This window comes from Talpa europaea (genome assembly GCF_964194135.1).
Source record: "Talpa europaea genome assembly, chromosome: 7".
Lineage (NCBI taxonomy): Eukaryota > Metazoa > Chordata > Mammalia > Eulipotyphla > Talpidae > Talpa > Talpa europaea.
The window spans coordinates 81,499,520-81,559,487 of NC_140074.1; the positions used below are offsets into that span (position 1 = coordinate 81,499,520).

Consider the following 59,968-nt stretch of genomic DNA (forward strand, 5'->3'; position numbering starts at 1 on the left):
ACCATGTGGGTAGCTCACTGGCTGGGCATTGAACTCTTGCTGCAGTGGCTGGGGGTAGCTTCATAGGTTGCGTCTTAAGCCCTTGCGCCACCAGGGAGGTTCCTCAGCCAAGCGTTTTATTCTCAGTTACAGTTTATTACAATGAGAGGATTTTGGTTAAAATTAACAATCAAAAAAGATACGGACACATAAGTCAGGGCCTAGGAGGCACCAACAATCCTGTCCCTGTGGAGCTGCTTAATTGTCCTAGTAATGACGTGTGACAACATGCATGGACTATTGCAACCAGGGAAGTTCCTCCAAGCGTTGGTGTCCAAGTTTTTTGTTGGGGGCTGATCACATAGGCTGATCTTACCACCCATGCGGCTGACTTTAGTCTCCAGCCTCTCCAGATGTGAAGCTAATACCAAGTGCCCCAGGTCTCCTCTTAAATACCCATTTCCCAAGGGCTTAAAAGTTATCTTCTAAGAGCCAGAAAGGGTGTACTTTCTTTGGAATGTGCAGTTTGAACATTTCAAGCCTGCTGAGTTGACTCTTTCCTCACACTCTTTCCCATGTTTTCAGAAGTGGGATTCTTAAGTTCCCACCTTACTTGAAAGCACAGAACACTGTGTTTCAACATCTGATGAACCCTCATACCTTTACAGGCCTTACAGTCAGGGGGTTCCCAGGATGTAAGCCACATTGCCAAAAGGCAGGTAGAGAATAGACACTCATGCAGAAGTTTTTCTGATTAGCTACTGAATAGGAGGCAAAATTCCCCTCCTCACCATTCAGCCAGATACCCACCAGTCTAAGTCTGTCTGAGTCAAGGACAGCTTCTATAAACATATGCTATGCAGAGAGCTGTTTAGTCCCCTTCCAGTCTACATGTCAGGAACCCTGGTCCTTCCTAGGATATTGTCACAGCTCATATCCCCAGAAGACACCCCGACTGCCCACTGGCTGCCACGCTGAGTGTCCAAGTCACAGCACTGCTTCCATACTTACGGAAACATGAGATCTGGCTGGTTGCAAACCTCTCAGGACTCCAGGGAAGGGGCTGTATGAAGTTACGTAAGTCACGGACTGGTGATCTTTGGAGGTCTCTGGACCACAGGAGAGGCTGCTCCAGACTGACAGCACCAGAGGGAATAAAGAAGAACATGACCAGCCAGTTTTGACCATCTGAGCTAAAAGGTCCTGAATAGCAGCTTTGAATATTTGAGTGTGATAGTTTTATTCATTCTGGTATTAAAATTGGTACATCAGCTTGCAATTTTCTGTATATGTTCTTTTTTCCCTAAAGATTTATTTACTTATGCATACAAGAACTGGAGTACAGGCCAGAGGTGTGGGGGTGGGGTGGGGTGAGAGGATTCACCAGAGACAGAGTGGGGAACAGAACAGGCAGATTGACTAAAATATACTGCTGAGGGGATCAGCGGGCAAGTCAGGAGAGGTCTGCTGTGCCATTTGGGTAGCTCCCTGGCAGAGGATCGAACTCGTGCTGCAGTGGCTGCAGATTGCTTCGTAGGTTGCGTCTTATCCCTTGTGCCTCCAGCGAGGCCCTGTATAGACTCCTTTTTTTTTTTTAAGATTTATTTATTTATGCATACAAGAGCTGGGGTACAGGCCAGAGATGAGGGGGCGTGAGAGGATTCACCAGAGACAGAGTGGGGAACAGAAAAGGCTGATTGATTGACCGAAAGACACTGCTGGGGGGAGCAGCGGTTGAGTCAGGAGAGGTCTGCTACGCCATGTGGGTAGTTCCCTGGTTGGGGATCGAATTTGTGCTGCAGTGGCTGCAGATAGTTTCATAGGTTGCATCTTAACCCCTTGTGCCACCAGGGAGGCCCTTGATAATGTTTAAGATGGTGAATTTTATGTTATGTGCATTTTCCACAAATAAAAATAAAAATTTTTTAAATGCATACTTCAATAATCATAGAAATTGGTAACTTCTGCCACTAAATCATGTTTCATCAGTTGAATAAGAAGAAACATTTTATTCTGAACAACATTATTAAATATAAAAATGTCTCTAAAGTGGTGCTATGCAAATACCTATTTGAAATTCACAATGGCACATAATAGTATAAATTTCAAATGGGTCAAAGATTTAAATTTAAAATGTAAAACCAAAGATTTAAATATAAATACAAAAGTACACACACAGGGCCTCCCTGGTGGCGCAGTGGTTGAGCGCTGGGTTGCGAAGCTACCCGCAGCCTCTGCAGCACCGGTTCGATCCCCGGCTGCTCCCCGGCCACCGGAGGAGGGTCCCACATGGCACGCAGACCCCTCCTGCCGCCCGCTGCTCCCCTCAGCAGTGTACTTCGGTCCTTCTGCCTGCTCTGCTCCCCGCCCTGGCTCTGGTGAATTCTCTCACCCTCCTGTGCTTCTGACTGTACCCAGTGCTTGCATAAATAAAATAAAATAAAAAAATAAATAAAAAACAAATCTTAAAAAAAAAAAAGTACACACACACACAGAGCACTAGTCTAATTAAAACTTAAAATCTACAAGGCCAAACAGAAAAGACTAATAAAATGCAAATGCACTTAAAAATACAAATACAAATGGTTGGGGGGAGAAAGAAAAGAGAGAGAAAATACAAAAATGTCTAAATGGCATTCCAGAACCATGCTAAACAGTATCAAAAGAAAAATGACAAATTAGGAACAAAATTTGCAATTCCAATCACAAAGAAAAGCTGAACTCTCTAGTTTATAAAGCATTCCTAAAAAGAAAAAAATTATAGCACTATTTACAATAGGTAAGATATGAAAACAACCGAAGTGCCCAAAAATAGATGACTGGATCAAGAAGATGTGGTACCTACACAATGGAATACTATTCAGCAATCAAAAAAGATAAACTCATGCCATTCATAGCAACATGCATGGAGCTAGAAGGGATTATGCTCAGTGAAATAAGTCAGAAGGAAAAAGAAAAATATGGAATGGTTTCACTTATAGGAGGATTATAGGAGAACCAAATAAGGGATTGGAAAAAAATAACAACAACAACAATAATGGTAATAATATAAAACAAAATTAGCAGGCAACCATAAATCAGAGACATTCTGAGAGGAAGGGGGAGGAGAAGGGACCAAAACAAGGGAGAGAAGAGCACAAGGGGCTAAGGTGATGGTTCACGGGTGAATTGGTGGTGGGAATTTTATGGAGACTACACAATGATGTAAAAGATATAAAAAAAATCACACACAAATTTTTTTAAATACCAACAACACAAGATATAAACAATTAATGGAGAAATATGACAAAAGGATGCTACTATCATATATTACTTTTTTTTTAATAGAGGCATGTTTTATTTATTTATTTGCTTGTTAGTTAGTTTGTTTGTTTATACAAGCACTGGGTACAGTCAGAAGCACAGGAGGGTGAGAGAATTCACCAGAGCCAGAGTGGGGAGCAGAGCAGGCAGAAGGACCGAAGTACACTGCTGAGGGGAGCAGCGGGCGGCAGGAGAGGTCTGCGCACCATGTGGGACCCTCCTCCGGTGGCCGGGGAGCAGCCGGGGATCGAACTGGCGCTGCAGAGGCTGCAGGCAGCTTCGCAACCCAGCGCTCAACCACTGCGCCACCGGGGAGGCCCCATATATTGCTTTTTTAACCCATTGGATATGCAAAAAATTTCAAAAGTGTGACAGCTCATGCAGTTTATAGGCTATGGGGATATACATTTGTTTTGTGAGAGTGTAATCTGTCATAATGTAACTGGAGGGCAATTTGGCAATGCACATCAAAACTAGAAATGAATTTACCCTGACTCAGAATCCTTACTGGTTATTCAACCTGTAATTATATCTGCATATAAAATAACATATGTCCAGTTATTGACTTTAACCTTGTTTGTAATTATAAGTACCTGGCATCTTGCATTCATGAGTACAGGACTGGGTAAACAAAAGTTGTCATAATCCATCAATTGGAATATTATGAAACTGTAGAAGGGAAAATACTTGAGGAACTATTTCATTAAGGTGTCAAAATAAAAAAAAAAAAAAAGCAAGGGCTACCCTGGTGGAGCTAGGGGCTGAGATGCAACCTGTGAAGCTACCCATAGCCACTGCAGCATGAGTTTGATCCCCAGCCAGGGAGATACCCACATGGCCCAGCAGACCTCTCACTCCCCCCCCCCTGTACCTCTGGCCTGTATCCCAACTCTTATATGCATTAAAAATTACTCTTTAAAAAAAAAAAAAAAGAAAAACACCAAGCCCTGATACAGTATGCTAACTTTTGTGTTTAAAAAAAAAAAAAAGATTGGGGGGGAATCCTCCTTGGTGGTGCAGGGGTTAAAACCTCATTACTATCAAGCTTTTGCCAACCACTGTGGCATGAGTTCAATCCCCAGGCAGGGAGCAACCCACATGGCACAGCAGACCTCTCCTGCCTTGCCTGATGCTCCCCTCAGCAGTGTGTTTCAGTCGATCTGCCTGTTTTGCTCCCCGCTCTGTCTCTGGTGAATCCTCTAACCCCCTGCACCTCTGGTCTATACTCCCACTCTTGTATGAATAAATAAATAAAATATATATTTTTTAAAAAATGATTGGGGGAAATAAAGATACAAATTCATACCTACTTGTACTTCCATAAGTAAATTTTTATTTTTTTTAATTAATTTTTTTTATACAAGAACCGCAGTACAGATCAGATGTGCAGGAGGGTGAGAGGATTCACCAGAGACAGAGCTGGGAACAGAGCAGGCAGACTGACGAAATACACTGCTGAGGGGAGCAGCGGGCAACACAGGAGAGGTCTGCTTCGCCATGTGGGACCCTCGCCAGCCGTCAGGGATCGAACCGGCGCTACAGAAGCTGCTGACAGCTTCACAGTGCTGCCCTCAACCGCCTGCGCCACCAGGGGAGGCCCAAGTAAATTTTTAAATGGACACTCAAGACACTACTAATGTGTTTAACTGAGATGGAGGACTAAGGGCAATTATGCAAGGGTGGGAAAAATACTTTCACTCAATGCCTTTTTATATTGTTTTGATGTTTTTAATTTAAAATTTAAGATTTAACCCCATCATTTAAAGATTAATTTTTAACTTGTATAAATAAATAAAATCACTAAGGAACCCAACCTAAATTTAGGAACATACAGGAACCAAGAGGGCACTTATTTCTCGGGTGATACTTTGAACAACTAATAAAATGCATTAACTGGTTTGCTTAAGAAATTTTTCCAGGGCCTCCCCGGCGGCGCAGCGGTTGAGCGCTGGGTTGCAAAGCTGCCTACAGCCTCTGCAGCGGCGGTTTGATCCCCGGCCACCGGGAGAAGGTCCCACATGGCGCGCAGACCTCTCCTGCCGCCCGCTATTCCCCTCAGCAGTGTACTTGGTCTGTCTGCCTGTTCTGCTCCCTGCTTTGGCTCTGGTGGATTCTCTCGCCCTCCCATGCTTCTGACTATACCCAGTGCCTGTATAAATAAATAAATAAATTTTTAAAAAAAGAAAAGAAAAGATATAAAATTTAAAAAAAAAGAAATTTTTCCAGACTAATTATAGTAAAGTAAAAATCAAAATCAACAGGCAACTCTAAACCAGAGATACACTAGTGGGGGCGGGTGGAGAGGAGAGAGTAGGATCAAAACAAGGGTGGTAGGAATTTTATGGGGACTGTAACCAAGATGAAAATGCATACATTTCACAAAAATGAAAAATATATAAAATTAAAAAAAACTTTTTCTAAGGAATCAGTTTTCTTCACTTAAATAAGAAACAACTTTTTAAGTCAAGCAAGATAATTTAAATATTAAAAAGAAAGTTAAGAGCTACATCTCTAAAGTATGTAAAGCTGGCAGTGGCAGCAGCAGGAGGCAGGGCCCAGGGAGATCAGAGCTGATATTTCTGGGACAGCTGTTCATTGTTTGTAAATCAGAACTAGGGGAAAACAGAACCTACAAAGCTAGGACAGAAATGTTCTCCACTGGGCCTCCCCGGTGGCGCAGCGGTTGAGCACTGGGTTGCGAGGCTGCCTGCGGCCTCTGAGGCGCAGGTTCCATTCCCGGCTGCTCCCCAGCCATCTGGGGAGGGTCCCACATGGCGCACAGACCTCTCCTGCCGCCCGCTGCTCCCCTCAGCAGTGTACTTCGGTCCTTCTGCCTGCTCTGCTCCCCGCTCTGGCTCTGGTGAGTTCTCTCACCCTCCCGCTCCTGCACTTCTGACTGTACCCAGTGCTTGTATAACAAACAAACAAAACTAACTAACTAACTAAATAAATAAAAAACATGCCTCTGTTAAAAAAAAAAAAAAAAAAAAGACATACAATTTCCTTAAAAAAAAAAAAGAAATGTTCTCCACTACCTTGTTACTGTTTAATATTAACATACTTCCCTGAGGTTATATTTTAACAAATTTATCAGAACCTACTTACAAAGTTGCATGCTCTGTTAATAAAGACATTCCCTAGTTAGAAATAAAAGGCAGTCTATTTCTGAATTTTCTCAGGCAGGTAACACTGAAGAACAGTAAACTGCAAAATCAGGTCTAGGTTCTGGATGTTTGCATCTTAAGAAGTAAGTTTCTGGGCCTCCCCGGTGGCGCAGCGGTTGAGCGCTGGGTTGCGAAGCTGCCCGCGGCCTCTGTGGCGCCGGTTCGATCCCCGGCTGCTCCCTGGCCACCAGAGGCGGGTCCCGCAGACCTCTCCTGCCGCCCGCTGCTCCCCTCAGCAGTGTACTTCATCAGTCTGCCTGTTCTGCTCCCCGCTCTGGCTCTGGTGAATTCTCTCACCCTCCCGCACTTCTGACTGTACCTAGTGCATGTATAAACAAAACAAACAAACAAACAAATAAATGAATGAATAAATAAATAAAAGAAGTAGTCACCAGTCTCTCTGGTGACACAAGGGGTTAAGCCTCAGCACTATGAAGCTATCCGCAGCCTCTGCAGCACAAGTTTGATTCCCGGCCAGGAAGCTACCCACTTGGCGCAGCAGACCTCTCCTGTCTCTCCTGCTACTCTGGCTAGTCTATAGGCAGATCTGGTCTCCTCAGTAAACAGCCTGGGGTTTCCCTGGTGGTGCAAGGGGTTAAGACGCAACTTATGAAGCTGTCTGCAGCCACTGAAGCACGAGTTTGGTCCCTGGCCAGGGAGATGCCCACATCACGCAGCAGACCTCTCCTGACTCACCCACTGCTCCCCTCAGCAGTGTATTTCAGTAGATCCGCCTATTCTACTCCCCACTCTGTCTCTGGGGAACCCTCTCACCCCCCACAACTCTGGCCTGCATCCCAGCTGTTGTTTGCATAAATAAATAAATCTTAAAAAAAAGTGAGTTTCTATCACTTAAGGGTCTGTGTTACTTCACACCTCCAGTATGTCCCAAAACATGTGCCAAACAGAAACACCTCAGCCCACTCCTTCCTCATTGACAACACCACAGTGATAATAACACAGCTGGGTTCTGGGATCATGACCCCCAAACACAAAGCCATGGAACACTTTGCTCTTTCCCCCAAATTCATACTTACTCCTCATCTATCAAATAAAATCACCTCATCCTGCCTTTGTTCTTCAGCACGTGATGGCTCCTCATAATTTTTTCCACATTACTTCTAGGTCATGCACACTGTCTCATTTCCCCTCACGTGTGCTGGTGAAGTCAAGGCAAGGTTCACCCCACCAGAAAGAGCCTACTGAGTAATCATTAAATCATTAAAAAATAATTAAAAGTCCCTTCAGGGATGCATCAAATGGTATGTTTCAGCTCTGCCATCCTTCTATAATTTTCCACTTACCTCCTACCAAGCTTTTATAATATAATTGGGCCCTCAAAACATATACCTTGAGGGCCTCCCCGGTGGCGCAGCGGTTGAGCGCTGGGTTGTGAAGCTGCCCGCAGCCTCTGCAGCGCCGGTTCGATCCCTGGCTGCTCCCCGGCCACCAGAGGAGGGTCCCACATGGCGCGCAGACCTCTCCTGCCGCCCGCTGCTCCCCTCAGCAGTGTACTTCGGTCCTTCTGCCTGCTCTGCTCCCTGCTCTGGCTCTGGTGAATTCTCTCACCCTCCCTTGCTTCTGACTGTACCCAGCGTTTGCATGCATGCATGCATGCATGCATGCATGCATGCATAAATAAATAAATCTTTAAAACAAAACAAAAACAAAAAAAAAGCCATTAAAAAAAAAAAAACATATACCTTGAAAACAATCTGATAATATATAGTATAGCAAAATATTAGAGTAATCCTATCTGGATGGTGAGGTTACAGATGTTTTCATTAAATTGCTATGTATTTTCTGCTATTTTGCACAATAAATATGGATTTCTTAGGTAGTGCCAAAAATTGCTTAAAAATTTTAGGCCCATTTTATAAGAGCTTTACAAAATAAATAATGCATACAGTAGCTGAGATAAGCCACAAAGGCCGGAATAATCTTCCCTGCACTATCATTATACCATCTCTCTTCTCAAAAGCTAATATAAGCATGTTGTTTCCATTCAAGCTATGTTCTCTGATTTTCTTTAACTTCAGGTCCTGTTATTCCCCAAAATAGCCTCTCATCTGCTAACCATCTTTCTATCTCATATGCATGACTTTCCTTCCCACATTTGCATAATCCATTCCCCATTTTTTTCTCCATTGATTACAACAGTAGTAGGTATCACTTATTGAGAACTTTCCACTGCCCAATTCTAATTTACACAACGACTTCCAAGGTAGGGTTTATAGCCCCATTTTATTTTTTTATTTTAAGATTTATTTTATTTATTTATGCATACAAGAGCTGGGGTGTAGGCCAGAGGTGCAGGGGGAGAGGTTGAGAGGATTCACCAGAGACAGAGCTGGGGAGAAGAACAGGCATATTGAGTGAAATACACTGCTGAGGGGAGCAGCAGAGGAGAGAGGAGAGGTCTGCTGTGCCATGTGGGTTACCTCCCTGGCTGGAAATCAAATTCATGCTGCAGTGGCTACTGATAGCTTCACAGTGCTGAAACTTAACCCTTTGTGCCACCAGGGAGGCCCATAGCCCCATTTTATAAGATAACTTAAAGTTCATGGAGGTTATTAAGTTGCCATAGTACATTTTATCATCCTGCATTTTCACATTGCTCAGGCACTTCTATTTTATTTTTTTAAAGATTTGTTTACTTATACAAGAACCACGGTACAGGCCAGAGGCACAGGAGGGTAAGAGGATTCACCAGAGACAGAGCAGGGAGCAGAACAGGCAGACGGACCGAAGACACTGCTGAGGGGAGCAGCGGGCGATGCAGGAGAGATCTGTTGCTCCATGTGGGTTTCTCCCTGGCTAGGATCAAACCCACGCTGCAGAGGCTGAGGACAGCTTCAAAGTGCAGCGCTCAACCTCCTGCGCCACCAGGGAGGCCCTTCTTTTCTATTTTATAGGTAGAAAACTGAGACTCAGAAAGATGACTTGTCCAAGGTAATAAGAACTGATGAGTGGCAATGTCAAGTCTAAAAGTCAGACTCTTGGCCTTTCCACTCCACTCCACTGTATCCCAGAAGACCCATTCATTCGCTCATAGGGTGGGTATTCATTGAGCACTTACTATGCACTAGTATTGTGCCAGGCCTGGGGATACAAGGATGAACAAAAACCAAAAGTCATCTAGGTCTCTACCGTCATGAAACTTAACAGTCGAGTACAGGGGAGGAGAGAGGGCAGACATTAATAAATTATGTACTAGGGCCCCCCTGGTTTCACAAGGGGTTAAGTCTCAGCACTATGAAGCTATTGACAGCCACTGCAGCACAAGTTCGATCCTGGCCGGGGAGCTAACACACATGGCACAGCAGACCTCTCCTGTCCTGCCCGTTGCTCCCCTCAGCAGTGTATTTCAGTCAATCCGCCTGTTCTGCCCTCCACACTGTGTCTGGTGAATCCTTTCACCACCTCCCTCACCTCTGGCATACACCCCAGCTCTTTTATGCAAAAATGAATAAATCTTAAGAAAAATAATAAATTATATATGAGTCATCAAGTTGCAACTGTGATAACTACCAAATGGAAAGAGGATTTAACTTGGTCAAGGAGATAAGTGATGGTTTCTCCAAGGAAGCGATGGTCTAGCTGGAGTCTGAAGAATGAGTGAGGACTACCTAGGTGACAGGGTGAAAGAAGAATATTCCATGGAGTGTACCCTGTGATGGGAAGAGTGTGAAATCTTACAGGGACTGATGTGGGCCAGTATGGCTGCAATTTGAAGAGCCAGGAGGAGCTGGGGTGAGATGAGGTGAGAGAAGCAGACAAGATGGGATCTTGCAGGACCTTGTTGGTCTTGTGAGGATATGGTCTTAATGCTACACAAACAGACACCATTGGAATATTTTAAACAGATAAGTTACAGGATCTAATTTATGTTTGAGAGGATCACACTGGTGACCATGAGAACTGACTAGAGGGAGGAGAGTAGGGAAATTAGAAGGCAGTTGTCACAATCCAGCTAAGACATAGTCATAGCCTGAATTACAGACATCTCAAAAGAGCTCAGGGGTAGTAAATAGATTCCAGCGATGTTTAGCAGGTGAGGGAGGAGATAACATCATTTCTAGATTTCTGACTGGTGCACTTGGAAGGATAACTGAGATGGGGAGTCTCAGAGGAGCAGTAGTTTGGCACATGTTAAGTACAATGTGCCTTTGAGATACCCAGAAGAAAAGATGAGGGGCCTCCCTGGTTGTGCAGGTGGTTGAGTGCAGCACTGTGAAGCTGTCAGCAGCGTCTGCAGTGCCAGTTCAATCCCCACCAGCCTTGGAGCAACCCACATGGCAAGCAGACCTCTCCTATCTCGCCCGCTGCTCCCCTCAGCAGTGTATTTCGTCAGTCTGCCTGTTCTGTTCCCCGCTCTATCTCTGGTGAATCCTTTCACCCTCCCGCGCATCTGGCCTGTACCCTGGCTCTTGTATAAATTAAAAAAAAAAAAAAAAAGAAGAAGAAGAAGAAAAGATGAGAAGGAATATACCAGATTAGAACTCAGGCTGGATATATGCTAGATGTGGGAATGAATGCCATGGGTTTGGGGAAACCACATTGTGGGGAAGAGAAAGGGACCTACAACTTAGTCTTGAGGAATTTCAGCATTTCATTGCTGAGCAGAGTAAGCCTGCAAAACAGACTGAAAAGGAGCAGCTAGAGAGAAATAGGGGAAGCCTGGATGACTGATGTCTCAGACATCAAGAGAATGTCTCAGACATCAAGAGAATGCAACACAAGAAAATCAACTAATGTAATATGCCACATTAATAGAAAGAAGGAAAAATAACATCTGATGTTCTCAATTGATGCAATAATAGCACTATGATAAAAACATTCAGACAACTAGGAAGAGAATGGTTTTTAAAAATTTATCTATTTATGCATACAAGAACTGGGGTAAGGACAGAGGTGTGGGGGGCGTGAGGATTCACCAGAGACAGAGTGGGGAACAAAACAGGCAGATCCACTGAAATACACTGGAACAGCGGGTGAGTTAGGAGAGGTCTGCTGTGCCATGTGGGTAGCTCCCTGGCCGGGGATCGAACTCATGCTGCAGTGGCTGCAGACAGCTTCATAGGTTGCATCTTAACCCCTTGCACTACCAGGGAGGGCCAAAATGGCATTTTTTTTTTACATGATAAAAGAAATTTATGAAAACCCACAACCAGCATCATGGCCAAAGGTTAAGGACTGAGCACCTTCCCCTTACAAAGATGGCTAGTTTCACCACCGCTAGTCAACAATGTACTGAGATTAGAACCAGAGCAACGAGACAAGATAAAGAAATAAAAGACATTCAGTTGAAAGGGAAGAAGTAAAACTATCTCTATTCACAGTTGACATGATCCTATACATGAAAAATCCTGATGAATCCATAAGACAACCAGAGCTAATAAATGAACTCAGCAAAGTTGCAGGGCACAAGCTCAACATAAGAAATGAATTGTGCTTTTATACGCCTGCAATGAATTCTTAGATATGACACCAGAAACAAGAGCAACAGAAGGAAAAATAGATAAATCTGACATCATTAGACATAAAACATTTGTGCATCAAAGGATACTTTCAAGAAAACAAAAAGACAATCCACATGGGAAAATGTATTTGTAAGTCTGATAAAGATAAATATCCAGAATATATAATGAATTCCTAAAACTCAACAACAAAAAGACAACCCTATTTATTTATTTAGTTTTAAAGATTTATTTATTTATGCATACAAGAGCTGGGGTACAGGCCAGAGATGTGTGGTGGGGTGAGGATTCACCAGAGCCAAAGCAGGGAACAGAACAGGTAGACTGACAAAATACACTCTGAGGGGAGCAGCAGGCACGGCAGGAGAGGTCTGCGCACCATGTGGGATCTTGCCGGCGGCCTGGGATCCAACTGGCGCTGCAGAGGCTGTGGGCAGCTTTGTAGCCCAGCGCTCAACCACTGCGACACAGGGGAGGCCCAAAAAAACAAATCTTAAAAAAAAAGAATGTGGGCAAATTGGAACATTTTCTTCCTGCATTGTTAATGGAGATGTAAAGTGGTAAATTTGCTGTGGTAAACAGTCTAACTGTTCCTCAATAAGTTAAAAACAGAATTGGCCTATGACCCAGCAATTCCACTCCTAGGTATTTACCCAAAAGAATTTGAAATAGAGACTCAGATGCTTGTATGCCAATGTTGACAGCAGTGTTACAGTAACCAAAGTGTGGAAACAAACCAAATGCCTAGCAGTGTTTGAATGGATAAAGAAAATAAGGTCTTACACATGCAATGAGAAAATAGCCACAAAAAGGAATGGGGCCTCCCCAGAGACTCAAGGGGTTAAGCACAGCATTATGAAGCTATCTGCAGCACAATTTCGATCCCAGGCGGGCCAGGGACCTACCCACATGGCGCCGCAGACCTCTCCTGTCTCGCCTGCTGCTCCCCTCAGCAGTGTATTTAGTAGATCTGCCTGTTCTGCTCCCCATTCTGTCTCTGGTGAATCCTCTCACACACAGCCGCCCCTTCCCGCCCCGCCCCACCCCGCACCTCTGGCCTGTACCCCAGTTCTTCTATGTATAAATAAATATATCTTTAAAAATAGAAAGAATGAAGTTCAAACACACTGTACAACACCAATGAACCTTGGAAACAATGCTAAGTTAAAAGTCAGACATACATCTAGAATAGGCAAATCCAGGAGGAAGGGGGATGAGGAGGTGCTGCTTAATGAGGACAGTTTCAGTTTAGGGTGATGAAAATGTTTTTGAAAATAGTGGTCATGGCTGCAAGGCACAGAATCTAATGAAAGTCACAGAATTGCACATTTTAAAATCGTTAAACGGTAAATTTTATATTCTCTATAATTTAAATCCCTATCAAAACCACAGTGAGATAGCATTTCACACCTAATGGGAAAGCTCTGCTAAAAAAAGAGAGATAGAACGAAAGTAAAAAAACGGAATTTGCCCAGTTACATATCCATGTTATCTGTACTAACACTTTTTTCAAGGAGACACAGTCTTAGGAAAGATCGGAAAGGTACGGACATAGGCGTCTAGCCGTGAGGAGGACAGAATTTCAGGAAGTTTGGATTTTTTTTGTCCTGAATCTTCACACTTTTCTGAACTTTCCAGAGAGAATTCTACCTGTAGCAGGAGAAAAGTAAGGGAAAGTAGAAAGGCCGGGAGAGTGAGAGCAGAGCCCAGGGGGAAGGGCAGCAGGGCCGGGGAGGCTGGAGGCGAGGAGAGAGGGGCGCCAGCCCTTACCCGCAGCTGTGCGGCCGGAGTTGGGGCGCCCGCGCCTGTCGGCGGCCGGGGCTGGGGCGGCCGGCGGGCTGGCGCCGGGTCCTGCGGCACCGACGCTGGCCCTCCCGGCAGGCGGGGCAGGACCCGTGGCGGCCCCAGCCCCGGCTCCCAGCCCCCCGCAGGCCCTTCCAGCCGACGCCGCAGCCGCGGTGGCTGCAGGGCAGGCCGGTGGGCCGGGAGAGCAGCCCGCGGCGGAGGCTGCAGCCCAGGCGGACCCCCGCCAGCCGCGCGGGGTCGGCCCGGCCCGCGCCCAGGCGCGCCGGCACCAACACCCGCGGGGCGCGCGAGCAGAGCCCAGCCGGGGCAGCGCGTCCGCGCCTGTGTCTCCGGCTCCTGCCTCGTTCCTCCGCGCCTTTCGCCGTCCTCGCCTTTCCTCCGCTCCAATCTCCGCCCTTTTCCATGTCTCCCGTCCTGCGGGGAGCCGAGCCCGAGCGTCACCGCCCAGCCCGAAAGCAACTCGCCCCAAGCCGCTAGGAACACGCTGATACCCCAAATTCGCCTTAAGCTCGACGCCCCTCCCCATTAAAATTAAAACCCGACACTCTTAGGGGAAAGCGGGAAAGAGAGGGAGGCTTCACTTCCAGAACTCTCTTCTGCGCCCCGTAGGGGCCGCCCAGCCTCGGTAAGAAGCTGCAGGGGGTCAGGGTCACCCTGCGCGCAGAGCTGGGAAGCAGGTGGAAAATGCCAATCGATGTCCAGGCTCCACTCCCGGGAAAGTCTGATTTCCTTGTCTGGGGTGGCTTCCTGCAAGGGTGTGCGGTTTTGTTTTTAAATGTATGGCATGGGTTTTGAAATCCTTCCCCAGACGATTCAAAAGAGAAATCAAAGTGGAGTGACTGAAATCGGCTAGCAAACGCTGAAGGGGGCCGCTGCCTCCTTACTGCCCTCCGCTGGCTGAAAGCACAGTACTGGTCAGGCATGGAACGAAAACACTAGAAAGTGTGTTTTCATGAGGCAGCCCGCCTGGACCTACTTGGACTACATTTTCCCTCCTCTCCTCTTCCAGTCCTAGGCGCCTTGTGGCCAGTATACAATGGAGCTGGAAGGGCATCATATCTGACCCAAAGAGGCAAAGAAGTTCTAGGTTCACATAACAATAAATTAGTAGCAGAGAACAGAATCCTTGCCTCTCTGATGTGTTGAAATGAACCAACAACTTCTTATACTTTCTTTCTTTAAAGATTTATTTTATTTATTTATTTATGCATACAAGAGCTGGGGTGTAGTTCAGAGGTGCGGGGCAGGGAGCGTATGTGAGAGGATTCACCAGAGGCAGAGTGAGAAGCAGAACAGGTAGATCTATTGAAATACACCGTTAAGGGGAACAGCGGGCAGGAGGAGAGGTCTGCTGCGCCATGTGGGTTAGCTCCTTGGCTGGGGATCGAACTCTGGCATCAGCCGGTGATAGCATGATAGTGCTGAGACTTACCCCCGTGCCACCAGGGAGTCCCTGTTATTCTTTCTTTTACCCCATCTTGCAGGTACCAGATAATAAAAGCAGGTAACAGATAACAAAAACGTGTGGCTACTTTGGAAATGGCAGGGAATAGTGTTTAACACAGTTCCTCAAAGTCTCCAGCTCTTTTCCTTTCTAAGCACCTGGTGAGATTAGCACTTCTCTGACCCACATGACATACACAGAAATAATTCTCGTTGACTTCACAGAAGTTATAAAGGTGTGTAAGTCATTGAATTCCTTTCTGCCAGCTGCCCTGACTGTGGAAATGAAACCATCATCTGGTGACTTGGATCTCTGAGTAGCTAAGAGGAGCAGACACTAAGGACTCACCCTTGAGTTATGGTTAATATACTGAGATTTAGTGGGTGCTTGTTGCTGCAGCATAACTCAGCCTTTCCTGATTGACCTGGATTTTGTTCCAGAGTCTCCTTCTTTGGACTAAATCTATATCTTCTTTGGCCCGTCTCCTCTCCAAAAAATAAGCAAGATACCAAATACTTAGGCATGCTCAACTCTTCCATGTTGAAAAAGAAAATCTCTCTTGATAGAAGCCTCCCTCTAGCTCTCCTTCATTTCTTTACATAGTCAAGTTTCTTGAAAATAGATTAACCAATAGTCTTCACACTTTTCTACTTGGAAATATTCTAAAAGTTTGTTTTGTACAAAACACACAGTGATTTCCAAAAAAGGGGAGTGGGGTAAGAGAAGTCAGCCCTAGCTATAAAAATGTGTGAATAAAGTCTTCATTTAAGTTGGAAATGCTTTAATTGCTTTATCTTCTTGCACTTGCATTTTCATTTCACTTTCTCCATAGAATACAGTTCTATGGTAATTTATTTTCTGCATGAAAGTCTATCATTTTGTAATGATTTTATCACCTTATAATATTTTTCTGTGTGGCTATATTAAAATTAAAAATCTTTTTACTTCTTATAACAAAAAGGCCCTCATTAATTTTTCCTACTGAACTGAATGATCATTACGATTATTACCAATCAAAACAAAACATACATTGCACATTTATATACATAATTATGAAGCAAAAGTAAAAATTTTGTTGGGATAATAGCTCTTAATGAGAGGAACTGGTTTCTTTTAAAAATGTATTTATCTGTGATTGAACATTATATTTTTTCTCCCTAGCATTATTGAGATATATGTTTATGGTATATATTGTAGTCATTTGATACAAATACATAGCTAAATGATTATCACAATAAGGTTAGTTAACACCTTCAGTACCTCACATACTTACCTTTGTGTGTGTGGTAAGAACATTTAGGATCTACTCCCTTAACAACTTTCAAGTATACAATATAGTACATTAACTATTTTAGATCCGGGCCTCCCAGGTCGCGCAGTGGTTGAGCGCTGGGCTGCGAAGCTGCCCGCAGCCTCTCCAGTGCCGGTTCGATCCCCAGCCACAGGGTGAGGGTCCCACATGGCGCTCAGACCTCTCCTGCCGCCCGCTGCTCCCCTCAGCAGTGTATACTCTTATTCCTGAATATATTTTTTCTAGATTTCTGACTTAAGGATTTTTTTCTTTCCAGCACTTTAAAGATGTCTTTTAACTTCCTTGTGGTCTCCATTGTTTCTGACAAGAAACGGTATTTCCTTGTATATAGTGTATCATTTTTCTCTAGCTGTTTTCAAGATCTTTATTTGACAGATTGGTGAGAATGTGCTGGGCTGTGGTTTTCTTTGTATTTATCCCACTTAAAGTTTACTGGACTTCTTGAGTCTCTACATGTTTTTCACCAAACTTAAAAACATTTTAATCCATTTATTTTCAATGTTTTTTCTGCCCTAATATCTCCTGTTATTTGGGACTCCACTTATATGGAATTACAGCTTTTGATATTGTCCTACAGGTCACTGAGGTGTTCTTTTCACTTGTTCAATCTTCCCCCTCCTTTTTTCAGATCACATCATTTCTATTGCCCTATCTTCAAGTTGTTGAGCTGAAATTTTTTCACATACTATATTTTCAGTTCTAGATTTCCTCTTGGTTCTTATTTTAATAATTTCCCTTTTTCTGTCCAATATTCATATCCATTTATTCACTGTGATCATAATCTTTACTTACTGAGCATAATTAAAATTCCTGCTTACTAATTCTAGTATCGGGGACATCTTAGAATAAATCTCTGTTGATTGATTTTCTTCTTACATATGATACATATTTCCTCCTTTCTTTCCATGTCTACGAATTTTGGATTATATCTTGATATTGTGGAAGCTCTGGATTCTGTCTTGTTCCTCCAAAGGTGAGGTAGATTGTATGGAGAACTCAGGGTTTCCCTTTTGTGTGCCTCTAATCCTCCCTTGCTTTCCAGATGCTACCATTATCCTAAACTCTGCCCTCTATTTTTCGTTCAGTAAAACTGAAGGTTTCCATCAGAATTTTAGTGGAACTCACAGAAACTCACTTATGCCTTTCCTTGCTTCCTAGTGCCAGCTCCTCTCCAGTTTCTGACTGCTGTGAATTAGAAGTCTTTAGATGATTGTGTGGTATAGTCCGTACAGAGCTCTGAGTGTTATTTGTGTAATGATCGATCTATTTGGAGATACTCCAAACTATTGGAAGCAGAACCTCCTCCAGTATAACCTGTTCTTTCTTACTACTTCTCCCAACAATCTGTACTCTAGCCATACTCAAATATTGAAGTTTCCAGAACAGGCCATATTCTTTCTTGTCTCTGCCACACCTCTGGCCTATGCCCCAGGTCTTGTTTTCATAATATAAATAAAATCTTTTTTTAAAAAAAAGGGAGGGGGATTTAGTGTAAGAGTACAGCGATTACCTCAAACCCCAAAACAGCAATCCAGTGAGGCCTCAGGAACCAACTAAAACCGGACACTGCATTTCATTGGGACTTTATCTCCATTTCTGGTGTCTGCTCTCTGCCCATCTGAGGGACTCCTACTCTTAAAATTCCAGTTTCCTCCTAAAGGTAGCTTTGTTAGTGCCCATTTATTTCTCTTTCTTCCCCTCTATATCTTAAATTCCTTAAGAGTGGAACTATTACTTTATTGACTTTCTTGTTCCCTGAACTGGGCAGAGTACAACACAGTTTCACAGGAGGTTAAGAAAAAAAAAGGCAGGGCCTCCCTGGTAGCACAGGGGTTAAAGTCTCAGAGCTATCAAGCTATTGCCAGCCACTGTGACATGAGTTCAATCCCCAGCCAGAGAGCTAACCCATATGGAGCAGCAGACCTCTCCTGTCTTGGCATGCTGTGCCCCTCAGCAGTATATTTCAGTAGATCCACTTGTTCTGTCCCCACTCTGTCTCTGGTGAATTATCTCACCCCCCTGCACCTCTGGCCTACACCCCAGTTTTTGTATGCATAAACAAATAACAATAAATCCTTTTTTTAAAAAAGGCAAACAAACTCACCATTATTATACAACTCAGCAAGTGTTGCAACATGTATTTGCAAGATGGTTTAGGAGCCGGAGGAGGAAGCAGCCATACCTCCACCTGGACATCAGGAAAGATGCCCAGTGATGTTCTCTGATTAGGGGTCAAAAAGAAAATCCCATAAAAAGCAAAGAATCTCTTAAAGACCCTCCCTATCCGTTGGGTCTTCGCAGAAATGAAGAATGAACACTTATGGTCTTTTCCCAAATCACTCCAAGAGACAAAGAATCATATAGTAGAGACCTTTTTCTAACATTTCAGCCACTGGGGAATTTTTGCAGTTCCTCTTTTCCATGTAGAGACCTCTGAACTTTTCTCCCCTCAGCATAGTGTTCCCTTCACTTCTCCAGCTAACCTCTCAACAGTTTTAAGGTTTTCATATCAAGGTCTCTTTCTGGAGAGGAAGGAAGTTTCCCTCTGGCCCTTCGTTAGTGAACCCTATTGCCACACACTCCCCAGCAGCCTGCACTTCCCCTTTGTGAATGTTGCCCCCAGCCTGCCCTGCTCAGGCTGCCTCCCAGCAGGCTGTAGTCTGAGGCAGCAGCACACATAGCTTCTGATCCCTGCCTATTCCCAGGGCTTGGCACACAGCCTTGCACCTGGGATGTGCTCAAAAAAGGTCTCTTCCATTGACTTTCAATAGTTAGTCCACTTCTTCATCTGAGGGAAGAAAACCAAGGTACAGAGATGGGGAAGCAGGTTCTCCAACAGTTAGTGGCAGGGCCAGCGAGGTGATAGCAGCTGAATCTTAACTCCTCGGCCACCAGAGAGGGCCTCTTGGCACTGGATGGGTCTCTGCCTCGGGTCCAGTGGAGTGGTCTCCTCAGCTTGTTTCTCTCCTTCCAGGGATAGTGATGATCAATGCAGACATTGCTTTTTTTGGATCATCTAGGTGTTTATTTCTTCTAAAATGTGCACAAAGATATAAAATCCTGGGGACATTTTTAATACATTTAGAAAAATGACATGAGGAATGAAAATGGATGTTTAAAAAATTTTTTTCCTCCAATTTTTAAATTTAAACACTTGTAAATTTATAGGAAATTTGCGTGAATAGCACAAGACCCATCTCTACTTCATGTACATTCATTGGTTGCTAACATGCTGCAAACAATGCATGTGTGTACACATACAAAGACACACTTCCTGTCTTCCCATGTATATCTATACACTCACAAACACTTTATAATATGTATATACATTCTATACATATATATGTACACATACACTTATTTTTGATGAACCAGTTAAGAGTCCATAGTCAATGTTACATTTTAGCTCTAAGCACTTCAGCGGGGATCTAAGAATGGCACACTCCTATGCAAATACAACACCATTATCATAACCTTACTATACTCTTAGCTAAGATACACCCACATTCAAACTTCCCCAGCTATCTCAGGCGTGCCCTTTATAGTTGGCTTTTTGTTCTTTAAACCCCAAATCCAATCAAGAGTCATGAGTTGCATTTGGTCACCAAGTCCCTTTGATCTATAGCAGTTTCCAAACTACTTTATCTTTCATGATATTGACATTTTTTGAAGAGTCCATGCCAGTTGTTTAGCAGGATGTTCCTAATGTGGATTTTTATGATTACTTCCTTATGGCTAGATTCAGATTAAACTTTTCGGGCAAGTATGTCACTTGTGTGATGCTGTGAGTGCCTTTCATTGCGATACCTTCACTTCAGTGGTCCTGGGTGTTGAGGTCAGATCTCCAGAACTCCAGGGCCGTGGAGAGGCCCAGGGAGCTGGCTGGCCAAGGCCAGGCTTCAGTCTTGGCAGAGTTCACTGCCAGCGAAGCTGCTGACTGCAGGACTCCTGCTGGGCAGCAGGGTCAAAGTGAGAACTTCTTATTCCCACCAGGAGAGGTGGCCAGTGGCCAATGGGTCACCTGCTGCCTTTGTCACTCTCTGTTGATGCAGCTGCAAAGGGAAGGAGAAGAGGGCTGAGGGGCGGCTGCACCAACACAACCCTACTGGAGGGAGGGATAGCAAGGGGCAGGGGCACAAAGTCAGGGGGAGCCAGAATGAAAAACAGACTGAAAGGATGAGAGGCAGAGGGGACACACACCAGGGAAGTAGAGAACAGTGGAAAGAGAAACAGAGACTCAGACACCGGCCACAGAGAAAAGAAAGCACGGCTGATGCACTTCCCTAACAACTTCCTGGTCCTTGGCTCTGGGGCTTGGGAAAGTATATTTATCCGGGTCAGACTTAAAGGGCACAAGGGTTTCTCCCAAGGGGTCCTGAGGTCACCTGTCCAGGCTGTACTTTTCCAAACAGAGAACTTCTCCTTTTGCCCAAGAAGCCAGGCCTGTGCCACAAGTTTCTGCTCTGACTCAAAGTGTTTCTCTTTTTTCCATGGGGCTGTGGGCAGATAGGGAAGCCTGCTTTTGACACATCTGGGGCAAAAATGGAGGAGCAGGAAAGAGGCAGTGGGAGGACTCAGATGGGGAAAGAGTACTAAAAATAGCCTTCCCTCTGTGGGTGAAGAGGAATGCAAAATCCCAGGAGCTGCCCAGCGGGTGCAACCTTAGCTAATAATAACAGGCCATAGTTTTCTCATGAGAAAAGGGACTGGAGATGGGTGGTGTGGAGGGGGGTTGGAGGGAGAGAGAGGGCTTCTTGGGATCTAACAAAGGTTAGACTGCAGGGCTAGACTCCTCCAGATATTAATGGGGGGTAAGGTGGGGGAATTGGGGGGGTATTTTGCCCATTAGAGGAACTTAGCCTGGACAGAAGGGGTTTTCTGGCAATAATGTGCACCGTCTGTACTTTCGTTTGGCAGGAAGAGAAGAAAACAGAAAGAGTGCAGTCAGGAGCCATGACCTCAGTTTCAGGCCTGTCGGCATCACAGCTGAAGCCAAGTCAAGAAGCCCCTTTCTTGTCTACGGCCATACCACCCTGAATGCGCCCGATCTCGTCTGATCTCGGAAGCTAAGCAGGGTCGGGCCTGGTTAGTACTTGGATGGGAAGAAGCCCCTTTCTGCCTCCTTTGGCCAAAAAAACAAGCCCCAGCCCCCGCTCCTTACTGAGGAGGTTGAGGGGCGTCAAGGGGCGTGAGAGGACATCTCGGAAACTCTCCAGCCATTCTCGCTGCTCCTTCTCGCTGGGACAGGTGAGGACGAATCTCCGCTGGGGTGTGACAATGGTGAGGCCAGATTTCCAGCGGTTCCCTCGGATGCCTTTGGGCAGGTCTTCATATACCTCGTACCCCTGCTCCTTGCTCCCAAGAAAAACCTGGCCCTGCTCAAAGGCATCCTGAAAATAGAGGACACATGTCATCAGAGGTCACACCTGAGGCAGAGGGGCACCCCAGAGCTTTCAAGCTCTACTTTAGAAAGAGGGGTATGGGTGTGTATGTGTCTCTGCTGGGGATTTCTGCAGGTGGACCCAGAATTTGAAAGGCTAAAATGGCAAATAAATCACATACATTATCTGTTAAAATGATACTTAACATTTGTGGAGAGCTTATTATGCACTGGGAATTCAAATGCTTTATAAGCAATAACTCATTAGGGCTGCAGCCGAGGAAAGCGCTCTTACTAAGCCTATTTTCTGGAGAAGGAAACTGAGGCACAGAGAGCTAAATACTCTGCCCAGGGCAGAAACCTGAACCTGGACAGCCACGTTCCTAACCATGAGGCTGCAGAGCCTCCTGATTAGAAGTGAGCCCTGGAAAGTGGAGGATAAGAATCAATGAATGTGTTGGCATTTTGGATACACATGAAGACTTGTGAAGGTGAGGGCTCTCCCTCACCTTCTCCTGTCACTTCTAGCTCAGGAGATGACGGAGACAAGCAAAGGTGGAGGAGTGTCCATCACCAGGTGAATCCAGTTCTGTAGTTCCCCTATAGTCCCTAAGCAGCAATGACCACCTCTTTATCTGGGGGTGCTCTGGGGAGGGGCTACAGTGGCTCTTACCAGTGGGTGCTTGTAATAGAACAGCCTCCGCTCCTGGGGATCCAGGGCAAACCACCTTTTCTTGAAGGGTTCTCTTTGCTGCAAAAGAGGAAACCTTTGCCAGCATTGCCAAGCAGGAGGAACTGAGGTCAAAGGGCAAGCCCAGTTAGGAGAAAAGTGGTGACTGGTCCCACCAGTGCTCCATCCTGCCCCTGGGCTCTGTAGTCAGACACAACAGCACATTTCCTGGGCCTCTGCTCACCTGCTCACCCACTGCCAGCCTCACAGAGCTGCCTGCGGGTGCTGCCTTGGTTGGAAGAGGTTATTAGGTTGTGGATGAGAAGTCTCAGAAGAAAAGGAAATTGTGGGAATAAAAAGTGGCTACTGCTCAGCAATGCTGACAGTGCTGGCCCAGGCCAAATTCTGACCCAGGTCAGGGGAAAGTAGGCCCAGGAGCAGGAGCCATGGGGAACACTGTTCATTGCTGGGGGCTGGGGAGGGGTAGGAAGAAACATGATGGTGCATGCCTGAGACTTCTTTCACACAGATACCACTGTTCTGTCAATAGTATACTTAAAACTCTCTCTCTCTCTCTCTCTCTCTCTCTCTCTCTCTCTCTCTCTCTCTCTCACACACACACACACACACACACACACACACAGGCTCCCCTAGCTTTTCCTTCCCTTTCCCTTTCTCCTCCCTTTTCCCTTCCTTCCCTCAAAATCAGGACCCTCTCCAGCCAGACATCTGCCTCTGAGCCTCACCCCATCCTGCACCAGGCTGGGTCTGAGATCTCTTGGGGCAGCTGAAGCCTCCACTCTTCTGGAACCTTCCTGGAGGCACACAAACATCCAGGCTTCCTCTCTCTGTCCCACATGGGACTGAGCAACTACTGGGTGATTTGGGCAGGTTTAGCAAAACAAGCAGAGGCTCAGTCTGAGGGAGGAAGTGTGTGCTGGGAAGGCGCCTGCCCACATGAGCTGTCTAGCACCACGCTTGGGTATGTAGGGGTGTTTTCTCAGAGCTTAGCCCCTTTCTCACATGGGAGGGCCGGGTAAGCCCCCAGCACAGAGCATATAGGGATTCAGAAAGTGCAAAGGTTGTTCCTCAAAAGCCCTTTTGCAGGGGCCTCCCTGGTGGCACAAGGGGTTAAGTACCGCACTATGAAGCAATCTGAAGCCTCTGTAGCACAAGTTCGATCCCCAGCCAACTAGGGAGCTAACCCACATGGTGCAGCAGACCTCTCCTGTCTCCCCACTGCTCCCCTCAGCAGTGTGTTTCAGTCAGTCTGCCTGCTCTGTTACCCACTCTGTCTCTGGTGAATCCTCTCACCACCCTCCCCCCTCCATCTCTGGCCTGTACCCCAGCTCTTATGTGCATAAATAAATAAATCTTTTTTTTTTTTTTAAAAAAGCCCCTTTGCAGTGGTGCTTTCCCAGAAGGAGGGTAAGATACATTAGGAGGAAAGAAACTGAGGAGGATGCAAACAGGGAGGATGCTGGTGACAGCGAGCAGCAGTGCTAGATCTCATAGCAGCTAAACAGCTTTCCCAAGTCCTTCAACCCAGGAACTCACCAACATTGGTTTACTTCTCTTCCCTCCCTGTGGTTCCCCATTTCCCCAGCTCCCCCTGGGATAGGGGCTCTATAAGTAGGGGGGGAGTGTAGGGCGGGTAGAATGTACCTTTGGACCAGTCTTTTCCATGAAGCCTTGTTTGAGGTAGTTCCTGGTGATAAGAGGCACGAGCTGGAGGAAGAGAGACATAAAATGATCCCCAGGCTCACACTCCAGGGGTTCAAGGGTCCCCCAAGGAACTTGGTTCTTCAACAAAGGGGAAGTTTGGAATGGGGAAGGATGTGCACTTGTGATTCACTGGGTTATATTTGGAAGTTGATATGGATGCAATTTAATATTTCAACAGTCAGATGCCAGCACCCCAGATGTTTGCAGGGCTGACCAGCGAAACCAAGTCCTGGTTAAGAACTTAGTTCCAAAATTCCTTCAGTAGTCCCTGCAAGTGGACACCAGCAAGGCTCTGAGGAGCCCCTCCTAGTGTCGGGGCCCAGTCTGAGGAATTGCTATGAGTCAGGCCTTGGGGGAAAATCTCAACTATCTTGTGAGGTAGATATTAAGACTCTCAGCGTAGAGTTTCCCTGGTGGCGCAAGGGGTTACCAGGGAGGTGACCCACATGGTGCAGCAGACCTCTCCTGTTTCATCTGCTGCTCCCCTCAGCAGTGTATTTCAGTCAGTCTGACTGTTCTGCTCCCCACTCTGTCTTTGGTGAATCCTTTCACCCCTTCCCCCGCATCTCTGGCCTATACCCCAGTTCTTGTATGCATAAATAAATAATTTTTTTTTCAAAAAGGGTGCTCCTATCATTAAGACATGATGCTAAAGTATAAACATGCCAGAGCCCTCTGATCAGACCAAGAGCTGGGTCATTGAGGGGATTCTGACACATGGTCACAGGAGGTAATGGCAAAGTAGGCAAAAAGAGAAAGTTCTGGACTAGGAGTTGGGAGACCTACCTCTAGTTCTGACCTCAACCAGTAGTATTACCTTGGTAAGACCCTATGTCTCTTTGAGGATGTTTCCCTTTGTGTAATAAGGAGTTTGCAATACATGATCCCCAGGATTCCTTCCAGCTTGCCATCCTACACTCACAGAAGCTTCTAGATATTGGTGTTGGCATCCTAAACTCCAGCGGGTCACCCGGCAAGTCTAGAGTTTCAAATGACAGCCCAGGCTTCCAAAATCAGAAGCTTCAATTCCTTCATTTGGAGAAAAGACAGAGTCCTGAACTACTCAGATGTCTGAACTTGAGCCAGGGCAAGGCTACTCCAGGCCAAGGGAAAACACTGGAAGAAGGAAAATCAAGGGGTGGAGTAGATTCCCTACTGTACCTTAGATGCCTTGGCTCACTGGATTCTCACAACAGCCCTGGAAGGTGACAGATGAGTCAACTAAGGCTCAGAGAGGTGAGGTGACTTGCTCTAGGTGACACATCAGCTTCTCTGACCATACCATTTCTTATGACAGGATCACAAGCCCACTGGAGCTCCCCAGTTTCCAGCTTCTGGATCCCTAAGCTTGAGCCTGGGTGATTGCCCAGAACCTTATGCTATGCATAGACTTGGGGTAGGAAAGACAGAGGAGAGAGCCAGATGGGGAGGAGGTTGGGGTAGACTGGGGGTTATTGTGGTGAGGGAGGGAGGCAAGCGGACATTGAGGATGTTGGTTAAAGATCAATTTCCTCAGCAAAGTTGGAGAATGACTGAGATAAACAAGGCGGAGCATCTGCACTTTGTCCTCCCTCCTCCATGCAATAGTCAGCACTCTCAGCGCCCCGCCCACCCTTTCATCAGCTCTGGGTGCTGACTCTGCAGACCTAGGCTTGGCTGGAACTGCTCCCAGAAAGTGGCCATCTCAGTGCATTGCTGGGATCCACACATTCCAGACACTTCGTGTTCTGCAAACCTTGGAATGAAGAACTATTTTTTCATTCAAGGAAGACCTAACAATTTGGAGTAAGAAAGTTCCAGGATTATCATGATCTCCAATCCCATCACCCATAGAATTATCTAAAACAGGGACAAGACCATGGCACCTCAGAGCTGGAGGGGACCCTAAGGGTGACCCAGACCAACTGCTATTTTACAGTTGTGGAAACAGATGCTCAGAGAGGTGACCTGCAGTGGTCACACAGCAAGTTAGTGACAGAGAGTCATAAGACCCAGACCTCCTGGCTCCAGGCAGCATCCTGTCCCATGCTATGCAGCTTCCCCAGAAGAGTCTGAGAGATTTGGTGCATGACCCAGAAGTCTGAGGACAACAAAAAGGAAGCCCTCAGGCCACCAAAAGCAGGTGTTCCTGTTAGAACTGCCACGGGGGAGACCCCACAGGCTGTCTGGGCTCGGAACATGAGAGGACAAAGGGGAATGTTAGCATGGGAAGAGCACTTTTGCTTATTCACTTGACCTTCCTAGGATTCAGCCTCTCATCAGTAAAATGGGAATAATCACTCTCACCTAACAGTCTGATAAAGGGGTTGCTAGATAAAAGGGCTACAAGAAAAATGGGCTCAAAAGCACGTCATAAGCAATATGTTAGGATCATCTGCACATTTAGTGGGAAAAGCAGTCAGAAACAGATGCCCAAATCCTGAGCTCCTTGACTGGGGGTGCTAACAGCACACCCACAAGGGGGACAGCCTGACCTGCTTTTTGGAGGCCCCCTTGCCATTTGTGAGACCATCATCCCCCAGAACCCCCAGGAGGAAGCCTTTGTTTTCTCTCAGAAGTATCCAACCCCAAGTCTCAGGTTTTGCCTGCCAACAAATTAGTCTGGCTCCTATCTTTGAGATCAGCAGACAAGAAAAGAAGGACGTGGCAGAGAGACTCGGATGTTAGGGTCCACGTTTAGCTCACCTCGGACTCTGGGAGCTCAGGAAAGGCAGCTTTCAGGTATTGCAGACGGGCTGCGCGGAGGGCATTGAACCAGTCCACTATCTCCTGCAGAGAAGGGTGTGAAGGACAGGCGGTGAGATGAAGTAGGGAGGAGCTGAGTGTGATGGCAGGAAGATAGCTGGATCTTCAGGTTTGGGCACATGCACTCAGCATATGCACGTGCCCCCACTTCTGCTCAATATCTTGTTAAAATGCAGATTTGAATTCAGTGGTTTGCATGGGGCCTAAGCATCCACAATCCTAACAAGCTCTCTGGTGATGCAATGCTGCCAGTTGGTGGGGCACACTTTGGAGAGCAAGAGTTCTCAGTGGTCAAAGACCAGTTTTCGGTTAGGGGTAGGTACATCCAGGATGCTCATCACCTGGAGTGTAACTTGGGCTAAAGCTGCAGTCTGTATGGAGAAGGCATCCCTCAGCAGTGTGGGCCACCATCACCTCCCAGCTGGTGAACCACTTATCTGGCTGGTGTTTCCCCTGCCCCATGGCAGCCAGTGTGATTTAGTCATTGCAAATCTAGCTGAGTCTAGCCCTCTCTACTGCCCTCAGGGAAAAAGGTAAGATTCTTTTTTTTTTTTTTAAGATTTATTTATTTATGCATATAAGAGCTGGGGTACAGGCCAGAGACTGGGGAACAGACAGGAGGAATAACTGAAATACACTGCTGAGGGGAGCAGCAGGCGAGACAGGAGAGGTCTGCTGCACCATATGGGTAGCTGCCTGGCTGGGGATCGAACTCATGCTGCAGTGGCTGCGAATCGCTTCATAGGTTGCTTCTTAATCCCTTGCGCCACCAGGGAGGTCCTGCTTTAGTCTGACTTACTTTGCCCTCTGAGCTCTTTCCATACAAAACCATGTGCAATTTCCCCAATACAAGCTGTTCTTCCTCCTGGAACATTCTGCCTTACCCACCTCTCTTTCCTCAGCCCATGCATACGATTTACTTAGAACATTCTACTCATCCTAAATGTTAGTGTTCATGAAATAGATTTTGGGGGGCTCAACCCAAGACTGTTTCTATGAGAATGGCCCCACCCATGCTCACCATCCCACTATCCACCCACAGTTGCAATTACATCTACAGCACTGATCCAGCCTCATCTTGGCCACAGCAACTGGATCAGGGTTGAAAAGATAAAGAGGCTGGGCTGGCCTTATCAGATTCTTTCTCCCAGGAATTTGGAATTGGGGAGATAAAAGACTTGTTCAAATAGCTGCAGTGTTGCTCTTTGATGTAACAGGGTGATTGAAAAATTCATTTGAATATGGTTTCAAAGAGAACAATGACGCACAACTCCCTCTCTTTCACAGGTCACACACTCAGGTCTAGTCTGAGTTCTGAGCTCTCTTGTCCCAGGAGTTAAGAAACTTTTGGGGTCTCAGGCACTAAGGGAATAGGACCATCCTGGCAAAGACCAAACCAGGCCTTCACTTTGGAAGGTCTCTCCAGTCACAAACTGATGAACCAAATCCAACCTGCATCCATGTTTGTTTGGCTTCTGAAGTTTGGTTTGTTTCAACCCGCTACACAGGCTTTCCTGTTTACCACAGCCTTAGCTGGTCCCTTTAGAATGACCTGCCTGGCTCCGTAAGATGTGTTTACAGCTCCCATTTATGCCTATCTAATGGCAGAGCTGGGGCATCCAAGAAAAACAAGAATGGCCACTCAGGTTGCCAGATGCTTTACAATTGGGCAGTGGAAGGAGCCAGGTTGGGTAAGTGTCAGAGACCACGGGCATCTCAGCAGTGATTGGCATGGAAGAGCACTCACTGCCAGGATTGGCCTGGGGCAACAGCAGAGAGCACACCAAGGACTGAGAACAAGGGGTCTCCTCTAAGTCTTCTGGATTACATAAGTCCCAAGATTCTGGTCAGGCCAAGAGGGAGCTAAGAAAAATAACCTATATTAGATTCTATTTCTTGCCAAATTTGGGACTGGGGTCTTTAGATTTAGAGAAGTGCATCATTTACTTGAATCCCTGGTGTTACAGAGCAATGTGTTCCTATTAGAAAGAGAAAAGCTCTCTCTCTCCACCCCCAGCACCACAACACCATGCACAGTTCCTGATTCTATGACCCAGATATACTTCTTGCCCTTAAAATAAATACCCCTGCATATTTCTCATTTGGTTCCCTTTAAGACTTCTTAAATACCCTCTTTTTCAGTATATTCACTTAATTCTTAAAAAGAAACTCCTGGAAAGCCTTCTTTTGACCATCCCCTCTGCACCCACAGAGTAGGCCACTTACTGGTGTGGCCTAGTCTGTGTGTCCCCGGCTTGGACTCCACCCCATCACACAGCACCATCGGTGCCTATTTCCGCATTGGTCTCCCTCTTCAGAGTTTGAGACCCCTGAGACCTATCCATGGCTCTGCTCTGTTCAATCTATACTCCCCCAAACCCAGCACAGTACTTTGTACATAGCAGGGGCTCAATCAGGATTAAATGACAGAGTGAATTTGTGAATGAATAATGATACAGGTGTAAAATTGCCCACAAGATTTCACCTTTTACAGTCATGAGTCTATAACAATTATATCAACCAAACTTTGCAGTGTATTTCATGATATTGAAATGTCTTCATAATCACGGATCAGGGTCACTTAACCCTCAAAATCTCTCTGGGAGATGGGTATTATAACCAATAAACAAGAAGACTTGGCAAGGGACGGGGTCAGAGCCAGGACTCCAGCTTCTGACTCAACCCACTGCTATTGCGTCCACCACCAGGAACTCTACTCAGACAATGAAGCCTGCTGGGAAGGTGATCCATCACAGGACTGGGGGCCCTTGAGATCATCTCTGTTTCTGGTTCCTGGCTCCTGCTGCCAAAGATTCTCCCTCTAGCAGAGCACGCAGGGCTCAGGAACGTCAACTATATGACCATGAGCAAGTGACTTTACAAATCCATGCCCTAATAACATGGGGACAAGACATTTTTAGGGTTGTGCTGAAGATTCAGAAATGATGGATAGGGTGCATCAAGAACATTACCCAGCATAGAATTAACAGATGCTCGCAAAATATCAGCCCTGGGGCCTCCCTGGTGGCGCAAGGGTTAAGACCAAACCTATGAAGCTATCTGCGGCCACTGCAGCATGAGTTCGATTCCCAACCAGTCAGGGAGAAACCCACATGGCGCAGCAGACCTCTCTTGACTCACCCGCTGCTCCCCTCAGCAGTGTACTTTGGTCAATCTGCCTGTTCTGCTCCCCACTCCGTCTCTGGTGAATCCTCTCACCCTGCACCACACCTCTGGCCTGTACCCCAGCTCTTAGATGCATAAATAAATAAATCTTTAAAAAAATATATCAGCCCCATCTTTCCCCTCTCCACCTCCACTTAGTGTCTCTGTTCCTTGCCCAGTCATGTGACCCTCCTCATTCTGACAAAACTTATTCTCTTAGACCTGTATTACTGGCCTGCTCTTCTCTGACGGGCTTGATTTCCTTCCTAGAACTTTAAGTAGTGCTTCTCAAACTTAAAGCTGCATAAAGATCCCTGGTGGCATAATGGGTTAATTCTTAGCACTATGAAGCTATTAGCAGCCTCTGCAGCCTGAGTTTGATTCCTGAGCTGACCCACATGGTTCCAGCAGACCTCTCCTATCATGCCTGCTGTTCCCCTCAGCAGAGTATTTCAGTCAGTCTGCCTGTTCTGCTCCCCACTCTGTCTCTGATGAATCCTCTCACCACCCCCCAACACCCTTGGCCTACACCCCAACTCTTGTATGCATAAATTTAAAAAAAAAGAGCCCTGGGGGATCCTATTAAAATGCAGTTTCTGGGCCTCCCCTGGTGGCGCAGTGGTTGAGCACTGGGCTGCAAAGCTGCCTGCAGCCTCTGTAGCGCCTGTTCGATCCCAGGCCACCAGCGAGGGTCCCACATGGCACGCAGACCTCTCCTGCTGCCCGCTGCTCCCCTCAGCAGTGTACTTTGTCAGTCTGTCTATTCTGTTCCCCACTCTGGCTCTGGTGAATTCTTTCACCCTCCTGCGCTTCTGACTGTACCCAGTGCTTTTATAAATAAATAAATAAATAAATCTTTAAAAATAAAATAAAATAAAATGCAGTTTCTAATTCAGTAGGTACAGGGTGGGCCTGAGACACTAGTTCCAATAAGTTCCCAGGTGGTGCTAATGCTGCTGGGCCAGGACCATATGCTGAGAAGCAAGGTCCCTGCTGCCTGGTCTTCCATCTGCTCCTCCTCCCATACTCAGAGTCTCCAGCCCCATCTGGATTTGCCATTGCTGGGCATAGTCCCTTCGACTCACTGGCCTCCCCTTGGTGGCTATGCACTGTGCAGATACACACATGGTCCCTGCCAGTTTCCTCTCGTTCATCTCACTCTGCTTTCCTCATAATTCTGTCTCAGACCTAGAAGTGAGTGATGATAGATAAGGTAAATAGCCACAACAAGTCTCAAGAGGCAGCTAAACAAGGAAGTTGATGAGCTGAGTTTGCCAGGGCCAGGGGTGCTGCGGGCAGGCTGGTGCGGCAAGACCAGTCTCTCACCTTTCCATTTTCATGAAACACAAACAGGTTTCTGATGTGACCCTCTCTCCTGTAGGTGATCTGCAGACCGTGGGGGTTCCCAATCTTCTCTGTCTGGAAGGTGGCATTCAAGTCCTTGATGTTGATGACCGCTTTGGGCCCTTTGCCCTAGAAGAGCAAGCAGATACTCAAGAGGCTGACAGTAGGGTGATTTCTTATCAACCTTAATGCAAACAAATAACTAATTTGTAACTTTGCATGGGCATTCAGTGTTCTTGCTCTAATATTAAGACACAGAGATTGGTCTCCCTGGTGGCACAAGGGGTTAAGACGCAACTTACGAAGTTCTCCGCAGCCACTGCAGCATGAGTTTGATCCCCACATGGCGCAGCAGACCTCTCCTGTCTCTCCCACTGCTCCCCTCAGCAGTATGTTTCAATCAGTCTGCCTGTTCTGTTCCCCGCTCTGTCTCTGGTGAATCCTCTTACCCCCACACCGACACCTCTCACCCCCACACCGACACTTCTGTACCCCAGTTCTTGTATGCATAATAAATAAATCTTAAAAAATAAATAAAACACAGATATTCTCTGTTCTGTATTCAGCCATCCCACCATGCCTGCATAATCAGATTAGCTTTTTGTGAGTTGAAAAGGGGACTTAAGACTTTTCAAAGTTTTTATTCATAGAATTTCTTCTGAAGCAAATCATTCATGGAAGCCAAACAAAATAAGACCCATAAAACAGTTAATAGCAGATATGGGGGTTTTGGAGCACTGCTTCCCACACTGATTCCCTGTTCTCTAGATTCTGAAACACAATTCAGGCACTAAAAGATGCTAAGAAGGGAAGGGAAAAGAAATGCTTTATTTTACCATCAATAAGGTCGAAGAATGATGAAAACTCTTCAGACCTGTGGTAGCCATTAACCACATGTGACTATTAAAATGAAATTAAATTAAAGCTTCAGTTCCTGGGCCTCCCCGGTGGCGCAGTAGGTTGAGTGTAGCACTGTGAAACTGTCTGTGCAGCCTTTGCAGTGCAGGTTCAATTCCCGGCCGGCCAGGGAGCTACCCACATGGAGCAACAGATCTCTCCTATCTTGCCTGCTGCTCCCCTCAGCAGTGTATTCAGCGTGTCTGCCTGTTCTGCTCCCTGTTCTGTCTCTGGTGAATCCTCTCGCCCTCCCACGCCTCTGGCCTGTACCCCAGTTCTTGTATAAATAAATTTAAAAAATTAAAAAAAAACCCCAAAACTTCAGTTCCTTAGTCACACTTAGCTCCATTTCAAGTGCTCAGGAAAAACTTCTGGGCAGTGGCCAGGGTATTGGAGAGGGCAGACAGAGAAAATTCCCATCACTGAAGAAAGTTCTATAGGGCTATCTTCTCTAACGGGAACTTAGATCATATTTGTAAAATTGTTCTGTGTTTTTGCTTTTACCCACAAATTAGCATCTAAGAATCTATCCCAAGGAAGTAACTGAGTTACCATGCAAACATGTATGTCAAAAGACATTTACTGTCATGCTGTTTATAGTTGTTTGAAAAAAGGGAGAAACTCTTTAAACTCCATTTAGAGTTTAAATAAATAAATAAATCTAAATAAATAAATAGATCATGATACATCCACATAATAAAATATCACAGAATTTTTAAAAGGATAATTCAGATTAATACAACTAATATGGGAAAATGTCCATGAGTGAGAATTACAAAGCTGCAGAACTAGATGTATAGTAGGAATCTATTATATATAAATTATATAGATATATTTATATCTGCATCTATATACCTTATATATATTTATGTATATATGTGAATACATACATGTGAACATGCATAAAAGTATAGATAATATTACACCAACAATCTTTATGCTTTTTTTGGGTGGAAGATTACTAGAAGACTTTTTTTTCAAGATTTATTTATTTATTTATTTATTTATTTATTTATTTATTTATACAAGCACTGGGTACAGTCAGAAGCGCTGGAGGGTGAGAGAATTCACCAGAGACAGAGCGGGGAACAGAACAGGCAGACTGATGAAATACACTGCTGAGGGGAGCAGTGGGCGTGGCGGGAGAGGTCTGTACTGGCATGTGGGACCCTGGCCTGTGGCCAGGGATCTAACCTGCGCTGCAGAGGCTGCGGGCAGCCTCACAGTCTAGCACTCAACTGCTGTGCCACCAGGGGAGGGCCTAGAAGACTTTCTTTTTAAGAATTTAACATAAGGGGGCCTCCCTGGTGGTGCGAGGGGTTAAGCACAGCACTGTGAAGTTATCCACAGCCACTGCAGCACAAATTTGATCCCCGGCCAGGGAGCTGACCCACATGGCACAGCAGACCTCTCCTGTCTCCCCTGCTGCACCCTTCAGCAGTGTATTTCAGTTAGTCTGCCTGTTCAGTTTCCTACTCTGTCTCTGATGAATCCTCTCACCTGCCCCCCACCTCTGGTTTGTACCCCAGTTCTTGTATGCATAAATAAATCTTTTAAAAAAAAAAGAATTTAACATAAGGGGTCTCCCTGGTGGCTCAGGGGTTAAAGTCTCAGTGCTATCGGGCCTCCCTGGTGGCGCAGCCCTTGAGCGCTGGGTTGCGAAGCTGAAGCTGCCGGCAGCCTCTGCAGCACCGGTTCGATCCATGGCTGCTCCCGGGCCACCAGAGGAGGGTCCCGCATGGCGCGCAGACCTCTAGACCTCTCCTGCTGCCTGCTGCTCCCCTCAGCAGTGTATTTCAGTCAGTTTGCTTGTTCTGCTCCCCACTCTGTCTCTGGTGAATTCTCTCATCTCCCGTACCTCTGGCTTACACCCCAGTTTTGTATGCTTAAATAAATAAAAATAAATCCTAAAAAATGAAGAAAAATTTAACATAAGAAATACTAAAAATAGAAGAAGTACATCTAATTTTGTCACTGTTCTTCCTAAATTATAAAAAGGAAATATGGGGCCTCCCTGGTGGTGCAAGGGGTTAAGTCTCAGCACTATGAAGCAATCCGCAGCCACTGCAGCATGAGTTCAATCCCTGGCTAAGGAGGTGATCCACATGGCTCAGCAGACCTCTCCTGACTCGCTCACTGCTCCCCTTAGCAGTGTACTTCAGCCAATCTGCCTGTTCTGTTCCCCACTCTGTCTCCGGTGAATCCTCTTACCTCCCACACCTCTAGCCTATACCCCAGTTCTTGTATGCATAAATAAATAAATCTTTAAAAAAAGAAAGAAAATCATTGCCATGAGTTTGATATTTATCCTTTTAGTTCACTGTTTATATTTTTACAGACATATCTATATACAACATGTAGCACTGCTTTCTGTGGCTTTAATTTACATAAATGTCATTTTATTATATGGCTCATTATATATTTTGGCACTCAACACTATATTTCAGTTCTATCCATGTTGATAACAATCTAGTTTTCTCTTGTAAGTGACTACATCGAATTTATCAATCTATTTTCCTAGCAACATATATTGAGGTCGTTCCTGATTTTTTTTTTTTTTTTTTTTTTTTTTTGCTGCATTCAATTTGTGTCCCTGGGATACATACCTGAGTTTCAATTCTTATTTGGTTATAGTATATACACAGGAATGGAATTGCTAGATGACTGTTGATTTTTTTTCTCTTTTTTAAAAATATTTTATTTTCTATAATTCTTACATCATTTTCATTTTTGCACAATGTATGCATTTTCATTTTGGTAATATTCACCGTACAATTGCATCCCCCCTTATTTTGACCCTAGCCCTTCTTCTCCCGCCCCTCCCTGATGATTTTTTAAAAAGGCATGTACACATGTAACCACCCCAATCAAGATATAGAACATCACTATCTCCCCAGAGAATTTCATGCCACCCCTGCCCCACCCCGATCAGTTAGCTGCTTTCTATTGGTATAGGGAAGTTTTGTCTGTTCTTGAATTTCATATAAATGAAAGTATATAATACATACTCTTGTATAATTATTTTGTTCAGAATACTTTTTGATTAATCCATGTTACATTTATTAGTTGTCATGATTATACTTAGATATACTTACAAATAATTATTTATTTTGTTATTAATTTTAAATTAATATCAATTTTAATGTTGATTTTAATTAATTTTATCTATGCAAAATCCATTTAACTTTAATAATATTCTTACTTATATAATAGTTATTACATTATGATCATGTTTATATTTATTATTAAACTTGTCCCTACAAAATAAAAACTGAGTAATACTCCATTCCACCAATATACTAAATTTGTATGTTCAATTAGTAGTGAATGGACATCTAGGTTCCTTCCAGGTTTTGACTGTAACAGAATAAACCTTCTATGGACATTTATGTACAAATCTTTTTGTGGACATTTTTGTTCCTCTTCAGTAAATACCGATGAGCGGAATGGCAGGGTTATTATATGCATTTAACTTTATTAAAAACTGCCGAATTGTTTTCCAAAGAGGTTGTATCATTTTTTAAAAGATTTGTTTGTTTGTTTGTTTGTTTGTTTGTTTGTTTGTTTGTTTGTTTGTTTGTGAGCCAGAGGTGCGGGAGGTGAGAGGATTCACCAGAAAGAGTGGGGAGAAGAACAGGTGGATCCACTGAAATACACTGCTGAGGCAAGCAGAAGGTGAGGCAGGAGAGGCCATGTGGGTTGCTCCCAGGCCAGGGGATTGAACTCGTGCTGTAGTGGCCAGTGATAGCTTGATAGCGCTGTCTTTAACCCCTGTGCCACCACAGCACTATCTTTAACCCTGTGCTCAACTCACAGTTGACTTGCTGGGGTACAGTGGCCTCTCCTAACTTGGCATCAGCACCTTTTCTTCCTGCCTTTTATTTTTAAAGATTTATTTATTTATGCATACAAGAACTGGGGTACAGGCCAGAGGTGTGTGTGGGGGTGGGGTGGGAAGGATTCTTGATTTGTAAGGTTTTTTTAAAAATGTGTTCTGAGTATTAATATTTTGTCATGTTGAGTTATCTTCTGGGTTTCATTTTCCTAACACTTTATTTACATTTTTGTATTTTAAAAAATATGCAAAGAATTACCATGATAATAAAAATTTTTCCATATTGGGAAAGAAATTTTTAAAAACAAAAGCAATTCATTCTATTTTTAGATTGTTTTATAGAGTCAACTGGCTTAGGACTGAAAAACAGGTCAACTTTTTCCAACCAAGCTTAAGGTCCTGTCCTATAGCTCAACGCACAGTTGACTTGCTGGGGTACAGCGGCCCCTCCTAACTTGGCATCAGCACCTTTTCTTCCTGCCTTTTATTTTTAAAGATTTATTTATTTATGCTACAAGAACTGGGGTACAGGCCAGAGGGGTGTGTGTGTGGGGTGAAAGGATTCACCATAGACAGAGTGAGGAGCAGAACAGGCAGAATGACTGAAATACACTGCTGAGGGGAGCAGCAGGCGAGGCAGGAGAGGTCTGCTGTGCCATCCCCTGGCTGGGGATCGAACTTGTGCTTCAGTAGCCACAGACAGCTTCATAGGTTGCGTCTTAACCCCTTGCACCACCAGGGAGGCCCTCCTCCTGCCTTTTGTACCTCAACATTTTTCAGTGCTTTCAATTGATTAAAAAGAAATCTCTACTTTCACTTGGAAGGCTTATCCTCTTCCTCCCCATTTTTCACCTGGCCATACACTACAACCACACTGGACAGACCTTCTGTACTTCTCTGGTCCAGCTAGGAAAGCAATAGGGGAAGTAAATAATAATTTCCACATACAGGAAACAGAATAAGTTGAAGGCTAAGGTACTCAGAACTTATCCTCCTCTTTGTTGTCCCCTCTTTCATAATTTCTTTGCTCGAAACTTCTCATATTTCTGTCCTGTGAATATTGGACTGTCCCAGGGATGAGTGTGGTAGATAATCTCCAAAGATAGCCCTTACTAATTCCTTCCCTCTCTGAATCAGCATGCCACTCCACCCATATGGAGGTGTAATCTCCCTTCCCTTTGAATTGGGGTCAGCTGCTTGAATTGCTTTGACCAACAGAAGGTTGTTCCTGACCTAACCTTTAAGAAGCCTGGTAGCATTCCTTTTTTCTTGAGGAAAGTCAGCTGTCATGTTGACTTTTAAAACTCAAGCTAGAGGGCCTTCCTGGTGGCACAAGGGGTTAAGACGCAACCTATGAAGCTATCTGCAGCCAGTGTAGCACGGGTTCGATTCCCAGCCAGCCAGGAAGCAACCCACATGGCGTGGCAGATCTCTCCTGTCTCGCCCACTGCACCCCTCAGCAGTATATTTCAGTCAGTCTGCCTGTTGTGTTCCCCTCTCAGTCTCTGGTGAATCCTCTCACTGACCCGCATATTTGGCCTGTGTCCCAGTTCTTGTATGCATGAATAAATAAATCTTAAAAAAAAATCTTTTGAAAAAATAAAACTCAAGCTAAACTCCTGGATGAGGAATAACCACATAGAGAGCAAGAAGCCACGAGGGTATGCCAAGGCACCAGAATTGAGTGACTGAGGCTTCCAGCCCAGTCTAATTACCAGCTAGATGCAGTAGACTGATCCAGATGTTGCCAAATGGGATTGTGGGAAGTCACAAATCAATGTCTTGAGCCACCAAGTCTTTGGGTGGTATTTCACTTAGCAACAGATAACTAAAATGTTCAGTCCTTGGACATTTTTTCATGCACATTCCCTGCCTAGGTGATCCTAGCCAGTTTCATCCTAAGCCAGTTGACATGCTGATGATTCCAGCATAACTTCTCTCCAAATATCTAGACTCATCTTCTGGTGTCTCCTGGGTAACTTCATTACCATTAATTTATATGGAAACGTATTTATATGGGAAATACCGTGAGCACTTCTAGACCCAAAAAATAACCCAGCAAATCATACCAAATACAACCTACTTTTAGGTAATGGGGGAAACCTGTATCCATCTTCTTTCTCAACATATCCACTTGGATGACAAGTAAGCATCTCAAACTAAAAAGGACTCTTAATCATTCCCTTAAGAAGACAAGTCTTTGCCACCTCAGCAAATCTATCCTCCTAAGATAACGTGGAAAACTTGGCATCATCCCTCATTCCTCTTACTTTCACATCCCACATCCAATCCTTCAGTAAATTCTGTTTGCTCTGTTTCTAAAATATATGCAACATATGACCACTCTTTCACCATCATCATTTCTCACTTGATTACTGCAATAGCTTTCAAACTGGTTTCCCTGCGCCATTCTTGCTCTCTCCCTGCTCCACCCTCAACCCAGCAGCAGCCAGGTGCTCCTTTTAAAATGTTGAAGTCAACCCTTTTGTGGCTTTCCACCTCAGAGTAAAACCAAACATTTTTTTTTACATTACATATCCAATAAGGGATTTGTATCTAAATATATAAAGAGCTATTAACACTCAATAAAAAGAAAAATAACCTGGTGAAAATATGGGGAAAGGATCTGAATAAACATTTTTATAAAGAAATGGCTGGGGCCTCCCCGGTGGAGCAGCGGTTGAGCGCTGGGTTACGAAGCTGCCCGTGGCCTCTGTGGCGCCGGTTCGATCCCCAGCTGCTCCCCGGCCACCGGAGGAGGGTCCCACATGGCGCACAGACCTCTCCTGCCGCCCGCTGCTCCCCTCAGCAGTGTACTTCGGTCCTTCTGCCTGCTCTGCTCCCCACTCTGGCTCTGGTGAATTCTCTCACCCTCCCGCGCTTCTGACTGTACCCAGTGCTTGTATAAACAAAACAAACAAATAAATAAATAAATAACCATGCCTCTATAAAAAAAAAAAAAAAGAACTTGTCAAAAAAAAAAAAAGAAGAAATGGCTGATAAGCACATGAAAAGACATTCAATATCATTAGCCATTAAGAAAATGCAAATCAAAATCTCCATGAGATACTAGTACTGATACGTTACCAAATGAATGAATGAATGAACGCCAAAACACAATGCTAAATGCAAGAGGTCTGCTTTAAAAGACAATATATATTTTTACCACAAATGATTCCATTTATATGAAATGTCCATAGAAGGCAGCTCTGTAGAGACAGAAAGTGGACTGGCAGTTGCCTAGGGCAAGGGAGTGGAGGGGAGTAGAGCATTCTTTTTGGGGTGTTGAAAAGGTTGTAAAATTGATTGTGATAACAGTAACACATTGTGATTATACTAAAAGTCATTAGTTGTACACTTTTTTTCTCCAGTACCATTAAGTCTTTATTCATTATATATACATATATATATGTGTATGTGTGTGTGTGTGTGTGTGTGTGTATATATATATATATATATATATATATATATATATATATAGGTATATATTTAGGGAAAAGAGAGGCTGGGAAAAGGGTTCGCATGAGTGTAACAAATTGGTAACAAATGGGAAAGGAAGTACCCAATAGACAAAATCAACCATCAAATAAACATTTCCCACCAATGGGAATTGCACACTTTAAATGGGTGAATTGCAGGATATGGGAATTATATCTCAATAAAGTTGTTACCAAAAAACCCACAAACAACCTCACGGACCTATAGGGTCCTTAACAGGACCTCAAGGACCTATAGGGTATTCTACCATGTGCGTTCACCTCCCTCAGTCCTTTCCTTTGTTCATTTTGTGCTGATCACTTTGGTTTCCTCGATGCCTGATAGACCCACGAAACACACTTGCAACTCAGGCCAGAGCTATGGCATCTAGTTGATCAGTTTGTGCACTGAACAAAAAGCTCCTGGTTGAGGGAAGGAGTAAGAGAAAACTGAAATCCAGGCTTCTGCTGGTCTAGACTGGGGACCAGAGTCTGTGGCCCTCACTAGGTCATCTTTTTCTAATGGGCATGCAGGTGTGTATGTGCCAGCCTGACATACTCGGGACTTCTGCACATTCTGTTCCCTCTCCTACTCTTCCCTGCATCTTCACACAACTCATTTTCTTCACCAGTGTCACTGGAGAGTCACCCCACCCACACAGTCATGGTCTAGCCCTTCACCCTCTTTGATTTCACTTCATAGAACCTATTGCCACCTGATATATCATATGTCGATGTGTTTGGGTTACCACTGGTCTTCTCCCATTAGAATTAAAGCTCTATGAGAACAGAGATTCATTTAGTTTACTGCTGTGTCCTCATGCCTAGAATAATGTCTAGCATATAGTATGTGATCAATAAATATTTCTTGAGTGTGTGAATAAATGAAGTAAATTCAAGTAACTCTCAAAGGCTGAAACATGGACCAGACTAAGCTGATTCTAGGTAAGCAGAGGTTTTATTTTTAGTGGATTGTGTTGATTTTAAAGCCAAGGAAAAGAATGCCTAACTCTGTGTGGTTGAGATTTCCACAGGATAAGGCACCACTGATTAGAATGCAGGCCCCAATGGGATGTGAGCCCAGAGCCCAGGAAGGGACCCCACCGGTCTGGCCTCTTACCTCTTCTTTAGTGTAGTACTTCAGGAGGCCTTCTTTTGCGAGAAGGATAAACCTCCTCCTCAGGAACTGAGCGTTGTCTCTTCCCCGCTTCCACAAGAACCCATCTCGGTTACCTTAGCCACCAAGGAAGAAAAATAAAGAACACCCGAGACCTTGTGAATGAGCAGCTCGTGGACTGTGGCTGGTTCCAGGGTTGAAACAAACCCTCTACCTGATGCTAAAATGTCTTGGATCTGACTTAGCTATTTATCTATCTGGGGATTTCTGTTGGGCTCCCCAACTCTCTTCCTCGGCTGTCTCGTGGGAAGACATAGCAAACCCCTATTTAGGCTAAATATTGACAACCTGGACTGATTGTGAAAGAGGCCCATGTGGTCCTGTCCAGCCTCATGCTGCTATCGGGCCTAATGAAACTTCACAGAGCGCAGGAATAATGAGTGCCCTCCAGGAGCCTGCTGGTGCGAAAGATGCAGCGTGCTCCTGGTAGCTAGGCGAGATGAACGCTGGCTGCCTCTGGTCCTCAGAGACTGGTTTTATACCCTGTACTCTCTAGGTCAGTGTCAGCTTGGACTCAGAGCAGCTGGTCAGAAACTGACAGGTTCTGAGCCACAGTAAGGTTGTGCCTTACACAAAGGCAGGAAGGAAGACTGGAATTGAGCCCAGCTCCTAACCAAGCCTGTAACACACCAGTGCTGAGCCAGGAGCAGGGGTGTCCTTTTCAATGGGTCTACCCAATGGGAGAGACTTCCTGCAGTTTATACACACGTGTTCCCTGCAAGGACCCAAGACTCTATACAATTGTTCCCTGCAAGGACCTAAGACAAAAAAAGCTTCTCTGGTGACTCAGACCATAGACTCTACCCACTGATATGTTACAATACATTTCAGAGGCCAGGAATCCAGGGCTCGGCCTCTGTGACCATAATGATGGCAACAAGTATCTCTTGGCTGGACTTTGCTCCTAATACTCAGGCACTTTGTTTCAGGACTCATTAGAAGACAGACCTCAAAAGATGATGAAAAGAACTTTACCTGGGGGTGGGGTGGTTTCCCCATCAGCCATAAATTCTTGTCTCTCATACTTAGCTCGAATCCATTGTTCCTTTAAGACTCTGAAAAGAGAGTAACATTCGGTCAGTTGCATCTGCTGCATTTTCTTCCCACAGTGACTTTCCAAGACCCTGCAGCTGAGGGTGGGGGCATCAAATAGCCACCTCACTGCCTGCTCAGGCTACCCAGAGTTTCTCGGGCTTGGTATTATTAGCATTTGCGGTAGGCTAATTCTGTGTTTGGGGGATGTCCTTTTTTTATAGGATGTTTAGCGGCATCTTTAGCCTCTACCCACTAGATGCCAATAGCAGTCCCACCCTGCTCATCCAGTTGTGATCTCCAAAAATGCCTTGAGACATAGCCAGTGTCTCCTGGGGGGAAATATTTCCCTGTTGGGTTATAATGAAACTACTGGCCTGTTCCCACCCTAATTTCAGTCCTCTAGGTCACATACCAGTTCCCTTAAGGTATCTACACTGCCACCTCCCACCGCATACTCCCACCCTAATTTCAGCCCTCTAGGTCACATACCAGTTCCCTTAAGGTATCTACACTGCCACCTCCCACTGCATACTCCCACCCTAGCCTCAGTCCTCTAGGTCACATACCAGTTCCCTAAAGGTGTCTACACTGCCACCGCCCACTGCATACGCATAAATTTAAGCCAGAAGAGTCCAAGAGCCTTTTTCCCATGGTTGCCCAAAAAATCTGGGTGTGCCACAGTGGACAGAGCAGTGGACTTGGGATCTGACTTCCTGGGGTTCCCATCCCCTTTACCATTTATCCACTGTGACGGAGAGCAAGTTATTAACTCCTCTGGACTTGGGAAATATGCCAACAATATTATGCCTCCCTACCTCAGGATTGTTGAGACATATAAAGATATATAAAGGGTCTAATCTAGTACCATGTTCAGCACATAGTAAGTGTTTAATGTTAGCCCAATCAGATACCGCCATCCATGACTACTATAGAAAACCCATGCAGGGTTTCTAATTAAGAGTAGGCTTAATTTAACAGTATGGTTTTTCTCTCCCTTTCCCGGGAATATCCTAAGATCTACATAACCTCACCACTAAGCCATAAAGAATGACCTAGAGCTGGACACCTAGCTCTGAAGGTCAATCGGAGCTCTTCCTCTGGCTGTGTGAACCAAAAGCGAGAGAGGGATGAATGAGAAGCCCTCTCTAGAATCAAACTGGGAGCTGCAGCCAGGCAACTGGAAGTGGCCTTGCTCCCAGCTGCATGGAGGAAGCCTAAGTGACAGGAAGATGCAGGAATGAGAGCCAGAGAGCGTGCGAGAGACCTGATAGTGTTTGAGCTCCTGGTCTATTTTTTTCTTTTTTAAAAAAGATTTTATTTACTCTTTTTTTAAAAAAAGATTTATTTATGCATACAAGAATTGGGGTACAGGCCAGAGGTGCTGGGGGGGGTGAAAGGGTTCACCAGAGACAGAGTGGGGAGCATAACAGGTGGGTCTACTGGAATATAACGCTGAGGGGAGCAGCGGGCAAGACAGGAGAGGTCTGCTGTGCCATGTGGGTTAGCTCCCTGCTGGGATCAAACTCAAGCTGCAGTGACAGAGATAGCTTGATAGCGCTGAGACTTTAGCCCCTGTGTCACCAGGGAGGACCTCTCCTGGCCTATTCTTCCTGAGAGTGGCTCCACCTGTCTTTCATGTGATCTGATCTCTAAAACCTATGACATCCTCTCGTGCCTATACTAGTTTAAACTGGGTTTCTGTCACTTAAATCAGGAGTCCTACCTATTGCACAGCCATTAGCCCTACGACATTGAGAAGAGTCTGGGAGCTCTCCATGGAGGCTGAGCCATAGGATCAGAGCTGGAAGAAGGCATGGAGACTGAAAGCTCTGATCCTGGTCCTGGGGGTGAGGAAATTTGAGGAGTTTTAGAATTGAGGGGAGGAGGCCATTGGTGTTCACTAAAGAGCTGTTGTTGGAATCATGACAAGCTGTGTCTCTGTAGGTCCAGCAGAAAGTCTAGCACATTATAGGTGCTCACCAAGGGTCTGTTGCTTTCCCTTGAGAGCAAAGGGCTGAGTAGCAGAGACCAGAAGGGCCAGGCCCTGTCAAGTTGAGGCTGGTTCAGCCCTCAGCTGGTCCAGGGGCCGGACAGCATTCTGAAGCTGATACAGAGAAATAGATTAAAACTCATTCAGTCTCTACAACCATGCTGTGATGTACGTATCATCCTTTACATTTCGGAGATGAGGATGCCCTGAGTCAGAGAGGTTTGGTAACATGTCCACCTTCTCACAGCTAGGTTGTGGTAGAGTCAGGAAACAAAACTGGGTCTTCTGACAGCTGTGCTTTCCTGCCACACTTTCATCAGTAGCCCCTGGGTTGTTTAAGTACTGGAAAACTGGAGGACCCGCAGGGGGTGGTTGTATAGTTTGTGCACTGTCTAAAAGTATCCTGCTGAGACTATCCGGCAATGGTAGCCAAAATGCAGTCTGCTCTCTGCAAGCTGTGCCCCCATTAGATTGTGTTTTCCCAGAGACCTTCTCCCTATTTACATAAGGCACTGTCTAGCAGCCATTGCAGTGAGGCTGAGGCCCTGGAAGTTGAGATCACACTGATCCTTCACCTCCAAGGGCCTGAACCCTTCTGCGACTTCACAGCCTCCCAGATTCTCTAGCACTACGGGAGTCACCCAGGCCATGGGCTAGCCCAGTTCTGTCTCTGTAGGCCTCAAGTTTTTCATCGACATCATGGGGTTAACAGCAGTATTAATCTCATACAGTTGTTGAGAGAATTAAAGAAGTGAATGCACACAAGCATTTACACCAGTCCTGGTATACAGGTAAAATTCAATAAATATTAGTAACTACTATTATTTTTATGGTTATTATTCAGGGATCTGGGAGCCAGGCAGCTGCTTTGGAGCTATGCTGAGCTTGGGTAGAACACAGAAATAGCTGAATTACATTTGTTCTACTAGAATACCAGTCTTTCTCTTCTCAGTCAAGTTAGCCAGCCCCTTTAGACTATGAGAACATCAAAGGCAAAGGAACAGATTGTGGAAACTTGAGTTCCTGGAGAGGAGATGTGACAACCCAAGCAATGAAGGTAGAGAGGGGCTTAGACCAGGTCCATGTGTTCTCCAAATGCTTTTCAGAGCTACCTGTCAACCAGGTCCATAGCTGGGACCACCATGGACATAGGCACCAGACATGGGGGAGGGGAGGTAGGACCAGGAAATCACCCACTCACAGGCAGTCGTTGGCCTGGGGGATATAGTAGAAAGCAGGGACTCGGGCTTCGTACTTGGCCTTCACACGGAGGTTCCCGTTGTGGGTCATAAACTGCAAGACAACAGCAACTTGGAATAATATTGGAACTTGAAAAAATGTGAAATGAAACCACTATCTACCCAGAAGGCCACTGTTCTCACAGCCCTGTGGCTGAGTCAGGGAGTTTGACATGTCCCGCAGGTTTGGTCATCCACACTGTTGCGAAATCCCAGCCCCCAGCAACGAGGTGCTACAATAACCATGCCTCAGATAGAGAGCACTTTCCAGTGCTCACATATTAGCTATTTTGATGCCCTCCATCATTTTATTATTACCATCTCTATTTTAGAGACAAAGAAACTGAGGGTCAGAGAGGTTAGGTTACTTAACTCAAGGAGACACATAATAAGGGGAGCTGGGATTTGAACCCAGGCTTGTTTAACTCCAAAGCTCATGTTTCTCCCACTCCATCCACATATGGTCAGGACCACCCCCTTCAGCAGCAGTCCCTGAAAGTCTGCAGGAGATAGATGTAGTTGGAGGATACAAGAAATGGGTGCTGGTCCCATAGAGATGTAGATGAGGATCCTCACTGGGCCTTTGGCACCCAGGTGACCCGAGGCTGATGTGCTAAGAATGTCCCTGTGAGTTAGCACTGGCAACAGCAACAGCATATCTGGCGGAAGGGCAGGGGTGTGAAGAAATACCAGGTTTCTAATTCATGTCTCTTGGGCAGAGTGAACCCTGTTCTCCCCCTCTCCAGGGACCATGGGGCTGTCAGAAGATTTAGGTGAGCTTGGATCCCAGCAGTGACATTTATTCACTGAATGACCCTTGGTAATACTTAATCCCCCGAACTTCAGGGATCTCACCTATAAAAGGGAGAAAATATGACAGGGCACAAATATGATAAAGCATAAAGAAATAACCTTCAGGTTTACATGCTGGTGTACTGGTCTTCTATCTTTCTCCTGCACTAGAATGTAGGTTGCACGTGAGCAGGGACTTTGGCTTGTTCACTGCTCTCTCCTAGTAACAAGCACAGAGTAGGCTTATAGTTACTATGTGTTAAGTGCATGAGTAAAGCATCTAGTCCAGTGGCCCAGCACAGTGCTTGGCACAGAGTGGGTACTCTGTGAGTCTGCTTCCCCAGCAGTTCTGGAAATCCTCAGCCAGCACAGTATAGACTTTCTGGTTGAAATGGTGTTACCCAGGCTGAACATGTTCTCTATCTCAGTAAGTCCAGAAAGCCAAGCTGTTCCCTTCCAGGCTAGGGGACATATGACTTAGACCCTGAGTCAGGATACTTGTATGTCAGCCCAGGACTCAGTCAGTGATAGAAACAGCTGTTAATCGACTACTTAGTTTGTAGCTACATTGGGACTATATTTACTCCTTACAGCACCCCTGTGAAGGGGAAGCGGTATCCCCAAAATACAGATGTGGAAGCTGCGGGCCCACAGCTTATAAATAAGTAAGTCATGGAACTAGGATTTAACTTTAGGGCTTATGTCTAAGCCGCAACTGTAATAGACTGAGTTCTTTTCTCCACAGCTACTGTTTCTCTCTGGGCCTCAGTTTCCTCCCGGATGGATGGGAGCACCCGCCCACTGCCTCCACCCAGCTCTGCGGCTCCAAGGCTCTCCCTCCACGCGCGCCCCTCGCTACCTCCACAATACTGTCGTCCCAAAAGTCAAGTCTCACGGATTTGACTTTGCTGATGTCTGGGAAGTTGCGGTGGACGCCGGAGCAGTTCAGACAGATGAAGATGCCCAGCTTGTAAGAGGCCCAGTCGGGATCTGCAGGATGAGAGGGCAAGAAGCGAGCTGGGCCAGCAAACCCGGACGCGGCCGGGGGCGCCCGGAGGTGCTGAGCTTTTCAGTGAGGATTCCCGGGGCGGTGTCCTGCTCTGCGCACAACGCCGGCCGCTGGGAACCCCTCGGTTCTCCCACTGGGTGAATGAGGCCGCCAGCAGGGAACCTCCTCGCCAGCGCGGCGGCGCCCAGGATAGAGATCTCCGGAGTCCCGGGCGCAGGGCGCGAGGCTGAGGTGCGCGCTACGTGGAAGTTCCCAGCCTCGCGGAGAACCGAAAGGCCAGCGCGGAGGGAGGGGCCGCCAGGCCGGGGAGTCTGGGTTGGGACCCCTCTGCCACCGCAGGGCCTGAGGACTGTGCAGCCCGGACCGCGGGAGCGCGGGGCTGGGGACGGGGCGCGGAGAGGAGGCCCTGGACCCGGGCGCGGGGCTGGGACCTTCGGTGTGCGCAGTGCCTGGGAGTGGGAAGTGGCTGGGATCCCTCTAGACCCTCCGGGGCGTCTGGAGGAGGTGAGGGTGCTCTCAGGTCCCGGGTCCAGGCTCCGGGTCCGCACATATGGAAACATTCGTGTCGGAGTGCAGAGTGCGGAGCCCAGGAGGGCTGGATTGGGGTGTGCGTAGTGCCGGTAAAAAAAAAAAAAAAGAAAAAAAAAAAGAACCGTCTGGGACCAGGGTCGGAGATTCACGGTCTGGGTGGGCGAGGGTCTCGACAGACGGCGTCGGAAGGGCCCCTCCGCGGTGCAGCGGGGCCGCCCGGGTCCTGGCTGGTGGGAGAGGATCCGGCGGGCGCGGGGTCGGCTCCGGGACCCGGCAGCACGCGCCCCGCCGCCCGCTCCTCCCGCCGGCGCCCTTACCCGCCGCCCCGCAGTCGGCGCAGAGCGCGTTGCCGGTGCCCGCCGCCTGCAGCAGCTCCAGCAGCCGCTTCTTGTTGCGCTCCCGGTCGCCCATGGCCCGCCCCGAGGGCTCAGCGGAGCTCGGCCCGGCAGCCCCGCGGCCCGCGGGCGCCCATGGCCGTGCGCCCGCGCAGGCAGGTGGAGAGGAACAGAGCCGCGGCCTCCACCCGCGCCCGCCGCCCCGCCCCGCCCCGCCGGCCCCGCGCCCCTCCCTCCCCCGGCGCTGCGGGCGGCCCGGGGGCACCGCGGGCGCCGGTCCTCGTACCCCGCGCCCGGCGAGGGGAGGGACCCAGCGCCGGCCAGAGGCCCGCGTTCAGACCCTTCTCCGCCGCTGCGGAGGTGCGTGGCCGTGACCACCTGGTCAGCCTCCCGGGACCTCAGCATCCGCCTCTGAAAGGGGAATATGGACAGACGTGGGCTTCCCGGGGCTCCTTGGGAAACTAAACAAGACCTCACTTCTGTTACAGGGCTCTACTGATGAAGATTTTACATCCACCAGAGACTTGGAGAGACATTTTAATACTACCTTAGGAAGCCCTGCTGGGTACCCAGCTCAAGTCGTCTCTTTAGCTTCTGGTCCTCCGAGGACTTTTTTTTTTTTAAAGATTTTATTTATTTTTGCTAAAAGAACCGGGGTGTAGGCCAGTGACGCGGGGATTGGATGGGTAGGGGGTGAGGGTTTGTGTGAGAGGATTCACCAGAGACAGAGTGGGGAGCAGAACAGGCAGATTGACTGAAATACACTGCTGAGGGGAGCAGCAGGAGAGGAGAGGTCTGCTGCGCCATGAGGGTCAGGTCGGCTCCCTGACTGATGGAACTCTGGTGGGTGGGTCACGGTGCTAGCACTGAGATTTAACCCATAGGCCACCAGGGAGGCCCCTCCTAGGACACTTTTATAGGATCTTTTCATCCTTTTTGGCTTTATCATGTGCTTTCTATCTACCTCGCATCACAGTTACTTATATACTTATGTTAATCCCTTCCACACACACTCACACAATATATACTCATACCCATACCCATTCTAGCTTGATGTCAGTTTTTATGTATCCCACATAGCTCCTAGAAATAGCACCTCCATTTTTAGAAATCCAATAAATAGTTGCATGACTGTTCACTATGTGTGACTTGTGGACACCGCTGGGTACTTTTACCTGAGAAGTTCCATCACCATGAGGTGTGGAAAGGCCTCTGCTTCTAGTCTGGGTCTTCCATTAATCCCCGTTCCCCTCCTTCATCCCTGTCCCTCAGACACCTTCTTCAGTGACAGATGAGGTCCTGGTAAGGCACATACTGCACATACTTGCCGTTCCCTCTGCAGGGAAACGCTGATGTATCTATTCATGTGGCATCCTGCACACAGTTATGTCAGGGTTCCATCCTGAGGGATTGCAGCAGATATTCTAGCTGACCTGCCTGCATCCTTAATTCAGCACACATGGGTACACATGCAAGCTCATGGAGTAGCCTGGTATAATGGAACAAATACAGGCTTTGAATCTTGGCTCCATTGCTTACTAGATGTGTGGCCTTGCGCAAGTTCCTTTACTTCTCTGTGTCTTGGGATCCTCATCTGTAAAATGAGGATTTCAAGATTCATCTGATAGCGTCGCAGAGATGTGCCAGCACATGGCATGCAAAACCCTCAAAACAGGGTGGCTGCCTTGCTTCCCCTGGCCCTCTGGTCGGCTGGTGGGATCATCATTTGGAATGCTGCTTCATTTCCCATTCCCCACCCCACCCCCAGAGTAGAATAGGTCAAAGCTCTAGGCCCTGAGGGGAGGGAACATTCCAAGAATAACCAGCTATGAGGGGTCTTTACTGTGGAGGGTAAGATCTAACCCAGGAGCAACTCTAGAGGAATCAGTGAGAGAGTCCAGCAGGGGTCAAAGGGCATGGAAATGTTTACCAAACAGGCTGAAGGATGATGATTCATTTCCTCTGCTTTAGTTGAAAAAAGGGACAGAAATAAATCTCCCAGGAGAAAAATAAGAATGAAGGCAAGGTAGGAAGGCAAGAGGACGGGGAAGTTGAGGGGGAAAGTGGGGAGAAGTCAAGGGCATCATTTCGCCACTGTCCAGAGCCAGAGCAAAACTGTGATGTTGGTGGAGTTGGAGGGGCCCAGGGGATGGTTCTTGGTTTCCCTCTGGCACCTTGAGTCTCCCCATTCCCTCCCTGAAGTTTCCTCAACAGCCAAACCAAGGGGAAATATAGCATCTCCTTCATGGAGAGGAGCTAGAGATTGAGAAATTCCTTCCTGTCCTTATTTCTGGAATTTTCCATTTAACAGAAATCCAACCTTAAGGTAGAATTTTTATTTTGAAGTGGGGGAGATGGTAGAGGGAGAGAAGGATAATGCGAATTAACAATCAGAGTTTCATGTCATTTGGTCACATTTGAATCCACTTGAGCCCTCCAAGGGCCCCATCTTAATCTCTGAGGTGCTAAATTACCTAACATGGAGTCAAAGGTATGAAACAGGTGCCTAAGTCTGATGATGTCACAAAACATCCGCAGGCCGGCTCTCCCTTTAGTCCTCCCATTCCTGTATCTTTTCTTCATTTAAAGAAATTGTAGTAAACTCTCTATTATATAAAACTGGCCATTGTAACCATTTTTAAATGTACAGCTCAGTGGCATTAATCACATGCACAAAGTTGTGCGACCACTATATCCAAAACATTTTTGTTACCATTAAAAGAAACTCCACAGCCTACTCATGGGGATCCAATCCCATCAAAGTTGAGCTAGCTCTGTGTTCGGGAAGCAGAGGCTGCTCTTAAGGGAAGGGCACCATGCCAAAGGCTGTTGTGGCCAGGGTGGATGCCGAGCGCTGGTTTGAGGGACAGGGTGAGTTGAGGCAGCCTCCCTCATGGACTCAGTGCATCCAGCAGCTGCTGGGGTGACAGGGCAGTCTGGGCACTGGGACAGAATGTCCTTGTAAATAAAGTCCCCAGGGTCCCTTAGATCACAAACATCCAGGCCGGCTCTGAAGATTATCTCTGAAGATTGTCTCTGTCAAAGCAAGCTCAGCTGCAGCAGGGTGGGAAGAAAGTCCTTAACCAGCCCCAGACCTGGATTGGGCTCAGGATTCCCAGGGGCTAGACTACCACCCTTTTAAAAATTTAAAGAATTATGTTCTTTAGCTTCAGAATTTAAAAACAAATATTAGAGGAAATGTGGAAAGTACAAAAAAGAAGAAATAAACCACCATTCACTGTTGCAGCCACTGTTTATCCAAGGATTGCTGTGTTTGGTCCTTTGCGTGCATTATTCCATTTCATCTTCACCATAGCCATAGCTCTGCATATTTTATGTCCATTTTACAGATGAAGCACCTGAGTGAGAATATCAGTAAATGTGTCCAAGGTTATACGACAGAGATGATGCACACCGAATGATGCACACAGTACTGGAAGTGGGAGTCAAATCCAAGTTATCTTGGGTATGTGTCATCAGTATGTTAGGTTAAACCATTTGAAGCTGAAGTACAGAGATTGTAATGTCATGCAGTTCAACCTAACACTATGTTTTTAAATTATCTCCCCCACTAGTCTTCACTAACATTTTCATGAATATCCTTCTGGTCTTTTTTTTTTTGAAAAAAGATTTATTTATTTATGTATATAAGAATTAGGGTATAGGCCAGAGCTGTAGGGGGTGAGAGGATTTACCGGAGAAGGAGTAGGGAACAGAACAAGCAGACTGACTGAAACACACTACTGAGGGGAGCAGTGGGCAAGACCGGAGAGGTCTGCTGCACCAAGTGGGTAGCTCCCTGGCCAGAGATCAAACTTGTGCTGCAGTGGCTGCGGACAGCTTCATAGGTTGTGTCTTAACCCCTTGTGTCACCAGGGAGGCCCCCTTCTGTTTTTTTATGCATGTTTTAATATGAGTGGGATCATATTTTTCATATAATTTTGTATCCTTTTGAAAAACATTCTTTACATTATAAATTGCTTATCTAGGTACTTCACATTATCATTTTAATTGCTGTAATATTATATGGTAATATGCATATTTCCTTATTGTTGGATACATAGATTGTGACCTATTTTTTGCTGTTAAACATAATGCTGTACTGAGTATCTTTATGCCCAAAGCTTTCCCCCTCGTTAGTACTGTATTTTTCAGGCAGCACATTCTACTCTAATTGCTCACTGATTACTGGTCTCCCTTCCTCATCTAAGCTTCATCAGAACAGGGTCATGCTAGTCATGTCTGCAGCTGTATCCCTGGCACCCAACTGCCATATGGAGGGGGTCGGGGATTCAATAGATATTTACTAAACAAATGAAGAAATGAATTTCGTTAAAAATGAACATGCTATGAACATTGAACCAACACTGGTTCTATCCCCGGCCACCAGCGAGGGTCCCACATGGCATGCAGACCTCTCCTGCTGTGCCCGCTGCTCCTCTCAGCAGTGTATTTCGTCACTCTGCCTGTTCTGTTCCCCGCTCTGGCTCTGATGAATTCTCTCACCCTCCCATGCTTCTGGCTGTACCCAGTGCTTGTATAAGTAAACAAATAAATCTTAAAAAGAAAAAAATAATACAGAGTAAAATGAGAGGACTTGGGATCACAAAAGCATTTTCCTTTTTGAAGGAAAAAATAACAGTCAGGCATGGAAAATGGAAAATCAAGCAACCAGAGGCTCCCTGGTGGCCCCAGAGGGTTAAAGTAAGTGATATCAAGCTAGCTGCAGCCACTGTGGGCATGAATTCGATCCCCAGCCAGGGAAGTAACCCACATGGTACAGCAGACCTCTCCTGTCTCACTCACTGCTCCCCTCAACAGTGTATTTCAGTATATCCACCCGTTCTGCTCCCCACTCTGTCTCTGGTGAATCCTCTCACCCCACACGTTTGGCCTACACCCCAGTTCTTGTATGCATAAAATCTTTAAAAAAAAAAAAAAAAGGAAAGAAAATCAAGAACCTCAGAGAAAAACCTGACCAAGTTTACCTATTTACCTGTCTACTGAGTATCACTTTCTTCAACAGGAAGCAGCTCGGAGCCCAGAGGACCTCTCCACTACGATGCTGCCAAAGTTTTTCACTCATTCATTCACTGAATATTTGTGGGGTCCCTATTATGTGGCAGTCAGCTATGTGGGCTAGGGACACAGCCATAAATAAAGCAAAAGGTCTTGCCTCTGCAGAAATTACTACCTTAATATGGAGAAGAGAGAAAAATGAATCAAGAAATAAACCTATATCTATATGGTACCAGAGTGATAAGTGCTATAAATGAATATATGTAGAGTATGGTGATAGAGGGGTGGAAGGTGCCATTCTGATTGGAAGGTTAACAATGCCATCTCTGAGGTGGTGACATTTAAGCAAAGATCTGAAGGAAGGACTGAAGCCAAGCAAAATCCTATCTGAAAGAAGAGTGTGGCAGGAAAAGGGAAAGTGAGTTCAAAGGTCCTAGGATGGTAACAGGCTTGGGGGTGTGTTTGACTTGGCCTCAGAGCCAGAGATGTCCAACTCCTTGTCCTTGTGCCTTGTTCTTGCTGATCACTCTCCTCTTGCAGCTCCCTCCTCCTCTCAAGCCTCTGTGCCCAACCCCCATCCGTCTAGCCAACTCCTGCCTCTACAATCAAATTCAAACCTCACTTCTTATAGCTTGCCCTTACCTCCCTCATCTATGTTCCCACAATGTTCATATTTCTATAACAATAAACATCACTTTGTACTATGTATTTTTCCAAGTCTAGTTCATCTAAAAAATAAATAAAATCTGTTTCATCTCAGTCAGCAGGGATCTCATTAAGAGCAGGTTGTCATGTTCCTCTTGGTGCCTGGCAAGTACTGAGCCCTCACAATGTTGGTTGATCCATTTCTGTGAAATGTCCAGGATGGACAAATCCATACAGAGAGGAAGCATATTAGTCTCAGGGGCTGGGGCAGGGGCGCTGGAGAGTGACTGCTAATGGGATGGGTGTGAGCTTTCCTTTTGGGATGTTGAAAATGTTCTGGAGCTACATAGCGGTGCTGTTTGCACAGCCTTATGGACTTTACACTGTAAAATGTTTAAAATGGTGAATTTTGTGTTATAGGATTTTTTTGCCACGGTGGGAAAAAAAAAAAGATGTTGGTTGAATGGAGTGAAGTTGAGAGCCCCAGGGCACAGGCCGTCTGGCTTAGGGGAGTCTGAATAAATACAATGGCCCAACAGCAATGAAAGAGCTGAAAAAGCCAGCTGTGAAATCTAAAGCAGCAGAAAATAAGTCCTGAATAAGCACAAGATGCTGCTGAGTGCTTACATTTTACATCTTTACCTGATAGATTGAGAAGTCAATCACAGTAGTTAGTCACAACCACAGTGAAGGGATTAGAGTGACATCTGTTGGAAATTTGCTTTGAACATTGGGGGTGCTCCCTTTGGATCTAGAATTTTAAAATTGTGTTCAAAAACTTGTAACTTACATTTCCTTTAGTTAATCCTCTATTGTCACTTAAACAGTTATAAAGCATCCAGGTAGTTTCTTCTGGGAGTCACTTCCTAGACAATAACACCTTATCTTACTCTGTGTAATCAATTGTCCAATTAGTAATATCTCTCAGTGCGTAACATTTTCTACTTGTGATTTATATTATTTCATTTCCACAACAAATAAAGAACATTACTTTGTAGAAGTAGTACTTTAAGTCTTATTTGGCAAAAGAGAAAGCTGTTCTTACAGGAGTGAATGGAGATACCTATGTAAGATATAGCAGTGTTGGGACATGGGCCTGAGTGCTCTGATTCTGGGTCTCAAATTATTTTGATCATTTGTTTAGTAATTTTAATTGTGTGTAATATTGAAAAAGTAATATAATGTAACATAAAAGCAGAAAAATATCCAAACCTTCTCCAAGACAAAGATAAATAGGGCCTATTATCTTTCCTTCATAAAACAGCACTTGCTGGGCCTCCCTGGTGGCGCAGGGGTTAAGATGCAACCTATGAAGCTGTCCGCAGCCACTGCAGCACAAGTTCGATCCCCGGGCAAGGAGCTACTCACATGGCACAGCAGACCTCTCCCAACTCACCCGCTGCTCCCCTCAGCAGTGTATATCGGTCCATCTGCCTGTTCTGTTCCCCACTCTATCTCTGGTGAATCCTCTCACTCCCTGCACCTCTGGCCTGTACCCCAGTTCTTATATGCATAAATAAATGAATTTAAAAAAAAAAAGCACTTGCTGGGGTAGACCCCCTGTCCCCTCTGCTCCCAAATGCTCTGTCCAAGAATCAGCAGCCCTTTGTGGGAATCCTGGCTACCTCTAAGGAGGCAAATAAATTTGAGGACAAAATAGGTTATGTCTCTAAATAAACATACACCTCATATGATGCATAGGATTGATTTGATTTTTTTTTGTGTGTGTGTGTGACAATATTTTCTTTTTTTTATATTCCCCATATAATTGCACCCCCCTTATTTTGACCCCAACCCCTCCTTTCCCCGCCACTCCCCCATAGTGTGTCTCTGGCTTATAGTTGTTTGTTGATTTTGTTCTTTTTTCTTTCTTATAGTTATTCTTTGTCATGGTCCCTTATTTAGGTTTTCTAGATTCCTGCTAAAAAAATATGGAATGCTTCACAAATTTGTGTGTCATCCTTGCACAGGGGCCATGCTAATCTTCTCTGTATCATCCCAAATTTTAGTATATGTGCTGCCGAAGCGAGCACCATAGGATTGATTTGAAGAAGTAAACTTTAAAGTAAATTTCATTGAAAGTATAACAAACAGGGCCTCCCCAGTGGCGCAGCGGTTGGGCGCTGGGTTGCGAAGCTGCTGGAAGCCTCTGTGGCACCGGTTCAATCCCCGGCTGCTCCCCGGCCACTGGAGGAGGGTCCCACATGGCGCGCAGACCTCTCCTGCCGCCCGCTGCTCCCCTCAGCAGTGTACTTCGGTCCTTCTGCCTGCTCTGCTCCCCGCTCTGGCTCTGGTGAATTCTCTCACCCTCCTGCGCTTCTGACTGCACCCAGTGCATGTATAAACAAAACAAACAAACAAACAAATAATTAAATAAATAAAACATGCCTCTATTAAAAAAAAAAAAAGTATAACAAACATACAGGTATAACAAACATACAGATAAGTGCACAATAATAAACATAAGTTTGATGAAATTTTTCAAAGCATACACACATTTAACTGGCACTCAGATCTCAAAAATAAATACATAAATGAAAAGGGCATAACCAACATTCCAAGACTCCCATTTCCCTGAAGGTAACCCAATTTTTATCACCAGAGATTATGTGATCTGTTTTTGTACTTTATATAAGTGTGTGACTTCTTTCAATCAACATTATATATTTGTTTAAAGATTTATTTATCTATACATATGAGAACTGGGGTACAGGCCAGAGGTGCGGGGAGTGAGAGGATTCACCAGAGACAGAGCGGGGAACAGAACAGGCAGATGGACCGAAATACACTGCTGAGGGGAGCAGCGGGTGAGTCAGGAGAGGTCTGCTGTGCCATGTGGGCAGCTCATGGGCTGGGGATCGAACTTGTGCTGCAGTGGCTGTGGATAGTTTCATAGGTTGTGTCCTAACCCCTTGTGCCACCAAGGAGGCCCCCAACAATACATTTTTGAGATTCATTCATGGTGCTGGATATAGTTGAAGTTTATTCAATATATTCATAATCTTTTGACATTTAAGCTCTTCCAGATGTTGGCTAATACAAATAGCGCTGCTATGAACATTCTTACATTAGGTTTAGCCCTGTGAAATTGCCATTTTTGTAACACTACAACTGTCAAATTTGGCATTTTCATACATGTAGTTCAACCTATTACTTGTCTTTAGTAGACAGATGTTTGCCTTCTGTTAAATGCAGACCCAGGGATGGCATTGCTGGATCATCAGGTATACACATGCTCTGCTTTGGAAGAATGCTGCTGAACAACTTTCCAAAGTGCTTCTACCACCTACACTTCCAACAGCATGTGTGAGCATTCCAGCTGTTCTACATCCTTGCCAACACTGCAATCCACTGATCTACCAGTATTTATGTTACTCACTTGAGCTATTCTCATGGGTGTGCTGTAGTATCACTATGTGCTTTTATTTTGCATCTTCCTGATGACTAATGCAGGTGAAACACCTTTTTATCTTCTAATTTGAAGATCCTCTTTAGGGGAAATACCTCTCTAAGTCTTCTGTCCATTTTTTTCAGTTGCTTTGCCTAGTTTTTTCTTATTAATTTGCAGAAATTTTTCACATATTCTGGATAGGAGATCTTTGTTAGTTAGACATACGGCAAATATCTTTTTTTCGCTCTGTAGAATGACTTTTTAGCTATGTAATAAATATTAGACAAAAGTATTAGCAATCAGCACAAAAATAGCTTACACAATCTGGTATGCTCAAATGAATTTCAGTTCTGTGTTTCTCTAGATGCTTCAATCTCTGCATAAAAGGTTCTCTTCAGGTAGCTGCAACAATACTCTGAAGGCATTATTGTTAGCCTTATAGTTAGCATAAGGCAAGCAAAGTCCTTCAATATCAATCTTGGGTTTTATTCTAACCCTAAGTAATAGTCTATTTTTTTTAAGTTTATTTACAAGGGAAATGAAAAGAGGGGAGTGGTGGGGGAGAGAAGGGGGAAACCTAAGTAATATTATAAAAGGTAGAGAATACAGAGTTTACATGTCCATGCCCTATTTCTAAGGTAGGGGATTATCCCCAAAAATATTAAGGCAATTCACATATATCGAATGATGAATTCAATTCTACCAATTTCAATGATGATAGCCTGTTTCTAATATCTGATACATATGTGGTCATTCATATATTTTATTTTTCTTTAAGATTTATTTTATTTATTTATGCATACAAGAACTGGGGTGTAGGCCAGAGGTGCGGGGTGTGAAAGGATTCACCAGAGACAGAGTGGGGAGCAGAACAGGCAGACTGATAGAAATACACTGCTGAAGGGAGCAGTAGGTGATACAGGAGAGATCTGCTGTGCCACATGGATTTACTCCCTGGCCAGGGATTTAGCTCATGCTGCAGTGACTGGCAGCTGGTGACAGCTTGATAGCTACAAGACTTTTACCCTGTGCCACCATGGAAGCCCTATTCATATATTTTCTTAAACACACATGTATGAATGGGGCCTCCCTGGTGGAGCAAGGTGTTAAGTCTAGGCACTACGAAGGTCTCCGCACTATGAAGCTATCCTATCCACAGCCTCTGTAGCACAAGTTTGATCCCCGGCCCATCAGGGAGCTACCCACATGGCGCAGCAGACCTCTCCTGTGTCGCCCACCGCTCCCCTCAGCAGTGGATTTCAGTAGATCTGCCTGTTCTGCTCCCCACTCTGTCTCTGATGAATCCTCTCACTGCCTGCCCCCCGCACCTCTGGCTTACACCCCAGCTCTTGTATGGATAAATAAATAAAATAAACCTTAAAAAAAAAAAAAGGAAAGAAACACTTAAGGAATTCCCATATGAGCCAGGCAACGTGCTAAGTATTACAGGGGATGTAATTATGATCTGATACCCTCCCGTACTCTAGAGGCATCTAAAAGGAGCCAGGACAGGCGGAGTCACTTGCCTTCAGTCACACTGTTTGTATGCTGAAGTTGGAGAAATTGGTAAAATACAACATTGATTAGTTTCAGAGTTTGAGCATAGCCATTGAGATCCTCTCTCTCCAGAAGAGAGACACTAGGAATGGGTTTTTACATATTCTAATTGGTGTCTTTCATATCACCTTGGGTAAATGTATTGAATGAAATAAAGAGACAAAAACGTGTCAAAAGTGAGACAAAACAAAGTATGTCCTATTGTTCAGGATGGTGAGTTTGAAGGAGAAATGAGCTGAGTTTTTGAGAAAAGAGAAAGGATGCTGTGACTTGGGAGACAGGTAAGCTTCCCATGCAGGGGGCTCCCCAATGGACCCTTAAAATGTTGTCAGAATTCAGACCACTTTGGGGAAAGAGCAGACCAGAGGGACAGACCCCGGAGGATCAGAGCTGCAGAGATGAGACGGTGTGGAACATGTTCAGAGAATTTCAAGTTGCCTAATTTGTCTTTTGAGTGGGTGTCTTAATCAGGAAGTTATCAGTTCCAGGTAACTGACTACTGAGTTAAACATGCCTTAAACAATAAGGTTAGTTATTCTCTCACTGAACACAAAGTCTGGAGGTGGGTTGGTGACTTTAGGGTTAGTCCGGCAGTTAAATAATGTCATCAAGGTGTAGGTGCTATTCTTCTTTTTGATGGCCATTTTCTTGTCTGAACATGAGCGATAGCTGCTCCTTTCAGCTCCTCTTCCCAGGATCAGAGGGAAAGAGGGAGGTGGCCACATCTCCCTCCACTGTTTATCAGTGTTTCCCAGGCTTGCCTATTACAGAATCACGCCCACTCTTATCTCACTCATTTGCAAAGAGAAAGGGGTCTAATATAACTGTTTTGACATCCCTGTTTTGCCATCCCTGCCCACAACCAGGGACCTAGCAGGAAGGAGAGGTAGCACTGAGGGTGTTGGGTGCCTGGTGGTGAGCTAGAGAAAGCACTGGAGGATTGAAGGAGGCACTGAAAGCACTGGGGGCCCCATCACAGGAAGGAGTTGGAGAGGTAGTTGGTGCTGGGCCATTGTCCAGGACATGGTGTGTATGAAGGATAGGGTAGGGCCTAAGCTGATAGGAAGCTGGTAATCGGGTGTGTTTATGTGGGGGCATGGGGCGTAGGGTGTTATTGCAAGAGCCAAGTGAGAGAGAATGAAGCTTTGATGAGGGTGGTCAGAGTGAGGGAGAAAGCAAAACAAACAAACAAAAACACAAAATATTTTGCAGGTAAGGTTGACAGAACTTCATACAATGGCTAGCCAGCAGTAAGTGAGAAAGTATCAGTTTAGTAGTTCCAATTACTCTGCTGTTTTTTTTTTTAATCTCTTCCCGCCTCAAAATCCTGTGTGTCCTTAGTCTCCTTAACTAAACTACGTCCTTTTCATTTTTTTTCCAATTTTTAAAAGATTTATTTATGTATAAAAGAACTGGGGTACAGGTCAGAGGTGTGGGGGGTGAGAGCATTCACCATAGACAGAGTGGGGAATAGAACAGGAAGATCAACTGGAATACACTGCTGCGGGGAGCAGCGGGGGGAGA

At 45.6% G+C, this 59,968-nt stretch overlaps 1 protein-coding gene across 1 annotated transcript; it reads right to left on the reverse strand.

Moving 5' to 3' along the window:
- Positions 1-20,505: 20,505 nt before the first annotated feature.
- ADAP2 (ArfGAP with dual PH domains 2) lies at positions 20,506-48,726 on the reverse strand (the record flags this gene model as incomplete). The annotated part of the gene is made up of 11 exons (XM_084237346.1): positions 47,815-48,726; positions 46,817-46,947; positions 45,129-45,220; positions 41,878-41,957; positions 40,846-40,958; positions 31,500-31,646; positions 26,949-27,032; positions 24,204-24,266; positions 22,542-22,619; positions 21,650-21,878; positions 20,506-20,540 (listed from the first exon to the last, which is right to left on the reverse strand). Exons 1-11 carry the CDS (start codon positions 47,906-47,908, stop codon positions 20,506-20,508), a joined length of 1,146 nt encoding a protein of 381 aa, XP_084093472.1. The 5' UTR covers positions 47,909-48,726.
- Positions 48,727-59,968: the final 11,242 nt, after the last annotated feature.